The sequence below is a fragment of the Humulus lupulus genome, chromosome 1 (genome assembly GCF_963169125.1).
Source record: "Humulus lupulus chromosome 1, drHumLupu1.1, whole genome shotgun sequence".
NCBI lineage: Eukaryota > Viridiplantae > Streptophyta > Magnoliopsida > Rosales > Cannabaceae > Humulus > Humulus lupulus.
The window spans coordinates 199,364,324-199,436,412 of NC_084793.1; the positions used below are offsets into that span (position 1 = coordinate 199,364,324).

Below are 72,089 nucleotides of genomic sequence, written 5' to 3' on the forward strand. Positions count from 1 at the left end.
AAATGGTGAGGCAAGGTGAAGAAGATTTAACGATTGAAAAAGAAGACCTAATAATTCTAATTTAAATGAGGGTATTTTGGTCCAAAAAAAATATCATTAAACCACAATTTCAGCTTCCCGTATAAGCTCAAATCTCAAAGTTGGTGTGGGCCAACTTTGATAAAAAGCTATAATTTTAACCTAAATTCCTAAATAAGCTATTTTTTTTTATTTTACCAAACACTTTTTAGTCAATAGCTTTTTTAAAAAGTGCTTTGGGCTTTTCAAAAAGTCATTCCAAACGGGGCCTAAATATCACATAAATTGATATCTTAAATTTGACTTTTCTTATCAATTTAATTTTTTTAGTTTTGATTTATTATATTCAATTATTATTTAAATATTAAGATTTTTTTTATTTTTCTACCCCTAACAAACATACTATTAAAAAATATTTATAGGAATATCTATTTACTTATGTAACAATACATGACTAAGTAAAATTGATTAAAAATATGAAGCATATTAAAGTACTTATAATTTTATCAACCATCATAAAAGTAAATAATTTATCTTAGAAAATTAAATTAATATATAACTAAATAAATAAATAATATAGAAAATTTTAAATTGCTTAATTTTTTTTTGAATTCTTATTTTCATCAACTAATAATATATTTGGTTTGGAAAAAAATAAATATTTTGACAAACTTTCATTTAGTTTTTTTAACCAACCTATATAAATTTAGTAATTCTTTGAGTTTTTTCCAAATCAACATTTTCCCAATTTTTTTTTACTTATAGCTAACAAATACATTAAAAACATTATTATAAATAATTTATCTTTATATAATTTTTTCTAACCATTTAATTAAATATATAATCCAACAAAAAATTACATAATCAACTCCTATAAATTATTGGTAAAAAAATGAACACATATTTTTTTGTTTTAATTTATGTAATAGTTGAATAAAATAAAATTAATTGTATGGTCAAATTTATAATAAAAACAAATTTTAAGGATAAAATTGAAATAATTTTATTATGTATGTGATATTTAATGATGAACAAAAAAATTGGAGGTAAATTCATATTAAGAGAAATAATTAGGGGTAAAAGAATACTAATTTTATTATTTATATTATTTATGAGATATTTGAAGATAATGCCAAAAGTGAATGGGCAAATGTATACTACTAGCAAAAAGTTCTAGATAAGTCCTAATTTTTCTTAAATATACGGTGTAGAATATTACATTACATTCATTTTTGGATGCTAGAGTGGTACCTTCGCTTACTTCTGACTTTTATGATTTGATGCTTCTAATCTAATTTTACTTTATTATTATTATTAAATGAATTTTACTTTATTAAATTTTAATTAAAATGCACTTTCTCGGTTTCTCCCTCGCTTATTAAATTGATTGCCCCAATAGGCCAACACTAATCATGTTCTCTCTCTCTCTCTGTATATAAAATTTATAGCCTTTTTGGACCCAAAAAAAAATGGGGGAAATTAAGGGATAATCCCCTGCTTGGTTTGGAAGAAAATGTGAGCAATAGAAAAGGGGGCACTTTCATTCTAGCTGGCATACAGTAGTTTACTAATTGAAGAAGCAAATAAGGTTCACAAAAAAGGCAATAAGTTTCATCAAGCAACATATATTATATATATCTTGCTCTTGCAATAAGCAAATAATGTTCCAAAACAAGAAAATCAAAGATGCTACAGTTGCCAAATTACATTCTAATAACAATTTTAATTTTTCCATAAAAACCATACCACCAAAATTACTATATCAATAATCTAATTGAAAAATATTGAGAGACTATATATATTATTTATAAATTAATTAGTAGTTTGTTATGAGAAAATGTTATTTCAAAATTTTAATTAATAAATTTCAAATAATTTATATTTTAAAATTTTATTAAATATTTATAATTTTACAAATACTCGTGTTTTAAATTTTCTATAAGGTAGAAAGAAATTTTATTCGGGCATCTACATAAAGTATATATAATTAAACATTTTATTGTTTATATCAATATTTATCAATCAATTGTTATATAAATTTTAACTGATATTTTAGTTGAAATGTATATTTTATATAAGAAATATTATGAATAATATAAGTATATGAATATGTAATTAAAGAAGAACGGGATCTGAAGTACATGTTAATCATTTTTTTGACAAAACATGTTAATCAAATTTAGCTAATAATACATGTGCTATCTAATAATAATGACGATGATAATAATGAGACAAAAGATGTGACAAGGAATAAGAACAGATGACCTTGATCCGAGTAAAGAAGTTTTTTTTTTTTTTCAATTTTTCTTTATACTTAATGAAAACATAGATAGAGTGAAATTTTTTATAATTTTAAAATTTAATGAAAAGTTTATTTAGAAAGGCAAAAAAAAATGAATGCACTTAGAATTATTTTAAAGTAAATGTATATTTGTTAAAAATTACAACATTCATTCAGTTACTAATTTAATGAAGAGATAAAAAACACTTAGACTACGATATTAGATTGAAAATAAATATTTAATGTTAATTTATTACGCTATAGATTTCATATTAGTATTTATACAATTTTGTTTGTTTGTTTTTTTTTTTTTTGAGAAAAAGATTGCATAATATCAAGATTGTAAAGCAACATAATTACATATAGCAGAAGGGATTTTTTTTTTCCATTTAGAAATATTCATCATCTACAATATTGAAATTGTGACCAACATGACAAAGAGATTGTCCAAAAAAATTGGCAAATAGAGATTCAATATCAAGAAATAACTCCTACCTCATTATGATGCACATTGTTACTATTCAAAGCCAAAACTAAAGAAAGTGAAATAGAGAATGTTGTCTGTGTTTTCGTCACACGATATGCGGCAATTAGGAGTAATTAGTGACAAGTCATAAACTTCTCGGAGTGTGGGCTCTTCCAGGAAATCCAGTCGGGGCAAGTCGTGGATGACTCCAAGTGAGGCCATGTCCGAGGTCTGTCCTCGAGGCGAGGATGTCTCCGGGTGAGGCCACGTCTCGAGCCAATGTCCAAGTCATGGATGTCTTCGAGTGAGGCCTCACCCCGAGGCCTATCTTCAAGTGAGGCCTCACCCCGAGGCCTGTCCTCGAGGCGAGGATGTCTCCAAGCGAGGTCATGGCCCATGAGGCTCTCTTTGCTCGCCCATCTCTCAGGTCCAGGATTTTGTTCCTCGGACCTGTAGTCAATGTCAAGTGTCAGTCACTGCGGTTATGGACCACCAGAGGATCATTTGACAACTTTTGGTGAGCCTCGATTAGTGGTGTCAAGTTCGTACCCTCGCCAATCGATATTTTCCACAACACCGCCTGACATGAGCAAACGTGCGCCGCATCCTGATACTGTCAAAGGCATGTTCCTCATAAAGCTAGTGAGAAACTTTCTGCAATGGGCCCCGTGTAATCCGCTTGGGTCGTAGTCTATATGTAGTGCAACCCTTTTTTTATTAACTCAAGATGAAGACCCCAAGATGGAGGAATTTTGTAGTAATGATGGATGATTAACATTAATGACCCTAGCCTCTATAAATAGGGTTAGGGTATCTCCTTGTAAAGGGTTCGAATTTTCAGAGAGAGAAACTCTATAACTCAGTGCAATATATACACTGCTTGAGAACCACCATTGAAGCTTGCAAAAACAAGCTTCAAGCTCACTAAATATGAGAGACTCATGGACTAGGGCACTTTTATAGCCTGAACCACATAAAACCTACAATGTCCCAAATTTGTTAATAAGGCTTAGTGCCTTGATTAACGTGCCGGGAGGGCATAAATGAATTTATATGTGAATTTAATTGAATATATGTGTGATTATGTGAAATATATGAGTTATAGTAAGATATGCATATTTATGCATGCTTATGTGTATTAAATGTGATTGTGGGCTCGTTTTTGTGAAAAATGGCATTTTCGTAATTTTGACTCGTTAAAGGTATAATTGTAAATATATGTTTATGTGACTGAGACCACATTATTATGTAGATATATGTGCGATTATTGGCTTAAGTTGATCCTTTAGAGCAAGTTGGCAGAAAAAGTCACAATGGGGACTTATACCCGGCTCGGGGTGAACCAATGGGTAATTGGTAATTTTGCGTAAGTTGGGAATTAGTGGAGCATTTTTGGAGGAAATATTCATATTTGGAGGGTTAGTAATTTAATTGGGAAATTAGGAGTGTAAATTGAGGTTTAGTGGGATTGGTGGCAAAATGACCAATTTGGCCTTGAGACTAAGCTTTGAGGTTTAGTGGGGCAAGGGGTAAAATGGTCTTTTACTAGGAAAATAGATCAAATTGAATTAAGCTGAAGCATAACTCATGCTCACGATAGTTTTGTTCCTTTCATTGAATTGTTTCCTTTCTTGAGGGGTTTTGAAGCCAAGGGAAATTACAAGGTAAGGTTGGAGAATTTGAGGAAGCTTTGGAGGAATTTAGTGGCGGCAAACAAGAAGATTAGAAGTTGTTGGAGACTTCAAAATCAAGCTAGGATTTCAGAATTCAGAGATAAATTACTTTTCCTTCTCTTGGGTGTTTTTGGTAGAAATTTTGAGGGTTTATAGTAATTTCAAATTTATTGTTGGTTTTGGGTGGTTTTGGGTGCTAGATTTCGACTAGTAATCAGTTTAAAATAGTTCTAAGGCTTGGAATTGTTACTGGTGGATTGAATTTCTGTTGGATATTTGGATTTTTGGGAGTTTAAGTTGAGCTGAGACTCAATTATGGCGAAGTGTATTTTCAATAAGTTTTGGAGCATGTCTGTGGAATTTTGTGGTTAGTTGTTGTTCGCCTATGTCATATGATGTGTTTTGTGGCATGTAGCTTGTTGCAAATACCTATTTTGGTTGAGTTTCAGGTCTGGTTTTGTAGGGGAATCACATTTTTTTGTTTTGGGGAAGAAAATATTGGTTTCTGGGTATTTTCGGGTTTCTAGTGACCTAGTGTAACCGCACGAGGCTGTGGCGTAACCGGCTAGGGTCTCAAACCTTAGGAATTTGGTTCTAATTTTGGGTTTTGGAGTTAGTGGCGTGACCGCGCCAGTACCCTAGAAGCCCAAATTTTGTGTAGGCGCGACCGCGCTAGGTGCCCTGAAATGTGGTTTTGCTAATTTTTAGGATTAGGGCTCAGGGAGTTCGAGAATCCATTTGGTGGCCCACTTGGGGGCTCGAGGGACGTTTCTAACGTTCCGGCAACTAGGAATAGTAATCTTAAGAATAGGGTTTGGGGTGAGGTTTGGGATTTGAATTCAATCCCTAATAAGAGTATGTTTATGTTGTGACTAGATTACCGCAAGGCTCGGGATCAAGATCGTACTTGAGGTCGTATCATCTATCGCACGGAACTCGAGGAAAGAAAACTGCACACTTGTTGAAATTAGGGCTTTAGCCCCTATGATTGAACTAGCCATGACTCTATCTTGAAATGTATGTTTGAGTATGAATAACTATGCCCTACATAGTTAAGTTATGTATGCATTGTATGTTTATTCATATCGAGAAGTGTGGTACGAACTAGTACGACCCTATGGCCACTTGAAGAGAGACTGGAACGTGAGTTACGCCTGTCCAACTCTATTTTTGTCTGAACGAAACAAATGCGGTGCGCACTTGGGCAATCCTATGGCCGCATAAGTAAATTGAATATTGTTGAGCGTTGTTTATAACTATTAAGAAAGTTGTTTATAATTGAAATTTGTTGATTGTCTGTATGCTTATTGAGTTTTCTTGCCGAGCATTGGCTCATGGGTGCTACATGGTGCAAGTAAGGGCAAGGGGAAACTGGACCAGCAATGAGTTGGAGAACTGCGAGCGTGGCGTGTACATAGGCAGCCTGCTCGACCGCCACGGTTGAGAATTCTTTTGGAGATCTAGGATTTATTGGTTTTGGTGCTTAGGTCGGTTGTTATGTACCTTTCTTGTTTTCATGTGTATCAGTTTTAAACTCTTATTTTTTTGGATCCCATGTATATACCAAACCTTGTAATGGAAAGTAACAATTGTTTAACTAAAAAAAAACTTTTACACCAAATTTTTAATTAACCCTAACTACACACTTTAATCTAAATGACTCGCTTAACAAGTTAAGCACAATTTTAAACACACAGTGTAACGATCCTGGTTTAGTAGGGCATTACAAAACCCTTGTGTTCTTCTACATTATTTTATTTATACTCTCAGAATAGGTTGATAGCGAAAAAGGCAGTCAACATTTTATTGCTTTTATTGAGAATTGAGGAAAAATTGAAGAACTTAAACATGGTGACTACTTGGAGAAACGCACCAGACGATGCAACTCCTCCCGCCGGAGTTGAGAGAGGAGAAACCAGCCTTCCACCACCCCAGGACCTCCCTGAGATGGTGGAAGACTATGATGAAAACACCAAATACGACGACATGGAAGATGAGTATTATGAGGAATACCCTCAACCCATGGACGCAGAGGAGATGCCATAAGTGGTGGCACTCCGTGACCAGGTGGCCACTCAACAGCAAAAACTCAACACCCAGGAGGGTAATATGCCGCCCTACAGGAGATGGTTAATACCATGAGGGCTACTCTGGCGGCCCAAGGGCTGCGAGTGGACCGCCCTGGCAAAGCACCATATAGGCAGCCAGCTAGTGTGCCACCTTTGCACCTAGCTGGAGTGCCACCTATCGAACCAGCCATTGTGCCTTTGGGTTACCTGACTGATGTGGCGTAAGATCCGCTAGCTGGTGTGCCCCACGTGCACCCAGTTGGAGTTGGAGCCCCACCCGTGCCACAAGATCATGGCAAGGGTAATATTGACGACAACCTTGCTCCCAAGAAAAAGAAAGCTCGTCGAAACCCCGAAGACAACCATGCCCCGAGGCCAACTGGTAAGGGTAAAGGATTAGGTTCCCAAGGACACCACCAAGCCATCAGTGCCTGTGGAGCCCGGGGTGTTCCGCCCTGGCGCGCCAATACGGATCGCGTGAGGCTCAGAGATGGTGTCCTCCCAACACCTCACCATCACCACAGGAACAACTGCCAAGGAGCCAACATGAAAAACACCTATATTAACCGAGAGCGCAACATCAACATCTCGGTTAACAATGAGAATGTTGAGTCCAACAGAGAAACAGAAGTAGTGTACCCCGAGGGCAGTGGTGCATTTCGAGGTCTGATGGACCCAAAACAGGTATGTTTTAAAAATTTATACTCGCAAGCGCACGAATCGTATATGGAATATAGTGTTCGTATAAGCACGAGATCGAACCCAAAGGAGTTGTCTAAAATCGAAAGAAAAAAAAACTATTTTAAACCAAAATTAACAAATTCTAATCTAGCTCCAAAAATTGAAGAGATTTTTTAATAATGAAAATAAAATAAAAGACAATAATATAGAAATTAAAGACAATATATATTACTAAATTAATAATTGTAAACAAGATGGTAAAATAAGATTATTAAGGATTAGAATCCACAAAATATAAGTTCAATAATATTTATAAGTATATTGATTCCCAAGTTTTAGTGATAGTTAAAATAAATCAAACTATCATTTTCCAAATAGATTTATTATTTTAAGCACAAATTACTTCTAAAAAGATAAGATTTTTCTTCACTTTTCAAAATTATAATTTCAAAGCATTTAGTGTAAATCAATCTAATGAAATAACAAATAAATCAATGAACATTATTTATAAGGCAAAACATAATATTTTTGTTCTAAGCATGGATGTGTACAATTTAATGACACATTTTACACAAAGAATATTATGTTTTTGCACCAATGAAGAACAAAGTGTAAATATGTGTTAACAATCCAAAATACATGATATTTGAGATGAAAGAAGATATTTGAAGAAGAAAATTCCATAAATTTTGTTGCACAAAATGAGAAATCAACATACAAAATAAATACTATCTAGTTACAAATTGTTTCATCATCACCTTAATAATCTTAAAAAGATTAGAAACTCATAACTAGAATAGCAAATACAAACTAAAAATTACAAACATAAATAGGAAAATTTGGAGGAGAAACCCCCAAATTGTTCCTCTAAAAATACATAGAAAATAACCAAAAAGAAGATGAAGATGAAGAGAATAGAGATGATTTGAAATGTGTAGAATTTGTGGTATGGTAACCTCTCTCCAAAATTCACCCCTAAACTCCCTTATTTATAGCCAAAAAATGGGCATTAAAATAATCAATTTAAAATAATTAAATTGATTAAATTAATTTAATTAATTATAATATGGCAAATAGGGATAAATTATAGAGTGTAATAATGATGTTTTAGGGTAAAATGTGTAGAAAAGTTTGGGTAAAAAAATGTGGTATTTTGGGACAAATGGACAAGGGGACAAAATGCATTTTGTTGGGCTCAAGGGGAAATGGCAGCTGCTTTGGTGGCTGGTTGTGAGGTGTCTGCTGGCTGGGGAGGGAAAGGCCCAAGCGTGGGTTGAGTGGCAGCTGAGGCAAGGGGTTGGCTAGGGTCTTCGGGCTGTTGTGAGGATGCAGGAGGCTGGGCTAGTCTCAGCTGGGAGATGAGGAGGCCCAGGCGGCTGTGTGGGCCTGGAGCATGGCACTACTGCTTATTGGGCCGAATGGGGAGCTGAGCAAGAGACGGGCCCAACGATTGGGCTTGCTCTTTTTTTCAATTATACCACTTTTCTTTCTTCTTTTTCTCTCTTTGACAATGCCACCTTTTCCTTCATTTTCCTTACTTTTCAAGAGCAAATAAATTACAACAAATTCCCTATAAAACAAACATAAATTAAATTAAAACTAAATATTTTCAATAATATAAAACAAAATTTCCATGAAAATATTAATTAAAACTTAATTTACTTAAACATTTAAGCTCAAAATTGCATCTTTTTACCTCAAACTAAACATGAAATAATTCAAATAATTAACTACAACATTTTACAACAAAATAACTATAAAAACACACAAAAATATATAAAATCAAAATAAGCCCAATAAATTCAAAATTACTTTAAAACTTGATAAATCAATTAAAATCTCAAGAATTAAGCAACAATTAACACATAAAAAGTGGTAAAATAACTCTATTTTGTAGAGTTATCAATGTCAAACTGACCTACGAGATGGCCTGAATGCTCATAGGTGTAAAAAGGCTTTCAGGCACGAACCCAGGAGGAAGGACCAGTCAGACCTCCGAAACAGACTCAACACCCGAAAGAGGGATAACTCGGCACAAAGTGCTAACCAAGACCGTGACCCCCTCTGTGCGAATTTAGAGAGCTTAAAGAGGATAATGCTCAGAATGACCCGACGTGACTCAGAGGACGAGGACGAGGAGCCATGTGTTCCTCACTTTGTGGAAGCCCTGTTATCGCGAGGCTTTAAGATGCCTGCCATCACATCCTATAATGGCAGCACGGATCCCACCGACCACCTTTCTAAGTTCAATAGGTTGATATCGGTGCCTCGTGTCTCCGAAGACACCAAGTGTCATGTGTTCCTGATAACCTTGATAGGACCATCAAATGAATGGTTCAAGAAACACAGGTCGGGATCCATTCATTCGTGGCACTAGCTGTTGTCATCATCCCGAAGACAATTTATAACAGCTCAGAAGGTGAGCTTTGAGGTCAATGCTCTAGCCAACATAAAGACAGGACCCTTCAAGACCCTCAAGGCTTAGATCAAGTGCTTCAAGGAGGAAGTTGCGAGGACCAAGAGGATTGATGATGACCAGCAGCTAATTGCCTTGCAGGTCAGCATCCGTGCGGGGTCCCCGTTGTGGGATGACCTCCAGCGGAGAGGGTGTCCGAGGCTCGACGACTTCATCCGTCGAGTACAAGAATATATAAGCTAGGAAAACACCTAGATCGGAGCATTTTGGGGGCCCATCGCCTTTCCCGCTCTGACAACGCCTAGCCACGTGGCTTTGGGGACCCAATATCCACCCTACGCACCTGTCCAACCAAGTATGACGGGAGCCCAATCCAGTCCAAACGTCCCGCCAGCTGGCTCTAGAGCCATGCCACCCACTAGTTTCAGTGCGGCTCCGACGGGATATGGAGCAGCGCCCACTGGATATAGTGCTTATCAGCCTGATTTCAGTGCTGGAGTTACTGATTTCACTTGGGTCACTGCCACAAGGAGACAAGCGTCTCGCAACCCCCAAGGCACCTTGCACCACCACCGTCTCGCGAAGCCCCTATTCCCTCGCCTCGCGCACCAGTCGCGTCAAGGGTCTCGCGGCCTCGCCTCACGCACCAGCTGCGCGCTAGGGTCTCGTGGCAGCCTCGCCTCGCATACCAGCTGCGCCAAGGGTCTCGTTGTGGCCTTGCCTTGCGTACCAGTCATGTCGGGGGTCTCGCAGCCTCGCCTCACGCACCAACTACGCCGAGGGTCTCGTGGCGGCCTCGCCTCGCGCACCAGCTGCGCTGAGGGTCTCGTGGCGGCCTCGCCTCGCGCACCAGCCACGCCGAGGGTCTCGCGACCTCGGCTCGTGCACTAGCTGCACCGAGGGTCTCGTGGTGGCCTCACCTAGCGCACCAACCGCGCCGAGGGTCTCATGGTGGCATCGCCTCGCGCACAAGCCGCGCGGGTCTCGCAGCCCCCCTTGCACATCTGGGATACTGCCACAAGAGGGGTCTCGCGTAGCGGGGCACACCTCTCCCAGGCTTGCGTCTCGCGGCCCCACGCGCCTGCGCTTCGTGCATGGGGACCGCGGGGCATTGGTCTCGCAAAGTGAGACCATCAACTCACGCATGGGCATCAAGTCTTATCACATACAAAGCAGACCTCGTTGAAGAGGCCTTATCTCTCTCCCTGAGATAAGCACCACCAACGGGGCACCTCTCTTCCTGTGAGTCTCACAGGATGTAAAGTCGAGGACTTCTTTAACACACATTAAATGAAGGATAGGGAAAGCCTCACAGCGATTTGTTGCGAAGTCAGAAGAGGTACGGAGCGCACTTACAAACCAAGAGGAATTAGAGTATGGACACAAGGCCCACGCCAGACAAGTAGTGGTCGTACAAGTGAGGTACCTGCTGTGGTCCTCACTAGCCAATCTCTGACACTTGTACTAGGCGAGTAGTGGAGGCACAATCGAGTACTAAAGTGGAGGTGCTCCCACAGACTTTGACGATGTACTAGGAGCCGGCACCACTACACTTGATACCACTCCCCTGACAATGTACTTGTGTACGATCTGGTCCCTTTGGACCACAATGTATCAGGGGTCATTAGAGCCCACTATAAAGGAAACCTCACTTCATCATAGAAGGGGGTTGAAAAACACTGTAGCTTGGTACCAAAAGAAATACAAGTTCTTTTCTCCATTTCTTTCTGCAACTATTTTCTAAGTTTCTTGTTAAATTCTTGAAGTTTTTCATTTTTTGAGCTCTATATGTTGATCCTTCCGACTTAACATCGTTAACGAGTTCTCACCGTCAATTTCCTTAACTACGTTTTTCACCGTCTACATTTATCCCCTCTCTAATTTCCTTAACTACACACATGCATTAACATAATTATCAAATCTTCTCATAAAGGAAAGAACTTGTCAGCCAAGCCTCCCTCTTTTGGCCTTGGCCGAAATCCATATAATAATTGCCCAAAAATTATATCTTAATTCCCTTGCCTCATTTTCTAATAAATCAAATAACTAATTGCAAGCCGAAAGACATTTCCTTAACTCTAGGCCGAAATTCTTATATAGAAATCTAGGGTTTTTGATCCTTTATTTCCAAATAATAATAAGACCACTAATAAATATATTATCTCTTAATTATATTTATTTAGCAAATTCTAATTATAACTATTAATTTATTTATCTAATATAAATAAATTCTAGGTTATAATCTTTTTAACCATAAACAAATCAATTCCTATGCGATCCACACATTTTCTAAATTAACTAGAATAATACCACTTTCTCAAGTTATATTTTAAAAATAGATAAAAGAAAATTAAGTAAATCATGGATACTACAATCTACCCTCTTTAAAGAAATTTTTTCATCGAATTTTTTCTTTTTTCCAATCAACTCCAGTTTATACTCCCGCCTTGAATCTTGGCTATATCCTTATTCTTTCTTTGACATATCATCATGTCCAAAAGTGCGTATAACAATTTCATAAGATATATAATAAATACTATTATAAAGTATTTTTATGTCCGTCAACCCAAATGTAGAGTTAACAATTTGAAATTTCATATATTATACAATCAAAATACATCTTAATGTTGATTTTGAGAGAAGGATGGTGAATTTTAAAGCTTTGTAGTTTATATTATTATAGTCAAATCTTGATAAGTCTTGGAAATATACAATATAATGAATATATAATACTAAAAAATAGGTTATATTATAGAATATTATTTAATTAAAAATATTATATTATATAATTCTATTTTCATATATCCTATGTTTTTTGTCAATTACTTTATTTTGTTTTCTTATATAATTTTATAATGTTGCACTTTTATATGCTTAATTTTTTTTTTTGTAAATATACCAAATGTCCTAATATAGAGTTGATCTATCTTTACTATATATAAAAAATTAGGTATAAAAGTGCAACATTTTGAAAATATTTAGTATATTTACCAAGAAAAAAATTGGTATAAAATTACAACACTTAAAAAATATGAGGTATATTCACCGCAAAAAAAAAATTGAGTATAAAAATACAACATTTTAGAACATTGAGTATTTTAACTGCAATTTACACTTTTTCTTACTAGAAAATCATATAAAATAAAAGTAAGTTTATTCTATTCTTAAAATTTTAATTTTATAAATTTATTTTGAAATTGTATTAAATCTTAATTTTTTTTTATTTAACTATCTATTTTAACAAGAATTACTCGATTTGTTATTTAAAAACTTTAATTTCTAATTTCTATTTTTTATAAATAATATGTATAATTAATTAATTATTTTGTAAAATGGGTATAAAATTCAAGCCTAATATAAGAAATAGTTAGGGTATAATTATAAATAAATAAATGTATGTATTCATATGTAGTGTAAGCATTACTCCGTTATTTTTTTTTAAAAAAAAAAAACTAAATTAACATAAGGATAGCATCTTCTTCCTCGTCACTACTAAAATTCTTCTCATTTTTCTTCGCCGACAGGTGATTGGAAAATATGTCGTTTTGCTTTTCCTCTCTTTCTTTCCATATGACTGAAAGGTGTCGAATTCTCCATACGTGACGAGTCTGGCGACATAGCTAAATTTCCACCCCTGCCTTCTTTGTAAACTTTAATATACATATATATATCGTAAACCACATGATACATTTGGTGCATTGGGTGGAGCTAGAGACCTCGTAACCAATCTCTCCAAAAATCAAGTTTTATTTTCTTTCACTGCGAATCTCTCATAAGGTATCTACATCTTTATAATCCTTTTGATTTTGATTTTGATTTTTTTTGTATGAACTATAATCCTTTTGATTTCATTCTCTATTATTTTAATCTGTTATATTCAACAAAACTCACATTGTTTTTTCATTTTTTTTAAATAATACTCTGAATTGACCATTCCAACTGGGATGAGAGTTTGATTGGTTTGTTATAAGATATTTTTCTCTCTTTTTCTTTTTCTATAAAGAAAATGAGGGATAGTTACTCTTTCATATTCATGTATTTTTTTTTTTGGTCCAAATTGATTCCAAGATGTTTATATTATATTGATTTGGGTTTTTATTCTGCTATAGTAGCAGCTGTAATAAAGAGCAAGCAGATCATGTAAAGGCATGAGGATGGTGTGTTTGATGCGCAGTAGGATAAAGAATAGAAATTCTTAATTTTTCCCCAAATAAGTGAAAAGAAGAAGAAGAAGAAGAAGAAGAAGATGAAGGAATCAAACCGAGGAAGAGAAGACGATGATATTCCTAGATTTTGAGGTTTTATTTTGTTTTTGATGTGAAATTATGATTTTATCCTTGGATTTAATAGTGATTTAACAGAAAATGAATCTGCCCTGAGGACTTAAGTGATGGTGGATGATATTTACACCTATTTATTAAAAATAAATAAATTAAGTTATTCTTTTTTTGAATATATTCTTAATATTTTTTCTCAATTCTTTTTATTCTTTCATTTTTAAATTTTTTTGTGTTAATTTTAATTATTTTATTTTATTTTGATGAATTTTTTAAAAATAATGTATAATTGTTTAAAAAAAAACTACTTCAATTTATATATTAATATTGTTTTGATTTTTTATGTCTGAATATATATATTATATTTTATTTATATATATTTTTTAGAATATAAAAAAGAACATTTAAAAAAAATAGTATAAATTAATAAAAAATATATATTTTACATTAATTTTTAATAAAAATGAAGTGTATTAATTAAATTTTTCGTGTTGATATAATGATCTAGGGATACATTTGAAGAAAATTAGGGATGTGACTAGGCTAACTGTAACGCCCTGGTTACCCCAGAACAGTTACGGTGAACAGTGAACCGGAAATTTGACTCGCTACCTGAGTCCTTTGGTTAAAAACATGCTTCTAAGTGTTATTAACACTACAACAAAATAAAGGTTTTATGATTTTATTTGGGAGAGATTGAAAGTCTACAATGTCTCCCAATTGGGAAGACGTTGTAGGCGGGGTCATTGTAGGTATAGGTCTCACGTCTCCCATTGGGAGAGGTTGAAAGTCAAACGTTGACTTTCAACCTCTCACAGTGGGAGACGTGGGAAGTGTTCCACCTCTCCTAGTAGGAGACGTTGGAAGTCTCCCACCTCTCCCAATGGGAGACATTGAAAGTCTCCCAGATTTAAAAAAAATAAATTAAATAAATTTATAATTAATATTATTTAAATTTGATTTAATAATTAATTAAATTGAAATCAATTTAATATTAATTTAAATTAAAATTTCCATAATTAATAAAATAAAAATATGCAAGAAACACAAAATTTGTTATACATATATATTTGTTAGACATATACAAGAAATACAATATTTGTTAGAGATATTCAAAATTAACAAATATTGCATTGTGTATAAAGAAAGAGATCAAAAACAAAATACAATATTTGTTAGACATATTCAAAATTAACAAATATTGCATTTATGTATGAAGAAAGAGGTAAAAAATAAAAAAAAAACCTATCAACGAGGTCAGTTACTTTGGATTATTTGTAACATATCTGTCGCCCATTCTTGTCGAAACTCATTAATTTGTGCCTTTGTATATGATGTACTTGTTAGCTGCAAAAAATATAAAGTAAAATATATTAAATAATTATTTAATTACATTTATATATATGGTTTCAAAAATAATTTGTAAATTTTAATTAATAATACCGTTCTCAAGTAATGTCCGGGACTCACATGTTCAATCAAATCCTTCAACATTCTTATTATGTAGTATCCACATGCCACATTGTCCGGTTGGTGTGGACACTAATTATTTAAAAGTATCAGTAATTCATTATTAAATTGAAACTTGTTAAAAAATGCATACATATTATTCTACTTAATAATTATAAAAGTTCAAAAATTTAAGTTGTAACTACTTACCTGAGGTTGCTTAATGCGTAGAGTATCAGGGATCTCGACATCAGGAAGATTCATAGAGAGAAAAAAGATTTAAAGCACTGACGATCACTGATACAATCTCCTCACGGTTATTGAGATCTAAATTCACCGGATCACAACAATAAACATGATATGCATACGGTGCCAAAATAAGCAACATCCAATGTTCACTGCATAAGAAAAACCAAAAAATTATAACTCAAATGTTAAACAAAGAAAGTATTGATATGGGTCGGAAAAATGACAACTTTTTAAACTTACCCATGGTTCCAAGGGACAAGCATAACTTGTTCTTTTGATTTTATGTCATTGCATCGTCTGAACAGATTTTGAACACGATCGTCGAATGAACTCCCTTGAGTGGCAACAATATTAGGATTGACAAATAAAAACTTATTTTGGCGACCTTGTTGTACCACATATCTGTAAATGAACCTAATACAAAAATATGAAAATTGTTATATGATTAAATAAATCAAATTAGAAAATTAAATGAACGAACTTTGTGAGATATATAACTCATGTAGCTAACGACCACTGTTTGTCCAATCATCTCCTTTCGAGCAAACTAAAGTATGTAATCCTTAAATATATAACAGTGAGACATATCCTGATCAAAAACTTCAGACTCTATGCCTAGATTGACACACTCGCCATCAGCCCAATGAGATACAATATTTTGTAATCGTTCCAATGGAGTGTGGGGCAATTGTGTTGGAGGAGTTTGTGGTCATCTTCTTTCTCGTGGTTGTTGTGTTGATGGAGTTTTTGGTCGTTGTGATCTGGTCCTACTTGTAGAGGGAGCCTGTATACAACCATATCAACAATTAAAAAAGATGCAAACAAATAAATATAGAATTGTAAAGATAATTATGTAAAAATTTGGCATCACCTCATGATATATATCTTCAAATATAATGACCAAATCCTTAGGCCACACTATTGGCGTCCTAATGGCTTGAGCAACAAGTACATATCCAAATCAGGATATGCAAAAGGGAGAGGACAGGTTGGCTTAATAACGCTAGTAATCATAACTTGGTAATTGTTGCCTGCCTCTCTTTCAATGAGTTTACCTGATGCAACTGTAACGCCCTACTACCTTAGAGCCGTTACTAAGTGAGTTTAAAACAGAAATTGTGCATTTAATTGACTCAAAGTGGTTTCTAAAACCAAAAGTGTGATTAAATCAGAGTTTAAGGCTGTATTCTTTTAAAATGGTCAACTTCATTGAAAACGTTAAATATAAAACATCTGGGATCCCAAAATAAGGTTTACAAAATGTTTACAACACCAAAATAGATTTACACTTGATCATCTATCAAAAGAATGGTTAAATACAGCCATATACAAAATGCCCCCAACCAAAGCAGTCGGGCAGGCCGAACATGTACGCGCCGCCCCCACGCTCTCCATACTCATGGCCGGTTGACTGACTCCTTGCTTTTACCTGCCACACGGAGCACCCGTGAGCCGAAGCCCAGCAAGAAAACCCAAATAACACATAACATATGCAAAACAAATAGCTGGCAATGATTCACTGATGCATAGGAAAACCACCATAATAAACAAGTACGGCCATGCCGCTCCCAAGGCCTTACCAAAGCCTGGAGTTTCGGTTCTCACCGCGAGGATAACTCATGTATCCCTTAGGTCCCACCCTGAATATAAGCATCCCATGTGCTGTGTTACTTTCGGCCCACGGCCGCCCCGGCCTATGCCGTACCCGGCCTCTGCCGCTCGTTTCATCATAATAACACATATAGTACATTCAAAATAAACATTCACACACATCATGGTTCATTTAAGGTTAAGCATTTGCACGTAATACAATCCGGGGCCACGCCCTACAATCACACAGTGGGGCCATGCCCTAAACTCGGGTGTTACGGTTTTCTTACCTTTAGATTAAGTAGCCTTGATCAACCTGACTCCTTGAGCACGATCTTACCCGAGCCCTAGCGCTTACCTAAGCAAAATCCACAAGTCAAAGTCATCACCAATCCTCAGGTCCAAAACCTAGCCTCGGGACTAATCCCGAGCCCCCGGGAAGTCCTAAATCCCCAAAACAAAGTGGCGGAATCGAGCCCCGAACCCTAGGTCAAAATCCCTTCACAAAAGCCCAAAAATCCCCTCTGTGAACAGTGCAGCGCTACAGCGCTCAAAAGGTAGCGCTGTAGCGCTACAAGCAGAACCACCCTCACCAGACAGGGGCTAGCGCTACAGCGCCCCCTGCCTAGCGCTGTAGCGCTAGTTGCAGCACAGCAAAACCAAAAATCGCATCTTGCGATTTTCTTCCCCCATTTCGAACCCAAACTTGTCCAACTCTTTCCCAAGCCCAAAAACAAACATATATACACCACACACTCATCCCAAGCACCCCAAGAACTCAATCCCAAGCTCAAGCAACCCACAACTCAAAATCTAACCCAATGAACCCCAAAACCAGAAAAATCAATCAAACAACAAGGATAGGGTCTTAGAAATCATACCGTGGGTGGAATTTCGACCTTGAACTGCACCCTAGACCTCCTTGGCTTGCACCTTTACAACCTTGACCTGTTTTCCCCAAAAACCCCATCCATTTAGCTCAAAAACACAGTTCAAAACCAGCAAAACCCTAAAACCGAAAACCTCAAGAACTTACCTCAAATCTCTGATTTGATCTTGCTAATCTCTTGCAAATCCACCAACCTAGCTTACCACTGAGCTTCACCTCAAGAAAAATCAAAGAAAAAGGGTGGGATAACCACAAACCAAATCTTCAAAGCCAACCCTTCAGCTTTCCCTCTCTTCTTTTCTCTTCTTTCTTTCTTTCTTTCTTTTCAGCCTAAAATTTTCTCTACTAAATCCACTAAGTATAAAGGCCTCCTTTATTTTATCTCTTGCAAGCCTAATGACCAAAATACCCTCTCTTATCAATTCTAAGCCTTTATGTCCATAAAGGGCATTTTAGTCATAATACCCAAATTCCCACTAATTCCTCAAGTGTTCCTAATAATTCCCGTTCGCTACCCAATGCCTAATAAATCACCAAATGCATTCCCAAATTCTCGATTAACTCCCCAGGCTTAACCCAAGCCTGGTACAGGTTCCCGCTTTGACTTCCCGCTAACCCGCTCGTTCTAGGATCGTCTCGAGTCATAGATCACAGGTATCAACATAGTCATGCCCAACATGGCCAAATTACAAATATGCTCAATCAGGTCTACATGCATATTAATTCACATAATCATGCACCACAATTAATCACATAATCATAAAATGTGCACTAAATCATAATCATGCATAAAACCCATTAAAGACCCACACAGAATTCCATTATGCCCTCCAGGCACGCTATCTCAGGCCCTAAGCCTTAATACTGAATTTGGGGTCGTTACAGCAACAATGTTTGAAACCGAACCAATCGCTAATTGGCATGCTCGACCCTGTGCGAGAAATATATTATATACAAATAAGCATGTTGAAACAGTAAAGAAATTTATTTGGGTTCAGAATATTCAAGAAAATTTAATTACCTCTTGCAAAAGCGGTTGTAGTGCAATAATTTGTTCTTCTGCTTGAGGCACTAGTGGGTCAGGAGTATAGTAGGATGCATGCGCTGGTGGCACTGGTGGGTCGGGCACATAGTATGATGGTGGTGCTGGTGGGACTCCAACGTTGGATCCTGACCCACTCTGTTGGGCCATGAATTTTCTCAAGAGCTCATCTTGTTGCTGAAGGCGCTCTTCTAGACGTTGTGCTTGTTGACGATGCTCTTCTTCTTGTTTTCGAAATCTTTCTTCAAACTCCTTTCTAATGTCGTCATTCGAAGAAGAGGCTTTCGATTGTTTTTTCGGTGAGGTAGGTGTTGGAGTATTCCAGTATACTGTGCGGGACATTAGATGTCCCCCTGGCCACGTGTCCCACGTCTCCCAGTGGGAGACATTAGATGTCCCCCTGGCCACTTCTCAACCTATTTCCAACGTCTTCCGCCATTTTTAATGTCTTCCAATTGTAGTCATTAATAAAAACTTTCAATGTTTTACACCATTAGACATTTAAAACCCCTGATAAGTTTTAATGTCTTACACCAATGGTGTAAGACATTGTAGGGAGTCATTGTATATAAAATTTGTTGTAGTGTAACATGCTAAGGTGGAAAAACTAATAAAAAGGAAATGATATATTTTATTAAATACATAAAACTGTTCATGGGCCCATCAAAACATTCACAAGTTATTTACAACTCAAAAATGTCATTACTATTTCAAATTTACAAACCCAGCCGACCTAAGCGGCAAAAATAGGGTAAACCCCTAGTTCCTCTAAGAACTCCTTGGCTGAGTGGTCAAGTGGCCGCATATGTACACATCACCACCTAAGCTCTCCACTCAAGGCTGGGTGAGCTTTTCTTTCTTTTACCTGCACCACATAGCACTCATGAGCCAAGGCCCAGCAAGAAAACACAATATAACATGAATATAATATCAACAATGATCGTAATAATCATTTAGGACTTTCAGTCCAAAGTAGAGAAGTGACAATTGAAAAAGTCACTAAGGTGGGTACAACTCCCTTTAGTCATGTGATGATAGGGCCACCGGGGCTTAACAGATAAGTGAACCTTTCACTAGCTTAAACAGGTTAGGTGCATGATGACTAGTCATCAACATAACCTACCTCATGACCATAGAGTCATAACCATGGAACATCATTCCCTAGCCATGTGACAAACAGTCACCTAGGCCTTAGGCCCTGGCTCTGAGTAACTAGTCCTAGACTAGCCAAGCGCTTATAAGATTCATCGACCTTAGGGTCGGTCCAACGTTAATGCCTTAGAGTCATTCAACGTTGATATCGATTAGATCTAATCTTCATTCGGCCCTGCGTTCAGGACACTTATGCCGTTTCTGACTCTTAGGTCAGTGATACGCGACCAGTGCTGTCCCTGACTAATCAATGTCATACACAAGTAAACAACATCCTCTAGCATTTAATATGCAATCAATGTCTACATTTATCAACCAACATGCCTCAACAACAATCATGCATGTCATATACACACGGTGCAGTTTTCTTACCTCAGGCTCGAGCGAGAAATAATATAAGAACGACCCTTGAGAACGATCAACCTTTAGATTCCTTAGCGGTTACCTAATTATAACCAATTAGAAACCATTAATAAAGTAAATCAATGAATGGTTCACAATCTAAAACCACACTCCCGGGATCAATCCCTCACTCTCGGGACTCTCAATCTACTCAAAAGGGGTAAAGGAGCCAACCCCCGAGCCTTAAAATCCATCCCAAGCCCTAAAAATGACATCCCCTGAAATTGGCCTAGCGCTGGGGCGCTGACCCAAGGCAGAAAGGCCCTAGCCTCTGCCCTGCATAGCGCTGGGGCGCCAGCTTCAGACCAGCAACATCCCTGTTTTTCCCTCCTTGCGATTCCCCTTGAAACCAACCTTCCAAGCCAATCCCAAACCTTACCAAAACATCCAATTCAACCCCTAAACTTCATCTACATCATACCCTCATCCAAACCCAAGCATCCAAACCCAAGCATCCAAACCCAAAAACTCCCATTGATTCCAACTATCCATATCAAAATCCATAGGCTGAAAACTATAAGAAAAACAGAGAAACTCTTGAAATTCATGGATAATATCTTACCTCAAATTGGTTTTGAATCCCCTTCAATGGATGAACCAAGTCTATAACCTCCAAACCTTGATTTCCTATCTTAATTCTTCAATTTGGGACCAAAAACTCCAAAGGAAGATAAAGGGAAGATGATGTACGTGAAGAAGAAGTGAGGGCTCTGTTTTTGTTCTGTTCTTCTACAGGTTACCAAAATCATATATATCTCAAGTCAAATGACCTTAATTACCCTAGGTCAAATAAAAGCTTCTAAAGTCTCCCAAGGGTAAAATCGTCATCTTTCAACCTATTTCGTTAATTATAATTAACACCCTCCAATTCCCGATATTCTCAATATTCTCAAATACCAATAATTCATATCTCGTTACTCTTTTATTCCCGGCAACGCTCTAATCATTAAAACATCCCGAGACTCACCCCGAGCCTCGAACTTAATCTCGTTATGACTAAACTGTTACTTAATATTCAAAGATCGTCTCATGCCAAATAGCTCGAACAAATCCACATTATAATGTGGCCTCAAAAATTTATCACCGACATGCATACAAATATACAATTATGCCCTCAACGGGCCAAATTACCAAAACACCCCTAGAATGAAATGTGGACCCACATGCATGCACTTAACATCATATTATAATATAATTCACATAAACATGCATATAAGCATTTAATGGCATAATTAAACAGTTATGACCATCCCCGCCTACTAATCCAGCCATTAAACCGCATTAGGGATTTCAGGGTATTACACTAACCATCGATCGGTTTGGACAGTTTTGTCATATTATTAAACACATAATTCAGTTTTTGGTCCGGATTGGTGCGATCCAAAAACCGACCAACCAAACCAATTAAAGAAAAAAACCTACCGTTTTGGACCGCAGTTTGGTCAGTTTAACTGACCAAACCGAAGTTCAATTTTTTTTTTTTTAAAATTCCATAATTTTTAGAAAGTTTTAGTTAAAAAAATAAACTAAAAAATTTAGATTGTTGGAATCCATTTTTGTGCTTTTTTTACACATAGTTACATTCACAAATTTGAAAGTTTGTAAACATAGTTAAAAGTCCATAAGCATAGCACAACTTACAAATATTTATACTTTCGGCCGGTTTCGGTTCAAACTAGTCAGTACACACGGATTTTCAATCTGACCGAACAATGGCAGTTTACATTGTTAACGATTTTTTCAGCATTCGGTTTAATTGGTTTTGATTTTTTCGGTGTTCGGAAAGTCAGTGTACTCGATTTTTTTTTTCAGTTTTTGGATTTTATGCTCAGCTCTAGACGTGAGGTGTTATTTACCTATGAAAGATGCCATAAAAATTGAGGTAAGTTTCCAAAGTCGTGAGTGTAGAGAAGGCTCAATTGATTTATTAGGCCCAATTCAAGAGGTCATGGTGTCGTAGTAAAATCTAGAGCTGTAAATGTGGGCCGGTCTGGCCTACACCTCCGAAGAATTTGGGGTGGGCCTGTATTTCAATTCGTGCCAAGCCGACCTATCTTTGAAAGAGTAAGCCCAGCACGGCCCGGCCCATGTCGTGCCGTGCTCGTGCTATGTCGAGCCGATCCACTTTCTTTATTTGGGCTTAAATTTAGGCCCACTTTTAGGCTCATTTTATAATTGCCAAAAAATGTGAGAATAAGAATTTGAACCCTTCACCTGATCTTTAACAGTCAATAGATTCACCACCAATCTAAATATATTTCTTTGTTTAAATTATAGTTTTAGATATTGTTATATAGTTTTCAACAATACTTTACACAAAATTATATCAAAGATAATTATTAGAATTTGAATATCTACTAATAAATGCTAACAATTTTAACTCACAAATCTTAAAATAAATTAATATAATTATAAAAATATAAATATTGAGAAAAATAATATATTTTTATTATCATTTTAATTTATAGATAATTGACAAATAAAAATTTATTATCATTATTAATATCAAAATATTGAACTTTTTATCGTGTCATGCTTTCAGGTTAATTTATTCGTGCTTTCGTGTAGTGCCTTGAGACTTGTCGTGTCGTGCCGTGCTAATACTTATATCGTGTCATGCCATATCGTGCTAATTTTTAATTTATGTCGTGCCTGACCCAAACTCATATTTTTTCGTGTCGTATCATGCTCGTACCACCCGAGCACGAACCATTTTAGAAAGTACGGCCTATATTTACAATATTAGCCAAATCAAAACATTGGACCGCGTTACACCCTCGTGCATCAATCAAGCTAGTCATAATCGTAGTCGTAGTCGGTGTCTGTGTCCGTGTCTGTGGACCTTATCTTCTTAAGTGACGTCCAAGAGAGACGAAACAAATCAAAAAAGGTCAAAAACTCCTAGAGCGGATTCCACACCAACACAGTCCAACCACGTGTCCTCAGACTGCCAACTTCGTCCAACAACAGCAAAGCCAGCCACCATCCACCATCAACCGACAACCGTTTGTCCCTCCATGGTTGGTCTCATGCCGTTTTAGTACACCCCACATCAATTTATTTTCATTTTATTTTTCCCTATTTTTGGAAAGCTGCGAAAAACACATATATAGGGTTTCCCACGCGTCTGAACAGGATTTTCTTGATGGTGACGAGGTCACCACAGGCCTCCACGTGTAAATATATCGCGTACTGGGGAAAGCCACGTATAACTGAACAATCGGACATTCTGGTCCTCACCACGTGTCTTTCGTGGTTCAGTAGCTCACACAACTCCAGGCCCTCATGAAATTGTCCACGACATTGCTCTTCATCGATTCATTCCTACTATATATATAATATAAAATAATATAGCACTGGTTCTTTGATTTCTCTACGTCACTTTCTATAGATATTTTAGCGTACAGAAATCTTCAATAATTTCTAGTCTCTCACTCTCTCTCTCTCTATATATATATATAGAGAGAGAGAGCGTATAGACATGTCTTGTTGTTTTATTTCTCTACTCTCCTCTCTCTCTCTCAATGATATAAATGGAAGGAGCATCGGTGGTACGGATTGATAGGAAATCTTCCATAGATAGCGAGCCAAGGACTCTGAGAATGGATCAAATGCACTTTGCAAGGGTAAATTAAATCTATTCATACGTATTAATTATGAAGTTATATATATATTCTATTAATTTTGTTATTTATTTATTTTGATGGCTGAATATCTGTAATATATATATATTTATGGTTTTGATCGATGTATATGGGGTTTGCAGGAAGCAGCTTTATATATTCTGAAAACTAGGCCTGTGGAAGAAGCCATGAATATCTTCACTGAGGTAGTTGCTTTGCTTGACGTTTATTTCCCTTTTCTTCTCCTTCTACTTCATCTTCTTGGATATTTTTTTGAAGAACATAAAATGTTCTTGGTCAATTTATTTTACTTATATTGTTAACGATAATAGATAACAAAATAAAGAAAAATATACCATATGGGAATGAAAATTGTAGGAATTAAGAGATACATAGAAAATCATTAAGGACAAATCAGTTTTGTAAATTTATATATGAATAAATTTGTGTATATTATTATTATTATTATTTGTCCTGGTTTTATGAAAAAAAAAATTACTTATTAGAATATTTGTATACTATATTTTTTCCAAACAATTTTTTATAAAATTAAAAACGAAAAACAGGTTCCAAGCAAGCTTATAGCCCAATATGTATCACATGTATAATTTTCTGTAAGAAATATAAATTAATAGTGACTTCAATAAGTATACTAAGTTTTGATTATGAGCTGATTTAATTGATCAAGGGAGAATATGATGTATTAAATAGAGGAATAGCAGGGTCAATTGTGTGTTCCGGTTTGGGACTGAAAGTGTAAGCAAAGGTTCGAATCCTAAAGGTAAAGAAATAAAAAATATTTGAAAAAAATTATTTATTAAAAATAAAGTAAATAAAATAATTTATATCCATATATATACGTGCACCAAGTATCATAGTTTTTTTTTTCTTTTTGAGAAATCACCCAGTATCATAGTTATTTTATTTCGGATAAATAATTATTTGGAACCTTTTATTTTATCAAAATATAGATTTGCTAATCTATATTTTCAAAATTTGATTAATAATTTTTTTTTAATATGATCAACTGTACTTAGTTATATATAATTAAATAATTAAATTTGAATTTGAAAGTAGTTTAGTCATATTGATAAAATTTTATTTATCAAATTTGAATTTAAGGTATTAAATATGTGTGATATTAAATTACAAAATATCAAATTAGCATTATTAAAAATACGAAAGACCAAATCTTTATTTCGATAAAATACAAACTACCATTAAAATAGTATTTACCCTTTAATAAATATAAGATTTACTACTATAAACATACATATTCTCTTTCTAGGTCCCTGCATTCTATATATCTACACATTCTCATTTTGGTTATTTACATATGGCAAAATAAATATTATTCTAAAATTTGTCTAACGGTTTACTGGGTTAACAGATTTTATTATTTTTTATTAAGGTTAACAGATAATACTAAGACTGCTATAATAATTAATTATTTATTTATTTATTTTAAAAAATTATTTTACTTAAAATATCTAAATTAAATTTTTTATTTAATTATTTATATTATTGATTATATATTTATGTATAGTTTTATATTAAATATGAAATATTTTGAGATGAATAATTAAAATATAATTAACTTAAAATATTAAGTTTATAATTTTATATTTTATGTATATTAATTTAGTTAATTAAAATTTATAGGTATTTTTTAATATAATACAAAATATTTTTAATTTAAAATTAAAAAAATTATATATCATGTGAATTATAATATGAAAAGTATTAAAAGTTATTTAAATAAATAAAAATAAATTGTAATTTTTTTCAAAAAATAAATTGTAACACAATTACACCTAGTATAAATATAAATGTACGCAAGGACGGATGCACATGGTGCAAAAGGGGTCTTGACCTCCCTAAATTATTATTTTTGTTATTGAAAAAGAAAAAGTTGTGTGTTATTTATTTATATAATCTTAGTATTTTTTTAGCATCTTTAATTTTTCCTCAAATTTTATTTTCATTTTGACGCCCCCAATTCCAAATCCTCCCTCAGTTTATATACGTTATACTCGTTTGTTATATGGGAAAGTATTAGGATAGGTGGACAAGTGAAAACTATGTTTGGTTTTATTTTTTAGTTGAGAATGTGGTGGGTTCTACATAATTTTAGTAAGTAATATGAATGCTTTTGAAAGGGTGAGTTTTAGACTACCCCACATGCGAACACTTGTCAAACATTCCCATGACACTCCAAACTTATAACAAATGCCCATTAGTGCAATGCTAGGCTAAAATTGGTGAGAAAAAGACAACAAATAGAGGTAAAATTCTTAGTTTATTTTTCAACTTTGTTCAAAAAAATAAGAAAAATAGACATACATCCACTCATTTTGGCCCTGTTTGGAGTATGAATTTTAGCAGATAATTTTTTTTATTTAAAAATACAAATTCAGAAACAACGTTGATTAGGGATATCTTAATTTAAGACGTTGCAAAATCGTCATAGTCTTGTTCCATTATTACATCTTTAATTATCTGTACTGATATTTCGAATTTGAATTTATTTGGATTGAAGGGTTTAGAACCGGTCACGGGTGTGGTGGGACTGAAAAAAGGCACACTAGATATGGATCTAAGCGAGGAATTTGCACATTCAGAGCTATCAAGAGACGTAGTCACAGCACCTTTCTAGCTTGGCCTCGCCGCTGTGTTTTTCATTTTAATCAGTTGTGTATTATGTACCTGTACATCTCCTTTTTTTGGTAAAAGAATACAGATTCAATTGGTCTTTTTTATAACTGGGATAAATACGAGGTTTTTGTGTGTTGTTTTTTAACACGTGAAAATCAATTTAACTCATCAGTTCTAAACGCCCATAAAAATAAAAATAAAAAAGAGATGAAATAAGCTTGAATGTTACTCGAACCAAATAAATAGTTGAAAAATATAAGGGCACGGATCTTACTCGCCCGAACATGTTGAAATAAGTTGAATGTTATTTGAACCAAATAAATAGTTGCCCGAACATCCATATCTACCCTGAGACTCGTTGAATTTCACAAAGAATGAAGAGAGTAAAAATAGAAAACGAAAATAAAAGAACAGTACACAAAGGAGTAGGAAAATTTGAATTCACCCTGTTAAAAAAAAATTAAACAAAAGTCTATCCCGAAAATAAAATAAAAGGTAAACATTTTGTTTATGAGAATAATAATTATCAAAAAGATAATCATTGGTAAATCTGTGGAAAAATAATGATATAAAGACGAAGTTCACTTGGGGGTCTGATGATTTTCAGACCCATGAATGGTATTAAGCTCCTCTAACTGATAATTTATTTCAGTGAGCAGATATTGCTGTGAGTAATCTGTATTCTGTATGGCAGTACTACAATCGAATTGGTAATTCCCCATATCGTGATCCCACAAAGATGATGTATTGGAACGAGTCAATGGAGCTTCAAGATCCCTCAGTTCCAGATAAGAAGGGCCATTGTCACCAGGAGTAAACTGCTCTAGAGTATGGGAACCAGATAAATCATCTTCCGCCCAGTTTGGACTATACAGGTTGCCCAAATCACCCAAACCTCTGAAGATATCATTTGCATCAACAGGACAAGAAGCATGCTGAGCCGCATTATCATGGACAGGATCAGTAGTATCCTGAAACAAAAAAAGAAAAGATGTTTAATTTTTTTTAAAAAAAAAAAACAAGAATTGCAGGTTGAAATAACATTACCACTATCAAATGTGCTACAAACAATGTTAAACATTAAATAAAGGGTTTATACTTTGTATGTTGACAAATTATTTTTTGTAAAAATAGTTGAAATAGACCCCTAAACCTAAACCTGATTTTGATAAACAAAAAATTGAATATAACAACACAGTTTTTGTTCTGAGTTGTTAGTTCGATAAATTATTTGTGATTTTAATTCAAAAAAATTTGATCAAAATCAAATTTAAGAGTTTGTTTGAACTATTTTAGAAATCTTAATATCCAAAAAGTAATCTGTCACATTGTACAAACAAAACACGACATAAACCTTAAATTCAAAAAGTTCTGACAAACACAAATTTGTCAAAGTAATTGCTAGGGAAACTAAGATGTTCCCTTGATTCTAGGAAAGCTGAAACTTTAAATGCTTAACATATTACAACTACATCCAAGAGACTCGTGTTCATTTAGAGCAATCAGAAAGTACAGTCCAATAGGATAAAAAATGCAGCGTAAAATTTTTTGGTACAATGTAGCAAATGTGACAGGAAGTACCACCTATAACACTATGGGTAAGTTATAATTATGAACAGGCCATATACATGCTTGTAATGGAACCTGCCATGTATAATATAATAATTAGGATAGAAGCACAAAAAATGAACAATACACAATATCAACAGAAACAAAACCAATCAATGACTGCAAAACAATCACTCTAAAAATGTATACACTAGGGATTTAGGGATTTGATAATGTAGACCATTATGACAACCATAAATTTCCTTATACTAAAAGCACAGAACTCTAAAATACAAGCACATACTTGAATGGAACCCTGCCAAGCACATGCTTGAAATGGAACTCTGCCATATTACATCAAAATTTACATTCCTAATTTTCATGAGGTTGGGAATATCAAACACCCATATAAAAGGACAGCATAATACATACCTTAATGGTGTGATTTTCATTTACTTCAGTAGGGTCTCCTTCCACAAAAAAGCTATCCAATAATAACATAATGTCATCATTGTTCGTAACAGGGGGATTCTCAGACAGAACATCGCTACCACAAACTAATGGTGGTGCATCACGAACGGGTGGTGCCATGCATACACCAAGGTCCGACGAAGATCCAAAGTCCTGACTTTCAAGGGCATGTGAGCAACTAGCTACAAACTGGTTACGATGGCTAACATCATCTTCAGAAAAGGATTGATGAACCACATAAGTAGATGGTATCAGACATGATTCAGCACCTTCAATGCAAATGCTCTCAGGAGCATGGGAGCTACTAGCAGTATGTTCTCTAGTTGGCAGAACATTTTGCACGTCCACTTCCAAACAGCTGTCTTTTTCATCATCAGTCCAGTCTTCTTCAACAAATGGTGCACCATATTGGGCACCATTTTTTGGTCCTGGACCCTCTTTCTTGAAAACCACACACAGCACATATGAATCCTGCAGTACAGAAAGCTTCAAATGAATCAGCAACTAAACACCAAAATTTTATCAGCATTGATGGATAAATGTGGTAACACATAAACGTTATGTTTAAGAAAATACACTAATAGTGATGCAACTAAAACAAAATGTGATATCCTACATTTGATCATACAAATCGCATCCAAAAAAATTCCTGTATATCATCATACTTGACTCACTTTGCCCTTCAGATAATGAGTTCGTTGAGTTCCCTTAATAATCTAGCTTTACCTAAAAGCAATGCAAACCCCTTCACGATATCATATTCATATTCTATATAATCTAACTAGCTGGTTCAGTCTGGACCCACTCAAATCTTCCATTCAGTCTACAATTATCTGAATTGTGATTATCACTTGTTTTTGACATTATATTTTGAAATACCTCTTTTAGTAAAAAACTTAATTTTACGTTCGATTAGTTTTACGTGGGAAATATAGTTCTTTCTCTTCAGCTAGCTGAAGGAATAAAATTTCCATAAAATCACAGCTCGCTTAACCAAGAAACCCAATTGATCAGCCTAGAACATATTGTATGATCCATCGGAATTCATATGATTAATATTCAAATTAAAAAAAGTCAAATCGTAGGAGTAAGAGCTATTTCTCGACCATAATAAGCTTAACATCATTAACCCCATAAACTATTTCAATCAGGAAAACAAAAACTTTGCAATAAAAAAGTTTTAATCCCTCCAGAAAAACTTCATAATTGTGTTTAATATCAGCTAGAAATTTGCTCTTAAAAAATAATAAATAAAGTTTTTAATGCTCTAAAGAAAAGACTTTACCTGAACGACATCTAATTTTGCCAGACCATGCTCCATCAGGGTGTACTCGTGCATTACCCAATCTGTCCTATTCCCTTTTGGAGCTCGACCAGTGTGGAAAACCAAAGTCTTAATAGCTCCCACAACTTCACTATTGTGTTTGACATCCCTATCCTTTCCAGTAGTTTTCCAATAGCCACCTTCAGCGGCCCGGTTCATTCTTCCTCCACTAGCATATTTTTTCACTCGTGGACAAAAAAAGAAATACTTTAGATCCTTACTTGGCAAGCAAGATTTATCTGAACAACAAAATTGAATCCAAATAATTCGTGTGAGAAAATAAAACGCCTCAACAATACAACTTCATTCAGATCCATAAGAAAGCAATATTAAAATGAGAAAAAATACCTGGAAGATCCCATGGAGTGTGCTTGTAAATATCAATTTCCGCAATCGCTTCGACTTGTAACTTCTTTCCTAATACTTTTCTCTTTAAATAGTATTTGACCAGTTCTACATCCGTGGGATGGAACCGGAACCCCGGTGCCAAAAATGATTTACCCATTTGTATGTCACAATCGCTGCAGAACCCAGTAATCTCTATTGATTTTTTCTCACGAGAAGTAAGAAATAATAGTTGCTCAAAAAAACGAATGAAGTAAAAGTAACGGTAAAAGGCTCAAAAATCAAGTCCAATGTCTAAACAATATCTTCAGCGAGCACCAGAGCCTTCGGTTCATTATCCACCAAAAATTGCTTGTCGCAGAGCAATTTCTCTTGTGGAGATCAAAAGACATCTGAACCCTGCAAAATCACATAAAATATAACTATACCATCAGCCATAACAAACCACCCCCACTACCCAAAAGGATTTAAGGGAGGGTAAAAAACAAAGACCCACAATGGATAACGATTCAAAGTATCGATTACTCAAATACCGACTCTTACTCGACCGAAATCAAATCGTTGGAAAAAATCAAAACCCTAGATCAAACCCAGAAAGGGAAAAAAACCATGGTAATCAAAACCCAAAATACCTAATTGACATAGAGAGAGAGAGAGAAGGAGAGGAGGGGGGGGTGTTACCGAAAACGAAGGAGAAAGGGAAAAAAACCCCTAAATCGATGATTTACGGAACCCTAATAGTTATCGTACCCGAGAAGACAAAGGCCTCGAAAGAGAGGAGACGATGGAGCCGCAGAGTAAGCCTGAGAGCATAGGACTGAGAATGAGACGATCAACGCACAGACCATATATAATACCCAAAGGAGCGGTACTTGGGCTTAGGGAAATAAAACGACGCCGTCTTGGCAATAGAGTACCACACACGATACAACCAATTTTTTTTTTGAAAGAGAAACGATACAGCTAATTGTAATACTTTTTTTAATTATTTTTTTATCACTTTTATTCGAACTAGAAGAAAAATATCAAGGATATTCTTTTATAATTTCAAGCTGTAAAAAAATTCTCTTCCGAATAAAAAAACGCTGTAAAAAAAATTATAAGTAGAAATAAAAGAAATAAGGGTAAACCAACTACTTTATCTTTATAATAACATCATTCAACTAATTATTATTATAAAGATAAGATACTAATGTGTATTTCAATAAAAACACAAAGTATTAAGTGTTTATCTAATAAATAATTCTAAATATACATTGAAAATTTCAAAGATGGGTTATGTTGTTGGCACATTTTTCGTTAGTTATTTATTATTAAATAAATTATTTTAATAAAATCTTTAAAAAAAAAATTTAAAGCACATGTTAAAGCATTCCTTAAAACTCCCTTAGAATAAAGAATTATCTATAATTATAAATAAAGTTGTCAAAATCACCGTCCAATAGCTTTTTAGGGGCCGCTTGGTACGAGGAGTTCATAATTTTCATATTATTAGGGAAATTGAAGAGGGTAATCTGATAGTCTGAAAACTTATATCATTATGTTTGGTTGTGCACTGTAATCTTACTTATGATTCCTGGGATATCACTTTCTGTGTTTGGTTGTGCATAAGAATCTGTTAAGTTTTCATATTTTCATAAAATTAATATAATAATATATTTCATCAAAATATATGTGGAAATTACATTTTATATGAACTTTTTATTGAAATTTTAAAATATATGGCTTTTTTTTTCAACATAATTTTTTTATGGCTTTTTATACTTTTTTATCATTTTTATGGCTTTTTTTTTTCCATATTTTTGTCAAAATTTCTGATTATATCATATCTTTATTACCATTGAACTTTTTCAAGTAGAATGATAGTTTTGTAATTTTATTTTATTTTATTTTTTAATTTTTCTATACTACGTTTTTCATGGAAAAAAACTTACATTTTCAGTTATTATAAATGGTAGATTTTATATTTGTATATTATTTTATTTTAACTTTTTTATACTACTTTTTATATTATTTTAGGTGCCATCAAACCAAGTAAATAAGCATGAAGCAAGAATTGTCATTGGTATTTTAAAATCATTTTAAAAAATATCTTGAAAACTTCTTCCTACCCTCTAAAATCAACCAGTTCTCATAATGATTTTCCTTTCCGGTTTATGAAATTTTTATTAGTTACAAAATATTGGTCATTTTTCTCAAGAGCCTCATCAATGGTGCAAAACTACAAAATTTAGGGAAAAAGTTTACTGAATGATACATTTTGTCTTAGTATTATAAAAGATGGGGACCAACCTTTTGGGTTTTTTGGTAGGTTGATAATTAGGTTCTATCATATATCTTAGCTAACTCCTATTCTTGGGTCCTACTCTACTCTAAGATTGTGTTAGCCAAACACTTGGGGTAAGCAAACAATCCTTTTGACTTTCATATTCTTTAATTTCTATCAAATTTCTTTAATTCCACTCCATACAAATGATTTGATATACTACTCATTCTTAACAATCACAATATATTTACTTGTCTTTTTTTCACTGTTAATTTACTTGGAATGAAACTTCCCCATTACTAGAATTTTTTGACTCCTAAGTCAAAATTTGAATTAGAATTCTTTTTATATAACTAATTTTATATTAAATTTTTCTTTGGTTGTTTTGCAAAAATTTGTTTTTTTGTGATATGAATTGTATTTATTATTTTTTTATTTATTATAAACATTTTGTTCTTATTTTTATATTGCACGTTTCTTTTTTCAAATCCTGGGTAAGGTAACCAATTACTTGATTTATCTTTGACAATTATGTAAAAAAAAATACTAGAGCTAGGTTAAATAACATGTACCAGAAAGAGTAACCAGTTACCCTGAGAGGAGTAACCTTCTGCCATAAGAGGGGTAACCAGTTACTATAAGAGGGGTGACGGGTTACTTTTATTAAATATGAAAAGAAACATCAAATCTGAATGAAAAAAAGGAAGAACACTTCATTAAAAAAATGAAAAAATAACTAAGATTTTAGTAACATAGGTAACTAGTTACCATAAAGAACCCAAAAATATATACACACATATTAATGTGAAGGTAACCAGTTACCCACTGAAATATACACACAAAGAACGTGAATGTAACCAGTTACCCCAGAAATATACATACAAATAACGGGAAGGTAACCAGTTTCCACAAATTTGAAGATAGAAAAAAAAATCAAATCCACCCCCTTTCCCTTCTCTCCCATCTTCTTCATATAATTTTTTTTTCTAGATTTGAATGTTCTCATTAGGGTAACTGGTTATCCATTCACGTTTGCATATTTTTATTAGTCTTCTTTCCAAATTTTGGTGTTCCTATAAGGGTTACAGTAAAAAGAAAATGCTGAAAAAATTGATTTGAATTTTTTTACATATAGTGGAAAAAACTATAAAAAATTACAATAATAAAATATAATACATAAAAAAATAGTAAAATAATTATGTAATATTAAAATATGTGTGAAAAAATGGGAAAAAAAGAAAATGGAATGAGAAAAGAATAAGTACAAAAAAGAAGGAAAAAAAACTTAGGAAAGAAAACTAAAAAAAATATGAAAAAACAAAACAAAAGAAGTGATGAAGGAAAATAAAATAGATGAATGAATAAAAATGAAAAGAAGAAGAAGAAAAATAATGGGAAAATGGAAAGAAAAAATTGAAAAAAAAATGGAACAAGAAAAAAAGAAAGAAAGAAAAAGCTCATATGTGTGAAAAATGAAAAAAAAAATGGAAGAAGAAAAAAAAAAGCTCATATGTGTGAAAAAAGAAAGAAAAAAAATAGGAGTAGAAAATAATAAATACAAAAATGAAGAAAAAATAGAAGGAAAAATGAGAAAAAAGGGGAATAAAAACAGAAAAAATATGAAAAAAAAAACATTACAAATGAAATAAAAAATTTGATAAATTAATAAAGAAGAAGAAGAAGAAGAACAATGGAAAAATGGAAAGAAACAAAAAAGATAAAGAAAAAATTGGTAGAAAAAAAAAAGAAAAAATAAGTAAGGAAAAAAAACAGAAAAATAATTAAAAATGAAGCAAAAAAATAAACAAATTGAAAAAAAAAATCATCTTCAAAATCAAAGAAAATATAACTATGATAAAAAAATGTGATATTTCTATATTTTAGTTAGCTACTAATTGTGTTTCCCATATTTTAATTTTGTCTTTAATAAATTTTCCTATACAAATTAAGAAAAATATAATTCCCATATTTTTGCATATTGATGATATAAAAACCATATTTTTTAAAAATCCCCTAATTTATAAACAATTTTACTCATGAAATATTTTTAACAGAATTAAAAAAATACATTTATTGAATACTAGAATCAAGTATAATTTTTAAAATTACAAAAATACCATTATTTTATTTTTAATAATATTTCATTTATTATTTTAAACTAAAGTAATGATATAAAGGTTTACAAATCAATTTCTTTAAAAAAATAATTATTATTTATCATTTTATAGTTTGATATATATATATATATTTGTTTTTTATATTATAAGCTTCAAAAATAAAAGTCATTAATTAAAAAATTATTGGTTTAAGATTTTTTTTTTTTTAAATAATAATAATTTTGAAGTGTTTTACATTCCTGGATATCTGAAAACCACTTGTGAGATGGGTTTCACTTGAACCTAGAATCAGGAAAAGTTAAAACCCCTGGAGTACAGACTCCCAGGTTAGAAAAACTCAAATCCAGTACCAAACATGAGAAAGTGTTCAGATTCTCATTCCCGTGTCCAGATTCCTGTATACCAAATGACCCCTTAAACCAAAGTTTTATTTTAGAGCTACTTTATATTCATAATAGTATTTTGTGCAATAACCGTTTGGACCTTGTCTTTTGTTAAATTACATTAAGACATTGTGTTTTGCAAAACAGATCAAAATAGTACCTTAGATCCAAATTTAGTCAAAATAATTTCAAATAGAAGAACATTTGTTAGATCCTCGACGGTGCGATGAGTGTAGAGAAGTAAATAAGGTGGCGAAGAGCATATAATGAAATATTATATTTAAAATTATTTTGGCCAAAATCTGGTCCAATGTATTATTTTGATTTATTTTGCAAAACACATGCCCTAAAATATATATTACCAAAACATAAGGTCCAAACGCGTATTTAGCTAAAACACATAGGCCAAAAATGGAAAAATGGTATTTTTCCCTTCATAATTTCATTCTCTACATTCATAGAATGTTTAGAGCTCCTTTAAACATTTTATTAATTTTTCTATATTTCTTTCTCCAAATTTATTAGTTTTTTTATTCTTTGATAGAAATGGTTAGGCGACATTAGCATTGCTGATTGTGGATGTCAAAATTCCACATCAAGTAAAGCACCCAAGAGGAGTCCCAATAGATAGGAAAAACCTCTGGGATCAAACTCGCACCATCCTGGAACATGGGGGCAAGCACAAGCCTCCCTGGAGCTTGGGGGCGAGCTCAAGCCTCCATGGAGTTTATTGTTTACTAAGCAACTAGTGACGAAGCGAGGATTTATAGACAAGGGGACCAATTTTGTTATTGTATAATAAATATCATACAGAATAATTCATATTGTTATTGTAATGACCCAAAATTACTAATAAGGCTTAAGGGTCTTGATTAGTGTGTCGGGAGGGCATAATTGGAAGATATGTGAATTAATGGTGAGAATGCCTAATTATGTGATATGCATGATCTTATGATTATATGGATATGTGAAATGCATGCTTATGAGTATTAGATAAGCATGCAGGCCCTGTTTAGCTTGTAAGGGCATAAATGTGATAAACTGTTGAGACCACATTATTATGTTGATATATTTATATTTGCAGCATTCGGCATGAAGCGATCCTAGAGAGCAAGTAGCGGGAAAGTCACAACGGGATCCGATACTTGACTCGGGGCGAGTCAATGTATTTTGGGTATTAGACAGTTATTTGGGTTATGGAAATAAATAATTGGCGATATATTTGAGGTTAGGAAGCCTAGGTGGGAATACTGGGGAAAATTACTATTTTGCCCTCGGGGACGTTTTTGGTACCCCAAGCCTTGGGATTAACTTAAGAGGCTTAAGTTAGACAAGACAAAGGTAAGAAACGTTTAGAAGCCTAACTGAAACTGACTTTCTCTCTCTCTCTCTCCTCTCTCTTAAGGAGTCTCTCAAGCTAGCCATTGGAACCAAAGGATTTTTGGGCTGGAAATTCAAGAATTTGAGCTGGAGTTGTGGGGAGAATTTATGTAGCAATCTGAAGGTTCAGACCATGAGTTTAGGTGAGTATTGAATTGTGGTTTAACTGGCTTAATTCTATAGATTTGGGCTGAGTTCTAAGTGTTTTGGGTTATTGATTTTGAAGATTAAGTTGGGGCTAAGGCTTGGGAATTAACTCAGCAACTAGTTGGTGGACTTGCTCTTCAGTAAAGGTAAGCCTTTAGTAATGGTTTAGCATCTGAATTTTTGGGAATTACTGTCTGTTCAATGGATTTTTTGAGCTTATGGGTTTCAAGATTAAAATGTTATATTGGTGAGTTTCTAAGTTAGGTTTTTGTTGGGTTATGTTGCTGAAAACATGTTATTAGAATGTTTGTAATAATTGAATTGTATTATTAGGATGATTTTGGATGGATTTGAGTGTTAAAAAATGGTGGATTTTCTGCGTTCGAAGGGGTCGGGTCGCGACTTAGTTCTTGGTGTGTTGGAACCCTTCGAAGCAGATAGGGGCTGAGGAAAAAGGGCGGGTCGCGGCATGGAGAATGTTGGGTCACGGCCCGTGTTTGGTTTCTGGTGAGGCTGGGCCTCTAATTGGGGGCGGGCCACGGCATAGGAAGCTTGGGTCGCGACTCTTAAGGGTATTTTTGGTCTTTTGGAGGTTTAAGGTGTGGGGACTTGACCTAGGATGCTCGGGATCGATTCCACTATCGTGCTTGGTGGAATTGGATGTCTCGAAGGCTAAAACTTGACCCGGAAACCCTTATTCATTTATTATTGATGGAATCCTTTATCATGGTTGTGTCTAGGTGTACGCTTGGGCTCGGGGCAGGATCGTGCTCGAGGGTCGTCTTTCTTAATAAAAACACTTGGAATTAAAGGTAAGAAAACTGCACCCGTTTATGTGGATAGGTTGGGACTAAGTGTTCCCTATATTCGTATGCACTGTTATACGATTGTGATAAACCATGTGAATATGTTGGGACTAAGAGCTCCCTATAATTGTATAAATGTCATGAGGTGGTATTATGCCATGGGGACATGTGATAAACGACCTAAGAGTGCTGGAATCAATACTTGCGCACAAGGCGCGGCTCAGCCACTAGTAGCTGAGGACAGCTTATCAATCACTAAGCTTGGTTAAGCTGGCCAAAGTCAGTGGATATAACACTGGGGGCAGCCTAAGTGAGCCGAAGATAGTGGGTTAAATAGAGGGTGCGACCTAAGGGCGCTGACTCTAAATATTGTTTAATGGTTGCGATAAACTGTTGATTATGAACGTGATTATTGTTGTTAATTTGATGAATACGATATGTTGATTATCTGGATGACAAGTTTTTAATTTGTCGATTGTTATCATTGAACAAGTGAATGTTATGAATGGCTAAATACTTGGTTATGCTTTGTAGAATAATTGGTTATTGATATTGATCATGCTATGATATTATGTTTTCTTGCTGGACCTCGGCTCACGGGTGCTATGTGGTGCAGGTAAAGGCAAGGGTAAGACGAATTGACCATGGGTTGGAGAGCTCTGGGGGCGAGGTGTACATTGTCAGTTGCTGGGCCGCCACGGTCGAGGGATTGTACAATGATAGAAACCTAAAATGTATATTTTTCCATTAGAGTGGCTTGATTATTTATAACATTTGGAAATCTTGTAATTATGTCATTTAAACCCTGATTCGGGATCCCATGTACTAAACATTTATTTTAATGAAAATTATTTTCTTACGACCAAAACCTTTTAAACCTAACCTATTTATGTTGTTAGGTTCACATTTTTATTTAAATGACTTTATTAGGAAGTCTTGTACTACTTCAAACACACACAGTGTAACGGTCTTGGTTATCCAGGGTGTTACAGTTATACAACTATAATTTATAATAATTCATCATAAAGATCCAAATATACTATGTATATAACCTTTAAAAACAAGTTATAGTCTTTCAAATAACAAGTGTCTCAATAAAAAGAGCGACAATAATAATTCAAAACATCAATTATTATTTTTATAAGTAAGTTGTGCTTGACGATTCTTTATAGATGCAAACTCATCTATAATGGATTCAGTACTAAATTTTGTAGCAATTTCTTTCTCAATACAAACAATTAAGCAATCATTCAAAAAACTATCTTCCATCTTGTTTCGGAGCTTTATCTTGATAATTTTCATGATAGAAAATGCTCGTTCTGTAGTTGCTATTGATACAGGAAGAGTAAGAACAAGCCTAAGTAATCTGTCAATAAGAGGATATGTTGACGCGGTTCTTCGGCAACAGGTAATTATACGAATAAATAGGATGAATTAGTGCAAATTGGTGAACTGTAATTATACGAATAAATCCTCTCAATGAAAGCACCAAACTGTTGACGCGGTTCTTCGGCAACAGGTAATTATACGAATAAATAGGATGGATTAGTGCAAATTGGTGAACTGTAATATGAAAATAACTATAGATGATCACTTCTTTCTTTTTAGGTGGTTCGCAGGTTAAAATCCCTCTAGTCCACCAGGCGGTATTATTGATATCTCTTGACTATTTCTTACAGAGTGTTTCTTTACAAAAATATGCCAACCCCTTGCCCTACCCAGGGTCTTGGTGTTTATAGGAAGAAGATATCTGGGTTGGCAATGGGGTCATCCCATGATCTCTTTATCCTTCACGTCATGTCTGTGACACTGATGATTAATTCCTAAACTTTGCAGTGAAGTGTGGTCTAATTAATAGGTAAGGAGGGATAATGGGCCGCATGGCCCAAATGAGGCGTGGGATGTCCGAACACGCACATTTATACTGCGTGTCCGAGAATTCAGGAATATAATAGACACTTGATGTCTGATATATGCACGTTTATATTGTGTGGTTGACTTTAAAAGGGTTCAGATGTCAGATCTCTGCTGCATCACGAGCTTAACGTGGCGCTAGCTTGTGACACTCATACTCCAGCTACACGATGCCTCCGTGTAGCAGTTAACTCTCTAAACAGCTCAGGATGTAGAAAAGGAGGCCCGCAACACACAGATCCGGGCGGACGATCTACACGTGTCAGATCGAATTAGGCCCTTTTCTAGCTCGCCAATATGTGTTGATATTTAGGGCGTACAGGATACATAATTGCTTCCCTTTTTTTGACCATGCCTTGATACAATTCATGAATACTAGATAAATTATGTAATTCAAGATGATTTGGAATGTCAAGCACACAATGTTGAAGTTCAATTCTTAGACGTACTACTTCTTGCTCTGAGAAATCATCAGGATAGTACTTCTCTGCAAGGTTGCAAATATCATCAATCTTGAACAATTTAAATCCATCTCTAGGATCAAAAGCAGTGCTAAGAACAACCAACTCTACTAAATGTTCATTGAATCTAGAGTTTAATTCTTGCAACTAATAGTCAAGTGTGGTAATAAAGATATCAACTTGATAATAATGCATAACATTAATCTTATCTTGTTGATTTCAAGATCTTCTACCCCTTGCAACATATTGAGCATCCAAATCTAGGATATCAATTTGGTGTTGCTCACAAAATAATGTTACCTTCATGAGGAAAGAATCCCATCCCGAGTCTCGAAAGCTCTCAAGTAGCCTTTTTGTACTTGCAACAATATGCATATCATTCAAAATATCTTGTGATTGTCGTTGTAAGGCTACACTAAGAATACGAGTAATTTCCAAAATCTCTTTCATAAGATGTAATATGAAAACAAACTCAAAAGATAATAATTGATTGCAAGCAAAATCTGCATCTCCATGTTGAGAATATGAAACTTTTTCTTTTGCAATTTTACTCAAAATCACACAAGTTGCATTAAACATTTTGAGCAAGCTAGAAATAGAATCCAAATGAGAACCCCAACGAGTATTTCCAGCTCACTTTAAGATGCCAATTTGATTTAGCCCCGTCCCTGATTCAATTTCATCATTTGCAATCTTAGTAGCAAGTTCAACAGATTGAGCCTCCTTTAATTCATCATTACACTTGCAAGATGCAGTAACAATATTGATAATGAAAACCATGACAAAGAAAAATTGATGAACTTGACTTACTTCTCGAGAAGCTGCAACTAAAGCAAGTTGGAGGCGATGGGCTAAACAATGGATGTAATATGCATATGGCAATTCATTACAAATTAAAGCCTGCAAGCCATTCCACTCTCCTCTCATGTTACTAGCTCCATCGTACCCTTGCCCGCGTATGTTAGAAATAGCTAAATTATGTTGAGAAAGAACAAAAAATATACCTTCTTTCAAAGCTGTACATGGACAACATCAAAAAATCGTTCACGAATGAACCCTTCTTTATCTACAAATCTTAAAACAAGAGTTATTTGCTCTCTTTTGGACACATCACGTGCTTCATCTACTATGATGCAAAATTTTGAGTCTCCAATTTATTCACGAATCTCTTTCTTGACTTTGTTGGAAAATATATAAAGAATCTCCTTTTGAATATCAGGCGATGTATATGTGGCATTTAAATGAGCATTTTCTTGAACAACACTTGCAACCTATACATTAATTTTAATTAAACAAATTATTTTATGAAAGAACATACAAATATAAGAAATAAAAAAGAATACAATTTTTAGAAAATGATATATGAAAGAATAAAAATCACCATTACCTTGTCATTGTAAGATGCCAATAACTTCATAAGTTCATGAAAATTTCCTTGATTAATTGATTCTTTACTTTTGTCACGTCCTTGAAAGGCACAGGCTTGAAAGGCAAGTCATTTGACTACATCAATTGTAACTTGAAGTCTTAATCTATTATTCTCAATTTGCTCATAAGTTTGTTTTTCAATAAAACCTCTAATATGTATTGAAGCATTCATCAAATCATTGAAGGCTTTTACATTATTTTTATGAACTAAGCTAGGACTTTTACCCACATGTCGTAAGAGAGCACAATTATATTCATTGTTGACTTTATTTTAGTTCTTAAAGCCTCCAAGAACAAATTTGTTTGCTTCCATCCGTCCAATTGGCTTACTAAATAAATAGCAAGGCAAACAAAATAATGCAACAACTGATGGAGAGTATTCCAGCCAAAGAGGAAACAATTCAAACCAAGAGCTACAAATATGTTGAAGATGCTCCTTTGATCTAGATGGCGGATAGCATTCAAGTTTGATTTTATATGGTCCAGCTTTAATATAAGCTCGACGAATTTCATCTTGTTGATTAATTGAGTATTCCCAAATTGGAGGACGTTTTCCAGGATCACGCCCCAAAGAGGCAATATTAAATATTTCACTTTCAATTCTTTGAACCTTTTTAGGATGTGTGGGAACTAAATTTTTAGAATTTGGAATAGATGTTTGACCATTTTCTCCAAATTGTTGATCTTCAATGCTTTTTCTTTTAAAAAATGCATCAATTGTTAGCTTTCCCATGACCATGAAGAGTATTTGAATCTAAAATTGTATTGTGAAACTATATATAAGAGAAAAATAAATCAAAATTTATAACAACACAAATATATAATTTTAAATGTAATAGATTTGTCAATTGTAATTATGTACAAATTACAATCCATAATCACATAGCAAACAATCAATCTTTCAATCAATTAAATTATAGCATCTTATATGGCAGCAACGATATCAGTTTTATCAACCTTTTGTATTGCTTTGTAACAAATAATATATATTTCCTTATGAAATTTTAATTAGTTGCTGGCATGTAGTTAATTATATTAATAAAATAAAATCCATGAGATATTAAAATTATAACAAATAAATCAACAAAAAAAAATTATAACGGATAACAAAAACATAAAATATAATTATAACTAATTACTTGGTGGAGGACCTTGATTAGGGGGGTCTTGATTGGAAGGGTATTGGCTCGTTCCAGGAGAAAATTTTGGTGAAAGAGGAAGATTAAAGACCAGTGTGAGCTTTTGCGCTAATGCATATAGGCGTTGCAGGTATCGGCTCCACCTCCATACTATTTGTCTTCATTCATTTAGGGAAAATACTAGGGTTTAAAAAAATGAAAGAGACTAACTTTGTCAAGATTACTAACAAATAATATGGGCCAATTTAATTATGGGCCTTATACATAATTTGGTTCATAGTTGTAAACTTTAAATCCAAATTTCAATTATAACATTTTTTTATTAAATAATAACTAAGTTATTAATTAATATAACTAGGTAAAAAAATTAAGAAAAAGTTTAGGGGGGGGGGGGGCATGGCCACCTCCGCTCCCCCTTGTCTCCATCATTATAAGCAACTACTGTGAGCATATAGAAATGACAAGAGAAGCCAAACAAATCGCCAACACCCAAGAGTTGCTTTGAAGAGATGGAGGAGACACGGGGACTAAGCTCACAACCCATAGGACCCCAGGGGCGAGCTCACCTAGGGGCGACCTGGGGGGCGAGCTAAGGGCCCCTTGAAGCCCAAGTACAGGTTCAACCCCTCCCTGGACCATGAAACGTGTGCAAGACTCCCTAGAAGCCAAGGAAATAAGCTCAGAGAGTCCCTATAGCCATCACCAAACTTGGAATATCAACTTAAGGCCATCACTAAGCTTGAAAGGAAATAAGCTCAGAGAGTCCCTATAGCCTGGAGGCAAAGTACTTCCTTGACCTCGAGCTATAAATGTCTTGCACTTAAGCTCAAGCATAGGTAAAGAGGATGTATGAAAAAGGCCCGAGTAGTACGGAGTACGAACCATACACAACCATTAGAAGAGTAATGGTCGTACATATGTCAAGAGAGTAGTGGTCGTACAAAGTACTAAGAGGAGGTACACCTCCTCCCATGCCTCTGACAAATGCCAAGCCCAACAGGCCTGGAGCCCGTCAACACCAACGCCTGCTCCATGATCCTCTGAGGTGCCCTGTCATACCACCACCTCTTTGTCCTCTTAGGACCGTTTTTGTACTAAGAGCCATTAGAGCTCCCCTATAAATAGGACATTTCTTCAACTAAGAAAGGGGTCGGAAAAAGATGCATTATAACCATAAATTCTTGAGTGATACAAATATTCTCTCCATTTTCACTATGCAACTTGATTCTAAGTTCAAATAGATGTCCTAAGTTCTTCTAAGTTTCTCCACGACTCTTCATTTACTTTTAAGATAAGAAGTTTTTCAATCTAACTTAGTTGACGAGTTCTTACCATCAACAGTTTGGCGCCGTCTGTGGGAAGGACTAGTATCAAGCTATTGTTATTCCATCAATTCCAACAAGAAGAAATACTAAGGCGTTCAAGACGCCTATGGGAATCTCAGGATGTTGAGACCCACCTTGACATAGACCAACTAAGAGCTTCCAGAGGAGAACTTCCACCACCTGAGGATGGAGGTATACCAGAGGAACATCTAGCTCCTAGAGAGGAGAAGGAGGCATCATTCTCAGCTGTCCACCTAGCGGAGGTCATCCTGAACCATTTTCCGCCCGTGTGGGTGGCCTGAGTATGCACCCTCCTCCTCGACCACTGATTGCACCGCGCTCTGGCCACTGGGATCCAGGCCCCTCTTTGCGCAGGCCCGGCAATAGTCCGTGAGTGCACTTCATGAGCTCCAACTCCAGAACTCGCTTTTATGAGGATGAGATACGCGAGTTGCACATAAAAAATCAAAGGCTGGAAGCCACAATAAAGAACATGCATGAGGTGCTGAATGACCTGCTGCAAGGGAAGTCAAGCATGCCTTTTCTCCAGCATAGAGAAAAAGAGCATGTAACGCCCTGGATAACCAAGACCGTTACACTGTGTGCTTAAAATAGTGTGAGACTTGCTAACCAAGCCCTTTGAATAAAAATGTGAATCTAAAGACATGAACAAGTTAGGTTTAAAAGATTTTGGTTTTAAATTAGTAGTTTTCATTAAAATAAATGCTTGGTACATGGGATCCCAAATAAGGATTTAAATGACATAATTACAAGATTTCCAAATGTTATAAATAATCAAAGCCAATCTAATTGCAAAATACATATTTTAGGTTCTCGTCCCTGTACAATCCCTCGACCGTGGCGGCCGAGCAGCTAACAATGTACACCTTGCCCCCAGAGCTCTCCAACCCATGGTCGATTCATCTTACCTTTGCCTTTACCTGCACCATGTAATACCCGTGAGCCGAGGCCTAGCAAGAAAACTATAACGTCATAACATAATCAATATCGATAACCAAATAGTTCACAGAGCATAACCAAATGATTTACATGAAGCCATAACATTCACTTAATCAAGGACAACAGTTGATAAACCAATGATCTAACATCTAAATATTCAGCATATCATATACATCAAATTAACAATAGTACACATGTCATGCAACAACTAGGGTCAACGCCCTTAGGCCGCACCCTCTATTTAATCTCTCTTTGTTCATCTAAGTGAGCTTAATGCCTAATTCTTGTGTTGTTTGGTCATCAATGGCAAGTTGATAAGCTAGATCTATTGCTGGAAAGTTTAGAATTGGTGGAAATTACTTGGATGATGTAAGATATTACCCTTTATTAGGTTGTATTTAGTGAATAATATAGGAATATATTATTTGCCTTCATAACTCATGAAAATTGGTGCTTATGTTTATGTTCTTACATCTGAATTCACATAGGTATATGTTGAATTAGAGATATACTATTTACCTTGTATGACCCATTGGAACTTTAATGCTTAATTAGTGTTCTTAATTCTATATTTGCATAGGAATATGTCTAATTTAGTTTTGAGAACCCATAGCATATAGGTTTGGAAAAATCATATGTTCATTTCTAAAGTTCTGATTGACAAAGTTTAATTGTTAATGCATCATTCTAAGACATTATATTGAATTTGCATTCTAGGAGGATTTAATAATTCTAGCTCATCATTACACTATTCACTTTTGTTCTTTATTTTATTTGGTTTCTTTCTTAGTTTTTAGTCTAAATCAAATTATCGCCATTTGTTTTACCCAAATTGTTAAGTGTTGATTTTGTCTGATTTGTTGCTAATTCAATCCATGTGGAGACTATACTCACTTATCATTATGTTACTTGTTGACTGTGTACACTTGCACATTATTGATCAAATTTTATCACAACAAGTTTTTGGTGTCGTTGTCGGGGATTGAATTTAGTGAAATTTTGTTTGTTAAAATCAATTGCTTGTCAATTTGGTTTCTTATTTTTCATTTGTTTATTTTTGTTTTTCCTAGTTCTATTTTATGCTTTTGTTTGTTTGGCCCTTTTTCGAGGTACTTGAGATGTCACATCAATAAGTACTCTTGAATTTTGTTCAACATGACTTGGAGCCTTTACGTAGAGCATGGTGGAGATTCAATTTTTTTTTCATGAGGTTCCCTTACCATGGTTTGTCTAGAGAGTGTTTGCTTGAAGTTTTTCTCAATGGGTTGCATGCCACCACAAGAGAATGGGTAGAAAGAGGAGATGGTACCACCAAGTTCTACCAATTATCCATTGATGAAGCCTATTGGATGTTGGAAGACATGACAGAATACGATGAGTGGTATTGTTTGCATTCTCCAATAACCAACCAAGTTCAAGAGAACAATTTTAGCCATATGGAGCCTACTTTTGAAGATTTCCCTCAAGAACCATGGGAGGAGACATTGGAGGATTTTCAAAATGTCATCATAGAGGAACCTCATGAAGCGACTCAATCAAGTTCATTGGAGGTATTGATGATGAAGTTTATGGCTAAAAATGATGCTTTAATCCAAAGCCAAGCTTCATCTTTGAGGAATTTGGAGAATCAAATGGGATTATTGGCCAATGAGTTGTGCAATAGACCCCATGGTGTTGTACTTCATAATTGGGAAAATTCAAGGGGGGGAAACACAAACTGAGGAGGTCAATTTGGGGAATGGTAAGGAGATGGAGCTACCAATGGAAGAAGAGCGTCAAGTGGAGCCCTCTTCAATCCAAAGTGACAAAGACAAATGAGAGAAAATAGTAATGTTGAATGCTATCTCTACCCAAGATGTGGATAAATTGCTGGAGCAAAGTAGTGAAGAAAGGCTAAACCCACCACTACCCCTCATGAAAGAAGTACTCTGTCCTCAATATAGTGAGCTCATCTTAGCCATATGGAGCCTACTTTTGAAGATTTCACTCAAGAACCATGGGAGGAGACATTGGTGGATTTTTAAAATGTCATCATGGAGGAACCTCATGAAGCGACTCAATCAAGTTCATTGGAGGTATTGATGATGAAGTTTATGGCTAAAAATGATGCTTTAATCCAAAGCCAAGCTTCATCTTTGAGGAATTTGGAGAATCAAATGGGATTATTGGCCAATGAGTTGTGCAATAGACCCCATGGTGTTGTACTTCATGATTGGGAAAATTCAAGGGGGGAAACACAAACTGAGGAGGTCAATTCGGGGAATGGTAAGGAGATGGAGCTACCAATGGAAGAAGAGCATCAAGTGGAGCCCTCTTCAATCCAAAGTGACAAAGACAAATGAGAGAAATAGTAATGTTTAATGCTATCTCTACCCAAGATGTGGATAAATTGCTGGAGCAAAGTAGTGAAGAAAGGCTAAACCCACCACCACCCCTCATGAAAGAAGTACTCGGTCCTCAATATAGTGAGCTCATTGTAATGGAAGAGTACACATATGACGATCCTTATTGGCCACCACCACCTCCACCTCCATTAGCATCATTCCTTGGCATCCATCATGCTTATTCTTCCAAAGAAAGTCACGTTGAGCATTGGAGCTCATCAATTTCAAATCTCGCCAATCTTGAGGGCGTCCATAATGGAGACCCATGTGTGAGGGTGTATTCCACTCTCTATGATGATGAACTCTCCAAAAGTCAAGTCGACGACTTTAAATCAAGCGCTTCTTGGGAGGCAACCCAAGATTATGAACTTTGTTTTTAATTTTGTTTTAATAATTTAGTTAAGTTCATTGCATTTCCTTTATTGAATATTTTTATTTTTGTTAGGTGTATTTCAAGAAAGAAAAAAATAGTTTTAGTTTTTCTTATTTTTCTTTATTTTCTTCTTTCACTTGGTCTTTGGTGTTGCATTTTATGGTGCAGTAGTTAGGTTAAAAAAGATGGTGAATAGGAGTAAACTATTCGAGTTTTGGAATGTTTTTGAGGCGTGGTAGGTGAACAAAAAGGTGGGGAGATAAAGAAAGAAAATCTGAAATACTGGGTTACAATGCTACAACAATATGGGCTAAGTGCACAACATGTTCAGGGCATTCGGTGGTTTTGGGCATAGAGATCTGCGATGTGTCGCCCAGTACGTGGCGACACATCGCCTGCAATTTAAAAATAATAAATAAATAAAGCAAAAGACTCAAACACCCAGCTCGTTACATTCCTTTCTCTTCTTTTCCTCACACCATCTGTAACCCCAGCCGCCACCCTTATTTTCTCCACCACCTCGACCCACCATCACTTCCAGCCATGAGCTCCACTTAGAAATTGCCCATCTCCAACAATCTACTACCCTCGCTTGCTACCCCACCTCTCCTCCGACCACCCCACTATCCCTCCAGCTCAGCCCAGTCCCAACTCAAGTCGTGCGAGAACCATAACCCCTCTCCCAGGCACGGGTCCTCCAAGACTACAGCCCCAATCGTCGAGCCCTTGCTGCTTCCACCGCTTGCGTAGCCCAGGTGTTCGCATCCAAGAGCTCCAGTCTTCCGAACCCAGTCGCGCACCTCTACACGATTATAGGCACAAGTGACCCTAGCCCGCGCGAGGGCCCATCTCCCTGTTCAGCTTTTCGTTCACAACCAAAGTCGCACTCCCGTAGTTCATTAAGCTAGATCCGAGCTGAGCAAGTAGCTGTGCTTTTGGGGTGGTCATCGGCTCTTGTTCTCGCAACTCTGATTAATGGCTTCCATTCGCACACCTCAGGTGTCAACTCCCAATTTCTTGCCACTTTGGTTGGAGCAACTCATTCATGTAGTTGAGACGTTTGGCCAATTTTCAATGAGCATTTCTTAACTCAACACTTTACTTTCGTTTTGTTTTGTGATTCTATGTGTTTGTGATTAAATTTTGTTTGACGTTTTGGATGAATTTCTTAATTTGTGACTTGGTTGAGGCTCTCTTCCGTGCTGTTGTTTTTGTTAATAGTTTTAATTTTGTCTTTGGTCATAGAATAGGTGCAATACAACCGCATCTCCTCTTGAAAGTGGTAGTACATTATTTTGGTCATTTTGGTTGTATTGGTTAATTTGAGTAATTTCGTTTTGTGTTTGTACTTTGTGTTATGGTGTTGCTTTGTGTAATTTGATATTGTCTTTCTTTTGTTTCTTTTGTTGTCTTTGAGAGGATTTTGCTTGCTTTAGTTGGTGCTTAACTTGGGGCTTGATGATGACCAATTTACAAAAAATAAATAAATGCATTCATGTCACATATCCATTACCTTGCCTCCTATTTAGTGTATTAGCCTAATAGTACTCAAGTGTTAATGGAGTTTGAAAAATCTTGATGATAGCGTTGATCCCTATTTTGTGTGCATAGCTTGACCAATAATTTCTTGAACCCTTAAAGCTAGCTAGATTTTTGGGAGAGCTTAAGTTTCTAGAATTGCTTAGTGGTTCCCTTGAGGAAAAATCCTAGACAACACTGAACTAAGGACATGATTTAGGCCATCTTTGGACGGTTTGGGCCTTTCAAGCCAACCATTCTATCATTTTTATCCTTAGCCACCCCTTTGAGCTTAATTGAATCCATTTATTTCTTTACCACATGCTAGCCTAGCTATACACACTTCCTTTTACGTTACCCTTTGAGCACCTTGGTTTTGCTTGGATATATGTTGAGTGTTGCACCATAAGGGAGGATGAGAAGAGTGTACCTTTGTTGTTTTCTTTTCTTGTTTTCAACATTGGGGACAATGTTGATTATTAAGTTTGGGGGGAGTGTGTGTCTCATCTTAATGTTTTCTTGCCAAGTATATATGCTTATAATTGAAAAAAAAAGAGACAAAAATAGAAAAAAATTATTCAAAGAAAAGAGTGCATCCCTATAAATGAAAAAAAAAATTTATAGAAAAAAAAGTTTACAAATTGTATAAATATAGTTAAAAGCATGTTTGGTGGTGTAACATCTTATAAAAGAAAAGATATATGTCTCATTTGATTTGTTTGTTTGTTTCTTTCTTTCTATGTTAGTAATAAAGGATAATGGCAAGAGTAACATTGATTTTTTTGAGGTAATCTTTTGGGGAAGTGATTGTGAGATCTTACTTGGTCTTAGGAAAATTAAGGTGCTTTTAAGGTGAATTGAGCCTAAAATGACGTCTTTTAACCACCCTTACCTAAGCCTTACATTACAAGCTAGATAAAATCATTTTGATCTATGGATTAGTGTTTGTCTACATTAGTGGAGAAGAAATAATTAAGTCAACCTATGGAAACAATTATTAGGTTTTAGGATCAAAGTTTAGTTAGCTTTGGGGGAGAATTGAGAATGTTTGGGAAGAACTATGTGCGCACTTTAGGGATAAACACTTGATTCTTGGTTTGATAACATCATTAACATTTGAGGAATTTGGTTGAAAGCACTTACAAGAGGCATCTGCTGACGCAGTTCTTCGCCAACAGATAATTATACGAATAAACGGGATGGATTAGTGCTAAATAGTGAACCGTAATATGAAAATATTTTAATTCCAAGCTGGTGAAATTAGTATTGTGGGAAGGTTATCACTCCTTTCCTTTTTAGGTGGTTTGAAGGTTAAAATCCTTCTAGTCCACCAGTCAATATTATTGATATCTCTTGAGTATTTTTTACAGAGTGTTTCTTTACAACGAAAATGCCAACCCCTTGCAACGCCCAGGGTCTCGGTATTTATAGGGAGAGGATACCTGGGCGTTGGTAAAGGGGGTCATCCCGTGACCTTCTTACCCATCATGTCATCTTTGTGACACTGATGATTAATTCCTAAAACCTGACAATGAGGTGTTGTCTAATCAATAGGTAAGGGGAGATAATGGGCCGCATGGCCCAAACCAGTCGTGGGGTGCCTGAACACGCATGTTTATGCTGTGTGTCAGAGAATTCAGGAATGGAATAGACACGTGATGTCTGATATGTGTACATTTACATTGCGTGGTAGCCTTTACAAGGATTCGAGTGTCAGATCTATGCTGCACCTCGAGCTCGATGTAGCGCCAGCTCGTGATATCCATACTGCTGACCCACTGCCTTCGAGTGGACTGCTAACTCTCTGACCAGCTCGGGCTAGGGAGTTGGAGACTCGTAACAGCAGCTCCGGGTGGATGATTTACACGTGGAAGACTGAGTTATGCCCTTTTCCAGCTCGCTAATAACTCGCAGATATTTAGGGCGTACATTTGCCCCCCCAAGCCTCTGCTCGTGACACATGACGTCATCTGCGACCACAGTGGGGGCTTTTAGGTTTCTCTTTCAACTCTTCATGTCCCGTCCACTGTGCAGGTATCAGACACGTGGAGCACCGTGGTTGGCGACGGTACGTCTTCCGATAATTGCATTAAATGGCCTAGCCTATCTTCGGCTGTCGTTCTGCCTCTCGAGTCATGACCCTCGTATCTTGCATTAATGCGATTGAATGGTACTCATTCCTTTGCCTCTTACGTATATATAAGGTTGGCCACCTTTCGCATGAGCCACCTTTTATTTGAATATTTTCTTCTCACCTTCTCTCTTCTTCAACCTCAGAAGCCTTTCTTCTCTCAGTTATCGTCCCAAGGATCCCTACGCTCTCGCCACAAGAGTTTTTTCGCAACTCCAGTGTTAAAGGCTTCACCAGGACTCTGACTCCTATGCTCTTTGCGGCTTTCACACGGCAAAAACACTGTAAGTCCTCTGCCTGTTGCACTTTTTGATATTTATGTTTCTTTGTTAGGTTAACTTCTTTCTTAGCGCACACTGTAGGTTGTTTTTGGCTGGTGTTTTGTGCGTAGGTTTTTATCCTAGGGGTATCGATCATATGAGAACATGTTTACGAATGTGATGTATAGGACAAGATAATTTCTGGGTAACTTTTCTGGGTAGTTTTTCTGGGTAGTTCTTCTGGGTAACTTTTCTGAAATGCCTGTTTGGAGAGGGGAAGGCCATAGGTTTTTGGGGGTGCAAAACCGGGTAGCTTAGGGGTCACGCTTCCTAGGCGGTTTTGCTTTTTGAAACTTTACCTCCAAGGAAAACATTATCTTGACCCTCCTCACACACATATCCTGAGCAATCGGGGATTTGTTGGAAACACAGGCGCGTGATCACAGCATCGCATGGCCTCACGCACCGCGGGCTGAGATTACCTCAGCCCGTGTACAAAAATCACTTATTGCGCTAGGCGACCAGATGGGGCCTAGGAAGAACATGCCCAAAAAGAGCGCCACCGGTTCATCATCCCAGCAGGCCAGTAAGGGGAAGGAGATAGTTGCTGAATCTCCTATCCCACACTTTTGTCCCACCGTGGAGAAAGAGGTCGAGGTGGGACCTGATGCCTTCTTCGAGGCCGAGAGGATAGTCTCGAAGGTTACGACCCAAGGGAGGGTCAACAAGATCTTGCTGTCCCACAACATCAAAATTGGGACAGGTGCTTTTGTTGTCCGACCTCCCTTCAAGGGCGAGAGGAGCTGCACACCTCTCGATGAGGAGTTCGCGGCCTGGAGCGACGAACATCTCAAGGCTGGGGCCTTCCTTCCTTTGGACCAGTACTTTGCGAACTTTCTGAATTACATGAGGTTGGCTCCCTTCCAACTGCCCCCGAATTCCTACCGTCTGCTGGCGGGGCTCAGGTACCTCTTCCTGAAGCATGAATAGGAGGTCCCTACACCAGCGGACATCCTTTACTTTTTCTGCCTCAAAGCCAGCCTGGATCAACGGGGGTGAGGCGATGGGTTCAATTATTTGACCCGTTTTCCCAACTCTGCTGCAGTCATCGAGCTGCCCAGCCACCCCAACGACTTCAAGGACTAGTTCTTTATGTCGACGGCGTTTCGCAACTGCGAACACCACTACTTCAACCATTCTCGTAAGTTCTTTCTATCCTCAGCTCGCAAAATCATCATTGATTTGTTTCTTTCCATGTGTATTGACTTGAATACCATTGTGCAGCTATTTTTGCGAGGACGACTAAATCGGTGACCCTCGGGGGTCAATATGAGACCTTGACGGGGCTCCCATCAAGCGAAAAAGGCTACCGCCAACTCGTGTCTGATGAGACGATGCTAGCGTGTAAGTTAATTTCTCCGGGTCAGACCCTGGCCTTGAGGAGGCCACGGGCCGTCCCTGCAACTCGCGAACTGGAGCCCATCCCCGAGGGGGGTGCTGCGGTGCATGATGAGCAGGACGAGGAAGACGAGGTGCCGCTCCTGCGCCGGAAGCGGGCCCTCGAGGTTGCCCAGGGCCCTGACGCAGATCGGATCCAGTCCGGGGCAGCAGCTGGCCCCTCCGGCCAAGGTAACCCATACCTGTTTAGGGACTTAGACAGGGTTGCCGTAGACCTTCGGCTCGCTAGGTTTAACCCAAGCCAGCTCGTACATCGTCACCATGATGACCCAGACCTTAACGCAACCCTGCTCTAGTATGTAGATCAACTATTTCTACTCTATGACATGAGCTGCCCTAGGGGCACTGTAGCAGTAGATAATACCCTGGCTTTTAGGTCAGCCTTTTTTGAGGAGTATGGGACCAACCTTAGGTCATGGCCCTCCCTCTTGGAGGGTGTAGTAGCTCCGGGGCTTAGGCAGTATGTAGAGGAGTCTAGTCTTGAGGCTGATCCGGACCCCGAGCCCCCTCTCATTCGTGAAGTTATAAACCTAGAGTCCCCCATAGAAGCTCTGCGGCCGGAGGTCGTGGCAATAGATTCCTCCTCCAGCTCAGAGGGTAGGACCTTTATAATATATCCTTAGATTTTTCTCATAATCGAATAACCTTACATGTGTCCTAACGTTTCCTTTTTTTTTTTCAAGTGAAGAGATGGCACAGCCCGGAGACAACGTCCTGTGGTCCATCTTCCAGGGGGGAATCCTCCTTTCGGATCGTCCGGGCCCATGGTCAAGAAGCCCCGGTTTACCAAGAAAACTCCTACCGGGCCCGTTGACAAGTCTCCCACTAAGGGGAAGAGTCAGGGCCCCACAGCAGTGGAGAACATGCCTTCACCTCCTCCGCGACCTCCTGTCCCTGCTTGGGATTAGGAGACACCAACTAGAACCTCACCAGCTCTTACTCCCACCGTGTGTATACCGGTTAACACTCAGGCTCTGGAGAAATTCCCCGAGGCCTTCCGAGGGACGGTCTACGAGACCGCGAGCTACATGGTGGAGCATTACTACAACGCCACCCCGAGGGACTTGCGGGAGATCGAGACGAGGAGCCCCGAGAATTTCATGGAGTCTTCGCTGGGGATGAACCTCACGGTAAGGTTGCCTAATTAACTTAGTCAATTTTTTCTGCTTTCCCTTTAGCACATGCCTTACTATATTTTCATTTGCAGGTGGCTCTGGCTCTACACTGCAGCATAGCTCGGTCCAGGGCTAGGTTTGACGAGATCAAGGGTGAGTTCCAGACTGCTCAGGCCACTCTCGCGTCTGCACTATAACAGGAGCGAGATGCCAAGGCTGCCTTGATGGATGTCAAGGAAAGCGAAAAGGCCGCGCAGGTCGCGCTGCCCGTTGCGAAGGCCGATCTGGAATCCGCGCATGGGGCCTTGGCCGCGGCGAAAACCGATCTTGAGGCTGCACAGGCCAGCTTGGTTACTGCAAAGGCCAAGCTTGAAGAATCCAAGGCAACCCTTGTCGCAGAGAGGGCATCTTCCATCTCTTCCATGGAGGCCATGCTCTATCACTGCTGGGCCTTCAACCAGGATGGCGATTTCTCCTTCTTGGCGCCGGAGGTGTGGGAGCCCTTCCTCGAGAAGTTCAAGGCTCGCCTTCAACAGGAGACGCCCTCTGAGACTGGGGAGACTTCCACTGTAGGCGAGCAAGAGACTGAAGGGGTGACCTCCACGGAACGGCTTGGGGGGGGGGGCCTAGAAATTTTGTTTTTATGTTTGTAATTTTTTACCACGAGGTTTTTCTCCTCAAGACAATGGGTTTTTCCGAGTTTTCATTTTAATCTACTTTTACCATTACTATTATTCACTTTTAGCGCATTTGGTAAAAACTTAGTGTGTGTTAATTTATTATTGATATTTTGTGCTTTTTAAGAAAAACATTGACTAATCAATTTAAATCAACTTCTAAGTTTAGGACCTGGTTATTTATAGGATATTGATTTTGAAAAACTTAGTTCGCGTTAATTCTTTATTGATATCTCGTGGTTTTGAAGAAAAACATCGATTAATCAATTTGAATCAACTTCTAAGTTTAGGACCTGGTTGCATCCAGGACATTGATTATGAAAAACTTAGTTCGCGTTAATTCTTTATTGATATCTCGTGCTTTTTAAGAAAAACATCGATTAATCAATTTGAATCAACTTCTAAGTTTAGGACCTGGTTGCATCCAGGACATTGATTATGAAAAACTTAGTTCGCGTTAATTCTTTATTGATATCTCGTGTTTTTTAAGAAAAACATCAATTAATAAATTTGAATCAACTTCTAAGTTTAGGATCTGGTTGCATCCAGGACATTGATTTTGAAAAACTTAGTTCGCGTTAATTCTTTATTGATATCTCGTGATTTTTAAGAAAAACATCGATTAATCAATTTAAATCAACTTCTAAGTTTAGGACCTGGTTATTTCTAGGATATTGATTTTGAAAAACTTAGTTCGCGTTGATTCTTGATTGATATCTCGTGCTTTTTAAGAAAAACATCGATTAATCAATTTGAATCAACTTCTAAGTTTAGGACCTGGTTGCATCCAGGACATTGATTATGAAAAACTTAGTTCGCGTTAATTCTTTATTGATATCTCGTGCTTTTTAAGAAAAACATCGATTAATAAATTTGAATCAACTTCTAAGTTTAGGACCTGGTTGCATCCAGGACATTGATTTTGAAAAACTTAGTTCGCGTTAATTCTTTATTGATATCTCATGCTTTTTAAGAAAAACATCGATTAATCAATTTGAATCAAATTCTAAGTTTAGGACCTGGTTGTATCCAGGACATTGATTTTGAAAAAATTAGTTCGCATTAATTCTTTATTGATATCTCGTGATTTTTAAGAAAAACATCGATTAATCAATTTAAATCAACTTCTAAGTTTAGGACCTGGTTATTTCTAGGATATTGATTTTGAAAAACTTAGTTCACGTTAATTCTTTATTGATATCTCGTGCTTTTTAAGAAAAACATCGATTAATCAATTTAAATCAACTTCTAAGTTTAGGACCTGGTTGCATCCAGGACATTGATTTTGAAAAACTTAGTTCGCGTTAATTCTTTATTGATATCTCATGCTTTTTAAGAAAAAACATCGATTAATCAATTTGAATCAACTTCTAAGTTTAGGACCTGGTTGCATCCAGGACATTGATTTTGAAAAACTTAGTTCGCGTTAATTCTTTATTGATATCTCGTGCTTTTTAAGAAAAACATCGATTAATCAATTTGAATCAACTTCTAAGTTTAGGACCTAGTTGCATCCAGGACATTGATTTTGAAAAACTTAGTTCGCGTTAATTCTTTACTGATATCTCGTGCTTTTTAAGAAAAACATCGATTAATCAATTTGAATCAACTTCTAATTTTAGGACCTGGTTATTTCCAGGATATTGCCCCCCAAGTAACCAGGAAAGGACCTTTCGTGGCTACTTGAAACGTGCTCTTTTAACATTACATCCACAAACATATACGATAAAACGAAAAGACTATCTCTCATTATTTAATAAACAAAGGTAGCTTTTCTAATTAAGCCTTACAAAAGTATTACTGATAATATTTCTTCAGGTGTACAGCGTTCCAAGTCCGTGGGACCGCTTCTCCATTAAGCCGAGCTTGCTTAAAGGTTCCTTCTTTCACAACCTCTGTTATTTGATAGGGCCCTTCTCAGTTTGGTCCCAACACTCCGTCCTTGGGATCCTTACCAGCTAAAAATACTCTTCTGAGCACCAGGTCGCCTATGCTAAAGATGCGTTTCTTGACCTTTGAGTTGAAATAATGAGTGATCTTTTGTTGATAATGCGTGAGCTGCAGCTGTGAAGCTTTTCATTTTTTGTCAATTAGGTCGAGGGACACGCAGAGAAATTTGTCATTCTGGTCTTGGTCAAATGTTTGGACTCTATGCGAGGCTACCTTTACTTTGACAGGAAGGATGACCTCACTGCCGAAAGCCAGGGAGAAAGGAGTGTGACCTGTCGAAGTTCGATGCGAGGTCCGGTATGCCCACAGTACCTGGGGGAGTTGTTCGGGCCAAACTCCCTTGGCTTCATCCAGCCTCTTCTTAAGGCTTGCTTTTAGCATCTTGTTCACAGTCTCAACCTGCCCATTAGCTTGGGGGTAGACCACGAAGGAGAAGCTTTTAACTATGCCGTGCCTCTCACAAAATTTGGTGAAGAGATTGCTATCGAACTATGTTCCGTTGTCCGACACGATCTTCTTTGGCAGTCCGAATCGGCAGATAATACTCTTAACCATAAAGTTGAGGACCCTCTTTGAAGTGATCGTCGCCAGGGGCTCTGCTTCTGCCCACTTTGTGAAGTAGTCTATGGCCACTACAGCATAGCGAACTCCTCCCTTTCCCGTGGGAAGGGCACCCACCAAATCAATCCCCCAGACCGCGAACGGCCACAGGGAAGAGATCATCCGTAGCTCGACTGGAGGGACTCGGGCGACTGTGGCAAACCGCTGGCACCTGTCGCAACTTTTGACATAAGAGACCGAGTCTTTTGAAAGAGTGGGCCAATAATACCCTTGCCTTAACTCCTTTAAGGCCAAGGATTGCCCCCTAGCGTGATCTCCGCAAAATGGTCTTCGCCTCGCCTGGCAGAACACACCGTAGAAGAGGTAAAGAGAGGCCACGCTGGTACAATATCCCATCTATCATTATATACCTCAGAGCCTGGTAAAGTACCCTCCTTGCATCGTTTCGCTCCTCAGGTAACTTCCCTGTTGTGAGGTACTCGAGTATGGGAGTCATCCAGGTCGATCGTCTTGACCTCCACCCCGATTTCCTCTATGCTTGGTCTTTCCAAGAACTCTACCGGCACCAGCTCCAAAGTTTATGCCTCCCCGGAGGTGGCGAGCTTTGCCAGGGTGTCAGCGTTGGCATTCTGCTCCCGAGGTATCTGCTCGATTAAGCCGTGCTCAAATGCAGATAGCTCCTTCTTTACCTTGGCCAGGTAAGCAGCCATGTTGGTTCCCCGTGCTTGGTATTCTCCTAATACTTGGTTTACCATGAGCTGGGAATCACTGTAGCACTGGACGGAGCTGGCCTTTAGCTCCTGGGCCACCCTTAGCCTAGCCAATAAAGCTTCGTATTCGGACTCATTGTTGGATGCTTTGAATCCGAATCGCAACGCGGAGTGGAATCGATGTCCCTCTGGGGATATCAATATGACTCCAGCCCCGAAGCCGTTCTCGTTAGACGAGCCTTCTACGAAGACTTTCCATGAGGCCCGAGCTGGTTCTTCCACTTGGTCTTCTCGGAATCCTGTGCATTCTGCCTCAAAATCAGCCAGGGCTTGGCTTTTTATAGCAGTTCGCGACGCGTACAGTATCTCAAATTGGCTGAGCTCGATAGCCCATTTCAACAGACGTCCCGATGCTTCAGGTTTCTGCAAAACCTACCTTAAAGGCTGATCGGTTATGACGTGTATTGAATGGGACTGGAAATATGGTCTTAGCTTTCGGGAGGCCGTAATAAGGCAGAAGGCCATCTTTTCCATCAACGGGTATCGGGATTCAGCTCCAAGAAGCCTCTTGCTGATGTAATAGACTGGCTTTTGAGACTGGTCTTCTTCCCAGACCAGTACGGCGCTAGCCGCATCTTCCGTGATAGCTAGGTAAAGGAAAAGAGGTTCTCCTACTGTTGGTTCGGACAGTATGGGCGGCTCGGCTAAATATGCTTTCAGGTCGAGGAAGGCACATTCTCACTCTTCGGTCCACTCGAATTTTTTATTTCCCCAGAGCAGGTTGTAGAATGGCAAACACTTGTCAATAGATTTGGAAATAAACCGATTAAGGGCAGCCACCCTTCCTGTCAGACTTTGAACGTCTTATCGCGACCGGGGTGAGGGCATCTCGAGTAGCGACCTGATCTTATCGGGGTTTGCCTCTATTCCTCTGGTATTGATAATGAAACCCATAAATTTTCTTGACGCAACCCCGAAAGTACACTTTTGGGGGTTTAGCCTCATGCCGTATTCTCTTAAAATCTTAAAGCATTCTTTCAGATCGGAGACATGGTTATCGACAGTTTTTGACTTGACCAACATGTCGTTAACATACACTTCCACATTTTTCTCGATCTGATTGGTAAACATCCTATTTACCAACCTCTGGTATGTAGCTCCTGCGTTTTTCAGCCCGAAAGGCATGACCTTGTAACAATAAACGTTAGTTGGGGTCATGAAGCTAGTGTGTTCCTGGTCCGCTGGATTCATGGCGATCTGGTTATAGCCCGAATACGCATCCATAAAAGACATGAGCTCGTGCCTCGCCGTGGCATCTACCAATTGGTCAATCCTTGGCAAAGGGAAGCAATCTTTGGGGCAGGCTTTGTTTAGATCAGAAAAGTCGATGCAGGTCTGCCACTTCCTGTTGGGCTTCGGGACCAAAACAGGATTGGCGACCCAGATCGGGTACTTTGCCTCGTGGATAAAGCCACACTTTAAGAGCCAGGCTACTTCCTCCTCTAGGGCCTCAGCTCGGGTCGTGCCCAGGCGCCTTTGTTTCTGGGACTTTGCAGGCACGTTCTTATCCAAGTTGAGGGTGTGCATGATGAAGCTCAGGCTGATCCCTACCATATCTCCATAAGACCAGGCGAACACATCTAGATTTTCTTGTAGAAACCTAATCAGCTCCGCCTTCCTTTCGCTACACAGGTTTTTCCCGAGCTTTACCACCTTCGAGGGGTCTTGTGGGTCGATATTCACCTCCTCGAGCTCTTTGATGGCCTGGAGCTCGGATCTATCCTCGCCTATTCTGGGGTCGATATCATTATTTAAGATGATACTCTCCCCCCTAGCATTCTGAGGTTTTTCTATCTCCGGAGTAAATCCTACTTCCTGAGATTCCTCGTCCCCGCCCTGGATGGTCATCGTCTGCTGCCCGGGTCGTGGCTTTCCCTTCATGGAAATGCTATAGCATTCCCTGGCAGCGAGCTGATCACATCGGACCGTGCATATCCTTGTGGAAGAGGGGAATTTTACTGCGAGGTGGCAGATGGAGGTTACGGCCTCAAATGCTATCAATGTAGGCTGACCCAAAATGGCATTGTATCGGTGGGACAATCGATGACCATGAATTCGAGGAATTTAGAGACAGTCCGGGGCCCCTCTCCCAAGGTAATTACCAGCTCGATTGTCCCTATCGCCGGTGATCCTTCTCCAAAAAATCCATCCAGCATCATGGAGGTGGCTTTCAACTCGGTGGAAAATAAACCCATCTTTTCCAGCGTAGACTGGAACAACAGGTTCACCGAACTCCCATTATTGATCAGTATCCTCCTAACTCTCCAGTTGGCGAGTTGGGCGGTTATGACCAGAGGGTCGTTATGGGAGAACTGGACGTGACTAGCATCTTCCTCGGTGAATATGATTGGTTTCCTCTCCAGTCATTGTTGTTTGGGTAGATGTTGCTCTGGGATGAACTCCACTCCGTTATGAGCCTTCAACTCATTGAAATATCTCTTCTGGGCACCCCTGCTCGTGCCGGCTAGATGTGGGCCTCCGGAGATCGTGGATATCTCTCCTCCTATCACAGGAGGATGGGTGTCCTGATTTATCCGGGGCCCGGGCTGACTTACCGGAGCTTCTGGAGCCGGTTGACCGGCAGGAACTTTGTTCTGCGCATATTGAGCCAAGGGTCCGGCTCTGATGAGAGTCTCGATCTCATCCTTCAAATGCCTACAATCATCAGTGTTGTGGCCAATGTCGTTGTGGAATCGAAAAAACTTGGAGGGGTCCCTCTTGGCCTTCTAGTGCTTCAAAGGCTCCAGCTTTTTCCAGGGAAGGCGGGCAGAGTTTGCTAGGAAAATGTTCTCCCTAGTGTTTTTGAGCTCGGTGTAAGTCGCGTAGACTGGCTTAAATTTTTCCACGGGCTTGTTCTTCTTCGGGCCGTGCGGGCCGCCCTCGCTGCTCCCTTTTCTCTTGCCTCCACCCAATTGGTTATTCTGTGTAATGGTTTGAGTCGTTTTCACGACATCCATTCCTACTCCAACGGGCTGATCAGGGGCTTGGCTGGTTCCCACGACCGATATCTCTTAAAATCCCTCTAGTCCACCAGTCAATATTATTGATATCTCTTGAGTATTTTTTACAAAGTGTTTCTTTACAACAAAAATGCCAACCCCTTGCAATGCCTAGGGTCTCGGTATTTATAGGGAGAGGATACCTGGGCGTTGGTAAAGGGGGTCATCCCGTGACCTTCTTACCCATCATGTCATCTCTGTGACACTGATGATTAATTCCTAAAACCTGACAATGAGGTGTTGTTTAATCAATAGGTAAGGGGAGATAATGGGCCGCATGGCCCAAACCAGTCGTGGGGTGCCTGAACACGCACGTTTACGTGTCCGAGAATTTAGGAATGGAATAGACACGTGATGTCTGATATGTGTACGTTTACATTGCGTGGTAGCCTTTACAAGGATTCGAGTGTTAGATCTATGCTGCACCTCGAGCTCGATGTAGCGCCAGCTCGTGATATCCATACTGCTGACCCACTGCCTTCGAGTGGACTGCTAACTCTCTGACCAGCTCGGGCTAGGGAGTTGGAGACTCGTAACAGCAGCTCCGGGTGGATGATTTACACGTGGCGGACTGAATTATGCCCTTTTCCAAGTCGCTAATAACTCGCGGATATTTAGGGCGTACAACATCATTTCATCATCATCTTCAACAAAAGTTTGAGAGCATTTCCTTGTTAAGCCAAATACTAAGTAAGCATCTCCTCTTTGTAGTAGTGTCTTTTCTTTTGTTTCTTTATTGTGTTGTCTTGTAGTTAGTTGATTTTTCTTGTGTTTCTTCTTTTTAGATTTATCACTCGAGGATGAGTAATAACATAAGTTTGGGGGTGTGATAACTCTATGATATATAGTTATTTATTATACTTTTAAACTTGATTTTATAAGAAAATAGTGATGAATTGAGCATTTAGTTGTTGAATTTTTTGTAAATTTCGTCTTTATGTCATGTGTAGTTTAATTTTAGAGTTGAGTTTTATTTTTAGCTATTTTGGAATTAAATAATTAATTTCCTTTCATTTTTTGTGTAAAAGGAGTTCAAAGTATCAAGGAAAGCAAAAGCAGTGACATGTTAGCAAGAAGAAATTAGAAAATGCTGAAATGTGCAAAATTGTTAAAAGTATTGCTGCAACATTCTGGAGCTGCGTGGACAATTATAGCCCAACTGGAAAAAGTCAGTGCAAAGTGGTGTTATCCCCAAAAATTGGAGTTCGATGACGTGGCAATCAAAAGTGACAAGTGGCAATACATGGTCCGTAAACGACACATTAATAGTCAATAAATGTATTGGCTCTTCGGAGTTGTGATAAAGTGATCTAACCGACCTGGTAGAGATTCTGTCAAATCGATAAGGATTTTGACTGACCAGTCAAGTGCCATGACCGACCAGTCATGTGCTTGTTTGCCCAGTCATGTGCTTGTCTGCCCAGTCATGTGCTTGTCTGCCCAGACATGTGCTTGTCCGACCAGTGAGGTGTTTGTCCGACCAGTGAAGTATTTGGCCGATCGGTGGAGTGCATGGCCGACCAGTCATTTGTTTTGCCCGACCAGTAGAGTGTTTTGCTAGACCAGAGGTGTGCTAGAGGAGTGCTTTGCCTACGAGAGGTGCTTGCCTATTTCCTCAGTAGCAGATTCAACCCGAATCATTCTCAACTACCGCGGGAATCTCTCAGATATCCCGAAATAATAGCCATGTTGTTGTAATATTAGATTTATTTATATTTTATTAAATTAAAGTCTGTTGGAAGAACAATTGACCCAGTAAAAGGGAGATATTTATGTACGATCCATGAGCCTATAAATAAATGGCTCATGGCATCATTTGGGGGGATCTGATCTTTTTAGACTGAGAAAACTCTCTCATTTTGAGATTTTGGGACTGTTACTTAGGGCATTCTTGGGGCATTTTCTGAGAGGTTAGAGAGAAAAAACTTGTATTCTCTAGAGAGAGAAACTCTATATTTTTCTGCTTGCACTTAAGAAACTCAGTTGGCTCAAGTTCATCTGATCTTAAGTGTAGGCTAAATATATCACAACTCCAAGTGGATTAGGCTATTACCAATACATTGGGACTGAACCACTATAAAAATTGTCTGTGTCGTATTTTTCTCTTGAAGGTTTTTTGTCGTTGTGACGTCTACGCGTCGTTGGCCAAAAACGCGGTCAACAAGTGGCTTTATAGTTGGCGTGGAGTGTAAAAATTGCCACATGGGCGTACTTATGTCAGAATAGTGATGGACCAATAGGAGGTGGGCCTAAAAGTGGAAAGGAAGAGAATTGAGCTTTCTAATTTTGGACAAAGATTGTAACCTAGCACCATAAAATGAAATCAGCCATCATTTTATGTGGGAAAAATTATTCAAGAGCTGAAAATAGAGAAAGAAATACCCAAAGAGAGAATGAAGAAGAAGAAGAGAAAGAAGGATAAGAAGAAGTAAGAAGAGAGAAGGACAGGAAGGAGGATTCATCTACATAGTTTCTTCTTTCCCTTTACTCTTTTGTATTTCCATTTTTGTATTTCTCTCTATTTGTAAACTCATGGATATGTTGATTATGGGTATTTTGTGTTTTTGAGCATGAACTAATTTTCTTGTAGCTAGAGTTATTGATGAACTTGGATTGTTGATTTAATTGATGTTTTATGAATGTTTTTAGTATTTAAAGTTTGTTCATTCAAGTGATGCTCAATATTGTAGACTTACCTTTGCTTGATCACTAATTGTAGGTTTCATAGCTAATCTTGATTTTGGAAAAAAATAGGATTAGTGGAAATACTTGAATGATTCATGATTTTCACCTTGAATAAGTGTGATTTGTAGATGGTATAGTGATATACTATTTACCTTGTATGATCCATTGAAACTTTAATGCTTAATATGTGTTCTTAATTCTAGATTTGCATAGGAATATGTCTAATTTAGTTTTGAGAACCTATAGCATAGAGGTTTGGAAAAATCATATGTTCATTTCTAAAGCTCCGGTTGACAAAGTTTAATTGTTAGTGCATCCCTCTAAGACATTATATTGAATTTGCATTTTAGGAGGATTTAATAATTCTAGCTCATTGATATCGCCCAATAACTCCTAAGCGATCGCAGTAGTAATCGGGCTATGTCGTATCCATAGAGAGGCAAACACAACTAAAGATTAGATTAGTAAATAACAGATAAAAATAAAGTAGAATTGAAGAGATGGATTTTGTGAAATTAAAATGATAGATTAGAGAAAGCGATGAGATAAAGACCATGGCAAGGTAGAGATGCAGTGCTGTAAAACCTATTCTAATATTGATATTAATTTAGAACACAGTTGTAATTCTACATCATTAATTGCAACTGGAAGATGTATATGTTAAAAACACAAATTAAATAATCTAGATTAAATTGAATCTAACTCCTAATTTCATAGCATATCATATTATATATTCAAGAGCGACAAAATACCACTGGCAGAATGCAGTAAAAGACATACAATATAACAAATATACTAAAATAAATTAACAATCTAAGTTACATAAGAAAAGCATGACTGAACTTATGTAAAAGATGCTAAATAATTTTAGAAAATAAATTAGAAGATGAGAAACAAAATAATTAATGAGATATGGAAAAGAAGCATTAGAAGAATCAATATCAATATTGAGAATGAAAAGTACAACAACTATACTCTAACCTCACCAATATTTCTAAAATAATTCACTCATTTTTGTCACCTAAAATAAGCAAAATTAAACTAGAAATAAGAAAAGAAACAAAATACAAAGTGTCTTTTTCCACTCTCCAATATGATGATTTTTTCCCTACATTTGGTCCTCTATTTATAGTGAAAATAGGACCCAAAATGTGTATTTACGTGCATTAGGAAGTGGAGAAAGTGGCTTCAAAATCTGATGGAAAAAGGGACAAGTGGGACACGTGTCATGCGTTAATTGGCTTTAGACAAATGGTTTCCGATGGAGTGGGGGACAAGGAGGCCACGTGGCGCGTTCTGATTGGCTCGGTAGGAGGCATGGCAGGCTGGCAGTGCGCGTCAGGCGCGGTTGGCTGCTGGTGGGACAACGTGGGCACGTGTCAGGAGGTGTGGGACCTGCGTGGCAGGCGCGGCAAGCGGCTGTCAGGCGCGGTTGGCTGCTGGTGGGACAACGTGGGCACGTGTCAGGAGGTGTGGGACCCGCATGGCAGGCGCGGCAAGCGGCTGTCAGGCTCGTCGGGTGGCTCGGTTGGTGGCTGGTGGCTTTTTGCCATGTGGCAGCTTCTAAAAGCTTAGGCTGGGCTCCTTTTTGGGCCTAAGTTAACTTAAAAAATACCACTTTTTTCATGATATCTTCAATTTTAATTATTCCTTTCTTCTTTCTTTTTCTTTGTGTCAAAATACATTTTATTTCCTGAAAATTAAACACAAATTAAATTAAAATTAATATTTTTAAATATAAAATATATGACGATAAATACATGAAACTATTAATTAAAAATTAATTAATTTTAAACTTTAAGACTAATAAAATGATATTTTTGAGCACTAATCACTCATCATTACATTGCTCACTTTTGTTCTTTATTTTATTTTGTTTCTTTCTTAGTTTTTAGTCTAAATCAAATTATCACCATTTGTTTTACCCAAATTTTTAAGTGTTGATTTTGCCCAATTTCTTACTAATTCAATCCCTGTGGAGACAATACTTACTTATCATTATATTACTTGTTGACTGTGTACACTTGTACATTATTGATCAAATTTTATCACAACAGCCAAACAAGACGCCAACGCCTAAGATTTTCTTTGAAGAGATGAAGGAGACACGAGGACCAAGCTCACACCCCCTAGGACCCCAAGGGCGAGCTCACCTAGGGGGAAACCTGGGGGGCGATCTCAGGGGGCGAGCTCAGGGGCCCTTGAAGCCTAAGTACAGGTTCAACCCCTCCCCGGACCATGAAATGTGTGCAAGACTCCCTAGAAGCCAAGGAGATGATTTGGAGGGCCTCAAAAAACTTGGAATACAAATGTCACGACCATTAGAAGAGTAGTGGTCGTTCATATGCCAGGAGATTGGTGGTTGAACAAAGAATTAAGAGGAGGCACACATCTTCCCATGCCTCCGACAAATGTCAGGCCCAGCAGGCCTGAAGCCCGACACCACTAACGTCTGCTCCATGATCCTCTGAGGTGCCTTGTCATACCAGCACCTCTTTGTCCCCTTGGGACTGTTTTTGTACTAAGAGCCATTATAGCTCCCTTATAAATAGGACATTTCTTCAACTAAGAAAGGGGTCGGGAAAAGATGCATTGTAACCAGAAATTCTTGAGTGATACGAACATTCTCTCAATTTTCACTTTGCAACTTGATTCTAAGTTCAAATAGCTATCGTAAGTTCTTCTAAGTTTCTTCACAACTCTTCATTTACTTTTAAGATTAGATGTTTTCCAATCTAACTTAGTTGATGAGTTCTTAACGTCAACACTAATACATACATTCGAACTTAATTGATTATTTCCCAAGCCTACATTTCGAGATATTTTATCCATCTCAAAATTTGGGGTATAAGATAATTAAATAATAAATAGATAAATTATAATGCAAATAATATCTACCGGATATTATAGTAGGGGCATCATTTTTTCCTCTACCAGTATGGGTATTTTTATTTTTAGAACGTGGAGAAATTATAACACAATTTTTTTATGACGGTGTTCATTGTAGTTATAACAAGCATCCCACTAGTTTTTAGGAAATTATGAATAATTTATGATGTCGAAATTAGGGTTCAAACAGTCAGTTGCATATGTGCTTGATTTTTTTATACAATTGTATGACAAAATGTTTTAACCATGATTTTGGCACCAAAAAAATCAGAATTTTATGAAAATTGGTGGGATGCCTACTATAACTATCATGCATATCCTCATATAAAAAATTGGGTTATAATTTCTTTAAGTGCCGAAAATAGAAAACGTCTCTACTGATAGGGGCAAAAGTGACACCCCTACCTAAGAAACTTCCTATATATGTGTGTATATATATATATATATAAATAAAGGAAACTTCTAATGTGGGGACATTTTTTTTGTCCCTATGGGTGGGGACATTTTTTAGACCATTGATAAATTATCAAGTGGTGGGAAAATTGTAGGAACATGATAACAAAGGTGTAGGTCAAGGCATTGTATATCTATCCTCTTTTCTTTTAAATTATTTATTAAAATTGAATTAAAATATTGGGTTGTTAAGCTTTTTGAACTTTATATGGTTTTTTCAAAGAGTTTTTATTAAAATGTTTAATTTGTATTAAGAAAGGAAATAAAGTGTTGAGTTATAAAAGGAATGCTTCCTGGTTTGACCAAGAAAATATAGTTTGATTGTATATTTGGATTTTAATTTTTAATAAAATGTTTTTGGGCTAGTGTTAAGCCTTCCATTCCAGTTCATGGCCCTTTTGTATTGGTTTCTATTTGTTCACGTTTGTGTATGTACTTGTATGAATCATGGTGAAGGTCTGAAGAAGGAGTGGTGGATGGAGCATGTTTGGGTTTATGATTGTATTATTGTTAGTGAAGGAAAATAGTGGAGATGACAATAGGTGGTCGGTCCTTTTAACTAACAAAAAATAAAAATTGATTAATGATAACTGTACCACTTCCCCTTCCATTACTTTCAAGATTTAAACCTTTTTTCCTGAATCCCTGAAAAGATCGTCATGGATCTTATCTCGCAACCTCACCGGACAGGTATCGAAGGATAGAAATGACTATATACAAATCTTTGAGTCATTTGACCTTAACTTGATTTGTGTCTCGTGGGTACAATCTCTGGGAGTGTTGGGGAGCTTCCATATCTCCACTATCCAAACTCAAAACTTTATAAGAAATTAAAAAATAGAAAATGGGTGTAAGTTTTTCAATAACTGTCTAAGGAAAAAATTGGAACCCACGAAGTTATTTAGTAGCATTGGGGAGCTTCTTAATTCTTAATCAAATATTCAAAATTTTACCATTTTAGCTACTCCGATAGTTCTATCAGGTGGTCTCTAATAAAGTTGGATATCATAAGACAACATGCATCTAAGCAGCGAATGAAATATGTTATTTTTCTTTCATCATTTTGTATAGAAATCTTTCGTTTATTCTAAAATTTTAAATTTGGTTGCCTACTTGATATATTATAATATATTGTTCCAAGGAATGCCTACTTTTCGCCAATTTTATTTGTATTATTTTGTTGACGTGGTTTTTCACCAATAGTAGACTAAGAAGGCCGAAATAGATAATTAGGCTTTTTATGAAATCGTAAGTAAATATCACACAAGAACTTTTATGTGGTTTAGTGATTAAAATTCACATAGTCTGTGAGTCTATGTTATTATATTTAGGATCTTTGGAAAAATTGTTTAATACAATTTTGGCATAGATTTTGCATACAAAATTCAGTCCCTGTATCACTCCATTCCCTCTCTATTTATGGGGGTTCAATGGGTAGATTCGTGTAACATTCAATATTGGGTAACTTACAAGAATGGTTAGCTTCCCAAACGTACAAATAAATACCTTAAATACATTGATTGTTCGATATTACACATTTATTAGGCAAGGGTTACAATATATTAATTAAGCATATAAAATATCCAAGCCTTCAGGAATTCAAGCTAGGTATTCCATGTGTCGGCAGCGAGCTGAATGCATACCATGAGAGCTAGAGGTTTCTAGGCTAAACTGATCTAAGGGTTGAGACGCTCGAGCTATGCTTGTAGTATCTGAAGATATGGCTAGACGATATCCTTGATGTCTTGTCAACCTGCGGTTGATACAGGCTACCCATTTTAGAACTTATATCGCGTTCTCAAATATGGATAACCTTATTAAGTGCTTTCCAGTTGTACCGCGAACCAAAACACATCAGCTCGTGTTTTTTAGGTACAACAGTTTTTTTCCCATAGTAATCTAATAAAATTGGTTGATGTTGGTGGAGGAGCGGTTGGGCGCAAGAATTTCATTCCAATTTTAGAACAACCCGGGAAGGATTATTATTATTATTTTAATTTGTGTTTGTTTTATAATATTGTCTTTATTTTTGTTGGATAATTATCATGCTTACTTATTATCAGGTTTACATCAGAGCAGAATAGTGGAGGTGACGCTGCAATGCTGATAATGAACTAGTGGAAGTGACTGTCTGTCTGTGCCATGGATTAATATTAGGAAATTGTGCTCTGCTTGCTTCCAATTAATAATATCTATGCTATTGTGGTGTTTCAATTAGTAATAGTTTTGTTATCCCAAAAATTGACAAATTTGACTTGGCATTAAGCTTGGACACGTGGAGTAGACTGGGCAGACCCCCCGACAGGCTGATCGGTGTATACCTGGGGGGTATACAACAAGTTACTGCTCGGCATACTATCACTAGAGGCTCAGCTACTTGGTATGATGGACAACCAAACTTGGTTGGCAAAAAGAAGTTACACTCTCTGTTAGAAGCCCGCAGAGGACCCCTAACAGCCCTGAAAATTCGGTCAAGCTTCCTAACAAATAGGACTATAACTACTTGCGAGAATAATGAGATATTTCCACCATCAATTACGTCGTGTGTAGGCCCTGGGCCAACAGAAGATTATAAATACAAACCCTCCACCACAGTGGAGGGGGTTCACAAACTCATCTACCGACTAGTATTTAGAAGATACCGGACAACCTATGTTTATACCTAGCATCGATTCTGCCTTATTGTATTGTCTTTTACACATAGAAATCTACTTTTAATCCCATATGATCTTGTATAAACCTTTTATGTTCAATAAAAATCTAGGAGGAAGTAGATCATTACCAAACCTTGGGGTCGACCTCTATAAATCTCAATGTTCTTTATTATTTATTGCTCATCATTACTAGGTTCTTGGCTCATTTATTGTTCATTGATTGTTCTTTTGAAAGCTCTCGAATTAATTATTTTGAGTCCATGTGAGTTGGCTAAAAAACCAGTCAACATTTTGGTGCTTTCATTGAGAGCAAGAACAATCGCATTCAAATTTCGTTATTGCAAAGATGGTGATTTCAACAAGAAGATCAGGTCAAGAACCTCCAGAGCGCGAAAATGAATTGTCGCACCGAGTTCCCTCAATGAGCATTCTGAATAGGGGCGAATTGATTTGCCACCTAGAAACCCGCCTGGCGCCGAGGGGCAGGCTGCAGGGCACACTACAGCCGGGCATGGGGCTACTACCGTTACAGGAGTTACTAACCCAGGAGCCTCAGCTAGAGGTGCTGCAAGGGGTACTGACCAACCAGGACCGAGAGTTTGAGGTCCTATACGATATGAATCCCACATGGATATTGAGGGACTTGACCCCGAAATTGAGCAGATAAGGGAGGTCATGGGATAGATGGAAGATTAGCTTTCCAGCATGAACCAAGGGCGGGCTACCACCCAAGAGGCCATTAATGAGGCTTTCGAAAAATAAAGAAGAGATTTCCAAGAATGAATGGATCGACATGCCTGGGAGGTGCAGGCCCGTCAGGAAGACATGGAACGCCGAACCAGGGAGGTTGCTGAATCCATCCACAATTATATACAATAGAAACAGACTCAGGGTATGGAGACTGCAGCTGGAACTACTACCCACAACCAACAACGTACTTCTGTATTTGGTTTCGGTGTTGGAGTCATGAATGGACTAAATGCTCGACCTCAGAATGGGAATCAGGGTTCGACCAGGAGTCACTGATCTAGTCAGGATGCCCAAGCCAAAAAAAACAGGCACCCCTTACCAGCTGATGAACATGTCCTTCCAAGGCGCTGTATGGGACAGGACCAAGCAAGAAGCTTTCAGCCAAGATCTCAGGGCAGTGGCCGTGATAGAAATCTTGGTGCTGCAAGATCGGATGGCAACCTTTGAGCATCAGCGACGAATAGGACCGGTCACTCCCGAAATAATCAACAACATTCTAGTCGGTACAAACAACACCAAGAGTACCGACCAAGATCTAGAAGGAAGGAGCCAGAGGTTAGTAGTGCGTACAGACCCCACTATGCCGATGGATATGATCATGATGAGGTAGCGAGCCAAGTCTACCAACAGAATAATCAGGATTTGAGGGGTAACCAGCCCAAAGGACCGTTTGTCCCACAAGGGCAGAATGTCTCGATCAACCAGCCACCCCTAGGTGGAGGGTCCCAGGAGTACCTCCAGTACCAAGCCGAGCAGATAGCCAAAACGCTGGGGGAAGGCCATGACCAAACTTTGTATTTAACCGAATGGGTCCTAGGGGAGGTGAAGATTTACGAAATGCTCTCAATCGCAGGAGGAAAAACCAAGACTCGAATAACATAGCTTTGCCTGAGCCTGTTTGGGACCCGAGAATGGATGGGGTCCGCAATGTAATGCAACCCCAGATAGCTGCAGACCCAAACATCCAGGCCTAGTTGGATCTGTTAACGCAATTGGTAAGAGACCTAACAACTCCCAAGTTGACCGACATTGAAATGGAGAGGCAGAGGGGTTCCCCATTTTTAGAACATCTTAACCAACTGCCCATACCTGTCAAATTCAAGATGCCAACATGGAAGATGTACACTGGACGGGAAGACCCAGTGTCCCATGTTCACAACTTTGAACTACAAACTTATCTTTAGGGGTTTGGGATGATGCTAGGTACAGGATCTTCCTTGCCACCCTATCGGAAATTGCCTAGCAGTGGCTCTTCAAGCAGCAGCCAGGGTCGATTACATCATGGGATGGATTTGTACTTATATTCTATTCCCAATTTTCTTCGGAAGTGCCCTTTTTGGCCGAGCCGAATGACCTGGTGGACATAAAACAAAGAGATAATGAACCTTTAAAGGACTACATTCAATGTTTTATGAAGGAGGCCACCAGGGTGAAATCCCTGAGTGATGATGGTAAATTGATAGCCATCAACTCAGGAATCAAAGTAAAAGCCTATTTCAGAGCAGCTTGAAGAGGA

At 37.3% G+C, this 72,089-nt stretch overlaps 3 protein-coding genes and 1 long non-coding RNA gene across 5 annotated transcripts; 2 read left to right on the forward strand and 2 right to left on the reverse strand.

The window, feature by feature from the left end:
* Positions 1 to 13,085: 13,085 nt before the first annotated feature.
* LOC133824865 (uncharacterized) lies at positions 13,086 to 14,057 on the forward strand. The gene is made up of 2 exons (XR_009888600.1): positions 13,086 to 13,381; positions 13,714 to 14,057. It is a non-coding gene; the product is annotated as an uncharacterized LOC133824865 (long non-coding RNA).
* A 9,990-nt stretch (positions 14,058 to 24,047) lies between these two features.
* LOC133802335 (uncharacterized) lies at positions 24,048 to 27,039 on the forward strand. Its single transcript, XM_062240636.1, has 3 exons — positions 24,048 to 24,280; positions 24,421 to 24,483; positions 26,817 to 27,039. The coding sequence occupies exons 1-3, from the start codon at positions 24,188 to 24,190 to the stop codon at positions 26,931 to 26,933; spliced, it is 273 nt and encodes a 90-aa protein (XP_062096620.1). The 5' UTR covers positions 24,048 to 24,187; the 3' UTR covers positions 26,934 to 27,039.
* A 319-nt stretch (positions 27,040 to 27,358) lies between these two features.
* Positions 27,359 to 31,526, reverse strand: LOC133802320 (NAC domain-containing protein 82-like). 2 transcript variants are annotated; one of them, XM_062240617.1, is made up of 5 exons: positions 31,371 to 31,526; positions 30,624 to 31,019; positions 30,237 to 30,514; positions 28,913 to 29,422; positions 27,359 to 27,903 (listed from the first exon to the last, which is right to left on the reverse strand). In XM_062240617.1, the coding sequence occupies exons 2-5, from the start codon at positions 30,778 to 30,780 to the stop codon at positions 27,514 to 27,516; spliced, it is 1,335 nt and encodes a 444-aa protein (XP_062096601.1). In that variant the 5' UTR covers positions 30,781 to 31,019; positions 31,371 to 31,526; the 3' UTR covers positions 27,359 to 27,513. The 2 variants fall into 2 exon arrangements, with proteins under 2 accessions (XP_062096601.1, XP_062096609.1); XM_062240625.1 differs by having other exon boundaries at positions 31,302 to 31,445.
* Positions 31,527 to 38,844: 7,318 nt separating this feature from the next.
* Positions 38,845 to 41,511, reverse strand: LOC133826804 (uncharacterized). The gene is made up of 6 exons (XM_062258811.1): positions 41,482 to 41,511; positions 41,257 to 41,365; positions 40,732 to 41,110; positions 40,395 to 40,683; positions 40,055 to 40,241; positions 38,845 to 39,047 (listed from the first exon to the last, which is right to left on the reverse strand). Exons 1-6 carry the CDS (start codon positions 41,509 to 41,511, stop codon positions 38,845 to 38,847), a joined length of 1,197 nt encoding a protein of 398 aa, XP_062114795.1.
* Positions 41,512 to 72,089: the final 30,578 nt, after the last annotated feature.

Coding starts and splice junctions, on each gene's coding strand:
- LOC133802335 (XM_062240636.1), top strand. CDS start 24,188: ATGGAAGGAGCATCGGTGGTACGGATTGATAGGAAATCTTCCATAGAT. Junction 24,281..24,420: donor ATCAAATGCACTTTGCAAGG/GTAAATTAAATC, acceptor TGGGGTTTGCAG/GAAGCAGCTTTATATATTCT. Junction 24,484..26,816: donor CCATGAATATCTTCACTGAG/GTAGTTGCTTTG, acceptor TTTGGATTGAAG/GGTTTAGAACCGGTCACGGG.
- LOC133802320 (XM_062240617.1), bottom strand. CDS start 30,780: ATGGGTAAATCATTTTTGGCACCGGGGTTCCGGTTCCATCCCACGGAT. Junction 30,515..30,623: donor CACTCCATGGGATCTTCCAG/GTATTTTTTCTC, acceptor TTTGTTGTTCAG/ATAAATCTTGCTTGCCAAGT. Junction 29,423..30,236: donor CAAAATTAGATGTCGTTCAG/GTAAAGTCTTTT, acceptor TCTGTACTGCAG/GATTCATATGTGCTGTGTGT.
- LOC133826804 (XM_062258811.1), bottom strand. CDS start 41,511: ATGAAGTTATTGGCATCTTACAATGACAAG. Junction 41,366..41,481: donor TGGCATCTTACAATGACAAG/GTAATGGTGATT, acceptor ATTAATGTATAG/GTTGCAAGTGTTGTTCAAGA. Junction 39,048..40,054: donor AAGAATTGAACTTCAACATT/GTGTGCTTGACA, acceptor CTGTATCAATAG/CAACTACAGAACGAGCATTT.